Source organism: Suncus etruscus, chromosome 3 (assembly GCF_024139225.1).
Source record: "Suncus etruscus isolate mSunEtr1 chromosome 3, mSunEtr1.pri.cur, whole genome shotgun sequence".
NCBI classification, from domain to species: Eukaryota; Metazoa; Chordata; class Mammalia; order Eulipotyphla; family Soricidae; genus Suncus; species Suncus etruscus.
In genome coordinates this window covers 151,707,163-151,779,251 of record NC_064850.1, presented here as the reverse complement: position 1 = coordinate 151,779,251, position 72,089 = coordinate 151,707,163, and the positions used below count along the sequence as shown (strand labels likewise).

Sequence of the window (72,089 nt, the reverse complement as noted above, 5' to 3'; positions counted from 1 at the left end):
AGAAGTCTGAACCATACCACCACCACCATTACTACCAAAAGGGCAGTAAGGCAAAGGCCAAGAAAGGAATATCAATGAAAATCATCAGCTACCCTCAACTCCCCCCCCCCAGGTAACCACTGTAACAACAAGAATCTTGTCTAGGACCTATATGAGTCATATTGGGAGAAACTAAAAAAGGCAACTTAGGAGGTGTGCACATTGAGTGTCCGGTCTATGCATATGGCACGCTACTCGTTACTCTCTCTTTTTTTTTTTTTTTTTTTTTTTTTTTTTTTGGTTTTTGGGTCACACCTAGCAGTGCTCAGGGGTTACACCTGGCTCTGGGCTCAGAAATTGCCCCTGGCAGGCACGGGCTACTATATGGGATGCCAGGATTCGAACCACCGTCCTTCTGGATATAAGGCAAATGCTCTACCTCCATGCTATCTCTCAAGCCCCTTTTTTTTTTAAATTTTTATTGAGAGTAAAATAAATCAGAGGGAGAGAGTCACACACACAGAATAGTCTCACTTATCTATGGGTTTTAATCAAAATAAAAGACATTATTGTAATAATGCCCAGAGATGAGGGCCGGAAAGACCGGCTCATGATATGAAGTTCAGCTCAAGGAGGAGTGAGTGCAGTTAAAACACTAACAAGTACCATGGCAATGTTAATGAGTGAGAGAAGTAGCATGCCTGTTTTGAATGCAGGTAGGGGTTGTGGGTGGAGGGATGTGGGGTGCATTGGTGTTGAGAATGTTGCACTAGTGAAGGGGAGGTATTCTTTTTGTGACTAAATCCCAACTACCGCCATGTTTGTAATCACAGTATTTAAATAAAGATAAAAAAATAAAATAAAAATTTTATTGAGACCATTGTGAATTACAAGTACTTCATAGTTAGTTGTATTTCAGGCATACATTGACGGTGAATTAGTGCCATTCCCACTACCAGCGCTGACCTTCCTTCACCAGAGTTCCCAGCATGTATCCTGTACCTTCACCCTTAGCCCTGGTTCTATCCTCTCCGTCCTCTCACTCAGTACTTCAAAACAAAAACACGTGTTTTTACTTCACTGCTCATCTCCAACTGAAATTCATTTTTGTGAAGGAAGGCGATGGAGCCAAAAGAACTGGGGTAAATGTAGGACTGACTTTATTTTCCTTGCCAGAGCAAGACCCACAACCCTAGATCTCTCCAGCCACTTCCCTGGAATGTGGAGTTGGATAAAGAGAAAGCTGCAGATTCCCCTTCGTGGGCCTTTTTCCTTCTCCCTTCACATAAGTCACCTGGGCATCATTAACGTATTTATTATTCAATCGTTTTAAGAATGAAACCCAGGCATGAACCCACACAGAGACCCGCTTTCCTCCATCCAGCAATGTAAATGTATCTGAAGGAAAATTGGAAAATTCAAGGAAAATAAGTAAGAGAGAATTACAAGTACTAGTTGATCTCATGCATCTGTGGAATAAAGAGAGAGAAAACTAGGGAATAGATAGGATGACACACACTTGGCCAAGATTATAACATAATTATAAAAATGATTAAGAAACCATGACATAAGGAGGATGAAGATGGGACTAAGGAGACATAGCGGAAGTGCTGGGGTCATGAATGCTTTGGTGGTATCAGAGTGCAATAAACTTTAACACAGTCATTGTCATTGTCACTTAAACCATCATTTATTTTAAATAATATCTTTATTTAAACACCATGATTACAAACATAATTATAATTGGGTTTCAGCCATAAACAGATCACCCCCACCTTGACCAGTGCAACATTTCCACCACCAATGCCTCCTTCATTCCTCCCCCACCCAATGCTTCCCTCACTCATTCCCGACCCCTGCCTATATTCAAGACAGGCATTCTATTTCTCTCACTCATTAACATTATCATGATAGTTGTTAGTGTAGTTATTTCTCTAACTGCACTCACCACTCTTTGTGGTGAGCTTCATATTGTGAGCTGATCCTTCCAGCCCTCATCTCTATTATCTCTGGACATTATTACAATAATGTCTTTTATTTTTCTTAAAACCCATAGATAAATGAGACTATTCTGTGGGTCTCTCCCTCCCTCTAACTTATTTCACTCAGCATAATAGATTCCATGTAAATCTATATATAGGAAAACTTCATGACTTCATCTCTCCTGATGGCTGTATAATATTCCATTGTGTATATGTACCACAATTTCTTTAGCCATTTCTTCAGCCATCTGTTGAAGGGCATCATGGTTGTTTCCAGATTCTGGCTATTGTAAATAGCACTACAATGAATATAGGTCTGAGAAAGATATTTTTGTATTGTATTTTTGTGTTCCTAGGGTTTATCGCTAGGAGTGGTAGAGCTGAATCATATGGGAGCTCAATTTCCAGCCTTTTGAGAAATATCCATATTGTTTTCCATAAAGGCTGGACTAGAGAGCATTCCCACTAGCAGTGAAAAATAGTTCCTTTCTCTCCACATCCCTGCCAGCATTGGTTGTTCATTGTGATGTGTGACAGTCTCTGCAGTATATGGTACTTCATAGTTGTTTTGATTTGCATCTCCCTGATGATTAGTGATGTGGAGATTTTTTCATGTGTCTTTGGCCATTTGTATTTCTTCTTTGAGAAAGTATCTGTTCATTTCTTCTCCCCATTTTTTATGGGGTTATATATTTTTTTTTCTTGTTAAGTTTTGTCAGTACCTTGTATATTTTTGATATTAGCCCCTTATCTTATGGGTATTGGGTGAATAGTTTCTCCAGTTCTGTGGTTGGTTTTTGCATCCTAGGTACTATTTCCTTCTAGGAGAAGGTCCCATCTGTTTATCTCTGCTTTCACTTGTTTGGAGAGTGCTGTTTCCTTGAAGATGCCTTTAGTCTCAATGTCATGGAGTGTTTTACCTACATGTTATTATATATACCTTATGGTTTCGGGTCGGATATCAAGGTCTTTAATCCACCTGGATTTGACCTTTGTGCATGGTGTTAGATGGAAGTGTGAGTTCGCTTTTTTGCAAGTGGCTGACCAGTTGTGCCAACACCACTTGTTAAAGAGGCTTTCTTTGCTCAATTTTGGATTTCTTGCCCCTTTATCAAAAATTAATTGATTGTATGTCTGGGGAACATTCTCTGAATACTCAAGTCTATTTCACTGATCTAAGGAATCCAATACCATGTTATTTTTAATAACTTTGCTTTGTAATACAATTTAAAATTGGGAAAAGTGATGCCTCTCATATTTGTTTTCCCAAGCATTTCTTTAGCTATTTGTGGGTTTTTTAAAAAAAGGAAAAAAGACAACATCAAAGTAAATATATGTCAAGAAATTATTTTGGCGTTTTGGCCATATCCAGTGGTGTTCGGGGCTTACTCCTGGATCTGATCATTTCTGGTGGTAGTCTTGGGAATAAATATGTTGCTAGGGATCCAACAGGAGTCAGTGGCATGCAAGATAAGAATCTTAACCTCTGAACTATCTCACCAGCCCTTATGTGCAAGTTCAATGCAAGAGCCACATAAATGAGAGATACCGCTATGAACTCAACTTGTCTATATTTTAATTACCATCTCCCATTTCTTTGTATGTCTTTTTTTTTGAAAGCTAAGATGCTCATTCTGCTTTGAAAAAATTAAAATCTAATTTAGTTAAAATAAAAATTAAGGAACTAGAGTGATATAATATATTGTTAGTACAGGGATTAAGGCACTCTTAGCTTGCATCCTGTTGAAATCCACCAGCACATATGATCTCAAGCAGCTCCAGAAACTCTCTTGAGCATTAGACCAGAAATACTCCTGAGGATTGCCTAGTAGTGTGGCTATTGTAAATAGCACTACAATGAATATAGGTCTGAAAAAGGGATTTTTGTACAGATCCCACAGATCTTCCTGAACAAATTAGAATTGCAAAAAGTAATTAATTGATATTTATCCACTTCTATACTCTCTAACAAAAAATTATTCATAAAGTTGATCTTGGGAACGTTTAAATTTCTGGGGTACTTGTTGTAACTTTTCTACTTTCATTTCTGATCCAATTTATTAGTTTCCTACCTTTTATTTTTCAGTAGAAGTCTGGCTAAGAGTTATTGGAACTTTTGAACAAATAGCTCTTGGTTCATTAATCTTTCATGTTGTTTTCTTGATCTATATAATTTATTTCAGTTTGACTATTTTATTATTTTTTATTTATTTTGTACTTCATTTGTGTTCTTTGTCAAGTTTTTTTCAGATGTAAAGTTAGATTATTAAGTTTGCAATTTTTCTTTCCTGGAGTAAGCCTGTAATGCTATGAACTACTCTCTTTGTACCATTTTTGCTTTGTTCCGGAGATTCTGATAGCTTGCCCTCATTCTTGCTCATTTTCAGAAATTTTATTATTTTTTTCTTTAAATTTTCCTTTAATTCAGAGGTTTTGATTCATATATTATGTAGTCTGGGGTTTGGGGTTTTCCTGACTATTTTTAGTTATTAATTTATACCCTCATGGTGACTTAAAAAGAGGCTTGCTTTGATTTTTACTTTCATAACTTTCTGGACATTTGTTTTGTGTCCCAGCATGTCTTCTATCTTTGTGAAGGTCATGTGCACTGGAGAAGAACATGTATTTGTTTTTCGGGGTGAAAGATTAATCCTGTATATCTCTATAAATCTCTCTTCTTTATTAAGTTTATTACTTAGTATTCTCCTTACTGATTTTATGACTGCTTATTCTGTTTAATGATGAAAGTAGAGTGTTAAAGTATCTTATTACAGTGGTTTTCCTGTCACTTCTGTCCTTAGTTGTACTAATAGAATTTGGCTTCTAGTAGAATTCATTTGAGTCATCTGTATTTATAACAGCTAAGTACTCTTGATATATTACTCTTTTAATCAAATATAAAATCAATCCCTATCTCATTATCTTCTCCAGTTTAAACTCTATTTTGTCTAAGTATGTCAGCTCCTGTTTTATCATTTTCTTTCTTCTATAAACTTTTGGTTTTCTTTTTTCTTTTTAAGTTAGTTGAAACTTTTCTTATTTCTTGACAGAGGCCTAAGTTACTATAAAGTTCATCTTAGTACCACTTTTACTACATTCCATAGCTTTATAATAATATGCATGTCTATTTTTATTTGTCGCAAAGTTGTCGGAGTTTTCTTTTTTTTATTTCTGACTAAATCATTGTTGAGATACATTTTGTTTCGTTTCCAAAACTTGAGGGTTTTCCAGAGTTTTTTTTTTTTTATTGTTGTTGATTTTTACTTTTGTAGCATGTGATCAGAGAAGACATGATTTTGAAGCAGACAGGCAGGTAGAGAAGTTATCGCCCTCCACACCCCCATGACAATGAGTTCTTGAGAGTAAAATTACTTCTTTTTTTTGCAGGGGGGGGGGTCACACCTGGCAGTGCTCAGGAGTTACTCCTGGCTCTATGCTCAGAAATCGCCCCTGGCAGGCACAGGGGACCATATGGGTTGCCAGATTCCAACCAATGACCTTCTGCATGAAAGGCAAATGCCTTACCTCCATGCTATCTCTCCAGCCCCAGAAACTAAAACGTCTTGGGATGTAATGTAACCAAGAAATGGAATTGAAAAGTTACTTTGTCTCTGGTCTTAAGCTAATCAAAGCCTTATTGTCCGGACCCATCTTGTGGATACAGTGAATAAGGCCTTATAAGATCTTTACCTGGCACTTTACCTGGCACTACTGTAGACCCAGAAAATGCTGGACCCTCAACCCCTATCCCTTGGTCTCTTGGAAAGAATCTCCAGAAAGGGAATGTCAAAGAAAATCTTCAGCTATCTCCAAATCCTCCCCCAGGTAAATATCCTAGCAATGGACTCTTACTTAGATAGAAAGTCTCATGTAGGAAAGGTTGGCAAAAATCCTATAAAGCCAACTTGGAACAAAGGAACAGAATACATGTATGTTGCCAACCCATGCACCATGTTGCCCTCATCTCCCTCTTGAGAAGTGTGCTTTCATATTAACTCTGGGGTGTGTGCTGAGGCTCTCTCCACCTTTGGAGAATCCCACAACCTCTCTTTGGTGTATTACTCTCTCTCCTTCCCACCCCACCCCACCCTCTCTCCTTCTCTCTCCTATTCCTCAGAACCTCCAAATAACAACTTGTTAAAACAAGTCATTCTCATCTTCCTAAAATTCTTTTCTGAGTGAAAGGTGACCTTGCATGTGTCCTATCATAAATTGATTTATGGCATTCCATATGGTCCCCTGAGATTTTTCAGGAGTGAATTCTAAACAGAGAGGCAAGAATAAGCCCTAAGTATATTTAAGTAAAGCCAAAACATTTTTATTTGAATTATGGTTTAGGTATTATAGTTACCAGTGATAGGTGTAAAGTATCGATCTATAAAGTTACTACATAGCACCAGCACCAGCACAAAATGACCCTCCATGGCTATCCTTATGTCAGCTCCTCATTCAGCATTTTTCAAACTCCAAATAGAAGCAGCAGAGCTCATGGATGTATATAATACCAATAACATGAGGGTGAGGGAGAAAGAAATGTTATACGCAGCACAAAAGATAACTATAGAAAGGAACTTCTCATGCAACTTAACTCGCATGTGGACCTTGTTCAGCTTCCAAAGTGTCTCACTAACCAGACCTTCCCCCAGTTCTCAGATTCCAGTTGCCTGTGTCCAGGAGTTCTAACCTCAATCCATCAGTTTCTACCTTAGACAAATGCTGTTTCTGTTGTAAGATCTGCCCTTTGACCTCTGGTACATCTAATGGCAGGGGTAGGGCTGTTTCACTCCCTGGTCCTAGGTCTTTGTTTGATTTATATATCAACATGGTGTCTGACCATGGCTAATTTCTATCTGACCCCTGAGCACTTAGCCACAGATCACTACTTTTCATGAATGTAATTTGCCTGAGAAGTCTTTTAAGCCATTCCAACATGTAAAATTTGCCTTCTTCTTTCTATTTTCATGTCAGATATCAGTCTTGTTTAGTTTCTCACTATTTAGATCTTGCTGAATTAATTCTTCATGATATTCTTTTTCCCACATACACATTCTTTTTTTCTTCATCTGTCATTCTCATTAGCTGGCTATTAGATTAAAAGGCTTTCTTAGACTCAGGTTTGGACTTTCTTAGTATCACTATTTCTTGTGCTTCTAATGCCTTGTTACCCCAAGTTGAGTAGATTTGACATTGAGTGGATTTGACAGTGAAGCATCGCCTTTATCCTCATCTTATTAAGGAGCATCAACTTTATGGTTTCAACATGCAATTACTGACCAGAAGTGTCTTGCAATGACTGCAGAATTATGGATCTTAAATTTTTTTTATATTTATTTTATGTAAGCACCATGGTGGGTCTTCATTTTTTGTTCCACATATATTAGCTAGAATTTCCTGTAGCTATTTGCTTCAGAATTGGATATATAATTGCTTTGTGATTTTTATTGCCCCTTTAAAATTGTGTTTGACTACTTTTTATTGCCATTATATGCACATGTCTTTGTTTTATTTTTTTTGTTTTGTTTTGATCACAGCCCTGAGGGGTTACTCCTGGCTCCATGCTCAGAAATCACTCCTGACAAACTCAGGGGACCATATGGAATGCCAGAATTTGAACCAATGACCTTCTGCATGAAAGGCAAATACCTTACCTCCATGCTATCTCTCTGGCCCATATGCACATGTGTTAAATATATGCTTTTTTAAAATTTAGTGTAGATTTGTGTGTGTGCAGAGATGCAAGTAGGCTGTGTGTGTGAGGGGGGGGGGGAGAGAGAGAGAGAAATTTCAAGGATCAACCCTCAGATCTCATGCGAAGACTGAAAAAAAGCTCTACTACTGAGCAGTATCTTGGTGGTAGGAATGTTGCACTGGTGAAGGGTGTTCTGTTTATGATTGAAACCCAACTACAATCATGCTTGTAATCATGATGCTTAAATAAAATTTTATATAGAAAACATTTTATATACTACATTTCAGTACATTTAGTCAATTCTTGGTGGCATCAACTATTAGAGCTTGCCTAGGGTTGGCACTGGACATAACTCTGGATTTTTTTATTATTATTGATATATTTACTTAAGCACCTTGATTCAAGCATATTTGTAGTTTGCTTTCAGTCATAAAAAGTGCAGGCCCCTTCAATGGTACAACATTCCCATCATCAATACCTTTATCTCCCTCCTCCCCCACCCCTTGCCTATCTTCTATTTCTTTCATTCACTACCATTATCGTGATAGTCGTAGTTATTTCTCTAACTTCACTGTGGTAAGCTCATATCATGGGCTGATCCTTTCAAACCTCATCTCTATTGTCTCTGGGTATTATTACCATACTTTCTTTTATTTTTCTTAAATCCCACAGATAAGTGAGACTATTCTATATCTGTCTCTCTTCCTCTGACTTGTTTTACTTAGCATAATAGTTTCCATGGACATATAACTCTTTGGTCTTTGGCAATGCCCCTACTTTTCACTGCAACAGAATATTTCAATATGATCTTGAACAACCCACAATCGTTATTTCTCCAGAATCCCTGGGGATTTGGGTGAAAACTAAAGCATAAAGATCACAGTGTGGAGGCTGGAAGGATGCATGTACATTCATTGTCACTATCTTGGGGCCACGTGTGTATATAAGTTCATAATTTCTTCCTTCTTGAGGTGGAATTAGGAGAAGCATGAAAGTGAAAAGATGATTATAAATTACAATTTCTCAAACATTTCTCTACATTTCTTCATTTATTATAAACTAGGTATGAGTTATCTTGAGAGATTATCATCATCTGTTAGATAAAAGCTATGCTATTTGCATCAGTTTTTCTTTAACCTTTACAGGAAATATTCTTTTTTAACTATTTATTGATTAATTGATTGATAGGTTTCTGGGCCACACCCAGAGTGCTCAGGGGTTACTCCTGGCTCAGAAGTCACCCCTGGCAGGCTGGGGGACCAGATGGAATGCCAGAAATCGAACCAGGTCCCTCACGGGTCTGTCGCATGCAAGGCAAATGCCCTACTACTGTGCTATCACTCTAGCTCCATCCAGGAAATATTCTGCATATTTTCCTTCCCGCCAATTAATGTTCCCTTTCATGGTATTCTTTTTACATTGTGCCCATGGTCTCATGCCAGAAAAAGGGAATTCCTACTAACATTCCCAGTTATACTGAGAATGAATAACCCTTAACTCCCTTAATAATTAAGATAATACTAATATATTTTATGAAGCATGTTACTTAACAAATGGAGTAAGTTAATAATGGAGCAAGTGTTAACACTTGTAATGATTGTTAACTATTCTTGCAGAATAGCAGCTTATTACTTTTTAGAGTTTAAGAGCTTATTATGATGAAGAGTTATTGCCATTCATTCTTAAACTTTCCTAAGGTGAGTGACCTGGGATGACCCTAAATGTCTGCGGCTTGTTCTGTGCAGCATTAAGACTGAGCAGGATAATCTCACTACTCAGATTTGCTAATATGATTTGCCTGGAGCTTAAGACAGACACACAAACAAATTTTCTCTCTCACCTAATCTCAAAATATACAACTTCAGGGACTGGAGCGGTGGCACAAGCAGTAAAAAAAATAAAAATAAAAAAAAATAAGCATACAACTCCAGAACAGGATTATATCTTAAACTGGGGGGGTTTGAAAAATGCTGAATGGCTGACAATCAGTTTGTGGCAAGTGAGTTTTAATCCTGCCCTGATTCTGTAAGCACAATTCAAGTTGCTTTTCCCTGAGCCAGGTGGGAGGAATCTATCTGAGCTGTACCTCTGATTAGAAGAGCCAGCCAGTGAGTGGGTGTGTGGGAGCAGGCAGCGGGCAGGCAGCCTCACCCACAGTTTGACTCAAAACATGTTTATCAAATTGAAGTCATTAATGAGAGCCAGATTTTCAGGACTTTAGACTCAAATCTACTCTTCTCAAAGGAGAGGTCCCACATTTTATAAATGCACAGCTGCACGTTATAAAAATTTTATCTCAAAAACTTTCCCAGTTTTGTTTGCTCACCCCAGCTCAGTCCTTTCTATTTCATCTTTTTTCTCCTGTACAGAAACTGAAATTTTAAGTTAAATTTTTGAATATTTCTTAAACTGTGAAAATATTTAAATATATAAAAATTGAACAATTTCCATGAAAAACTTAGACACTTATTTGGAAACTGACATCACCCATGTCTATATTTATTATGTTCCATGACAAACATTCCTACTCCCTTTCATATGTATGAAAACTCCTACGGTTCATTTTCGGGGAAGCTAGAATGCCTGGGAGAGTGAGACTTTTTCTTGCTGGGAATCAAACCCCAGCACACCCAGGAAATGTGAGTTGTGTGCTCTACTACTACCACCACCACCACCACCACTACTCTACTACATCCATATCCTTATCCATTTTTTTGTTTTGTTAATTTCTTTATTAAGCATCATGATTACAAAAATGTTCATAGTTGGGATTCAGTCATAGAATATACATTTCCTTTCCTGCCACCAATGCCCCCATTTCTTTCCTCCCCCACACCCTGCCTGTCTTCAGGACAGACATTCTATTTATCTTTCTCACTATCATTGTCATGCATGTTGTCCAGTGCAGTTATTTCTCTTACACTCGCCACTCTTTCTGGTAAGCTTCATATCATGGGCTGGTCCTTCCTGCCTTCATCTCTATTATCTCTGGATACTATTATTATAAATTATTATATTATTATATATTGTATTTTTCTTATGCTGCACAAATGAGTGAGATTATTCTATGTCTCTCTTCTCTCTTCCTCTGACTTTTTCACTCAACATAATAGTCTCCATGTCCATTCATGTGTAGGAAAACTTCTTGACTTCATTTTTCCTAACAGCTGCATAGTATTCCATTATGCTGATGTACCAGTTTCTTTAGCTACTCATCTGTTGTCAGGAACCTGGGTTGTTTCCAGATTCTGGCTATTGTAAATAGCACTGCAGTGAACATAGGAGTGCAGAGGGCATTTTTGTAATGTGTTTTTATGTTCCTGGGGTATATTTCTAGGAGTGGTATTGCTGAATCATATGGAAGCTTAATTTCCAGTTTTTTGAGGAATATCCAGAAATTATATTGTTTTCCAGAAAGGCTGAACCTTTCTACATTCCCACCTGCAGTAAATGAAAGTCAATTTCTTCCTGTATCCATGCCAGTACTGGTTGTTCTTGTTCTTTATGATGTGTGCCAGTCTCTGTGGTGTGAGATGATAGATACCTCATTGTTGTTTTGATTTGCATCTCCTGGATGATTAGTGATGTGGAGCATTTTTTTCTTGTGCCTTTTGGCCATCTGTATTTCCTCTTTGATGAAGTGTCTGTTCATTTCTTTTCCCCATTTTTTGATGGGGTTAGATGTTTTTTTCTTATTACGATCTGTCAGTACCTTGTTCCTATACCATTCTTTTCTCTGCCTTAAAAAAACAATCTTCTTTGGATGCTGAAGCAGAAGAAAACCCAGTATTGTAGAGTAACAATAGTTGTGATAAGAAGAGACATTCTCGGGTCATCAGTTAGATTTTGGGCTGCCAATTAGAAGGAGGGGAAATCTGTGTGTACTCATGGGTATAGATCAGAGGCATGGTGGAGAGCAGCTTGCCTGTGAATGCCACCCATACAGCATGCCTCAAGTCTTGACCCATATCACTAACCTAGAGTGTGATTGAGAATCTGTGCCTATGGGTCAATGTGAAGTTGAATCACAGAGAGATTCTTGAACTTGAATTCAAAGCACCAAAGAACTAAAATTCCCAGAATATGAGTTTTGTTTTTACTTCTTTACTTTTGCCTTTCCTCTATGTTAAGAGATATTTCTAATGAAACTGTACATTTCATATTAAACTAGGAGACAACTGCAAAGGTGAGGAAAGAACAACAAATTTCTTATCCTTGATAATGTCACATATACCACTAACAGGCAGAGCACACAGTGGTGTTATTCTAAGGTTGAGAACAGGTCAGCATGCCCTAGTGACTCTACCAAATCACTAACATCAACAGGGTGCCCAGTGAACAGGCCCTTTTTCCTCGCCTGCACACTGCCTGTATGTATAAAGTACAACTCTCCTCCTGAGTATAAAATGGAATGAGGAAGTCCACTACTTTCTCAGTTTGGCAGCACGGAATAAACCTGTTTTTCCACACCTCCTGAATATTGTCTAGGAATAAGACTGTTCAATCTAATGATAAATTGACCCACAAGAATCACAGAAAATAAATTTTAAAAAATTATAAAACATAGTTAGAAGATCCAGGTCTTATAGATACCACAGTTAAAGGTATGTCATTTGATCTGACTCCAAAAACACACACATACACACAGATTCGTACTCAGCTAGAAGGTTAGGAATTCTAGAGAACCCTAAGAACATTTTGAATCTTTACATGAAGGGTTGTAGAGATAGTATAGTGGTAGCACACTTGCCTGGCAGGCAACTAAAAAATTCCCAATTTTACACTTTTACATTGATAAAAGAAGAAATGAGGTCCATGAAATAAGAACTTTCAAATGAAAATCATTCCATTATAGTAGAAAAACAGGTGAATATGAAACAAAAACAACCAGGTTCCTTGATAATTAAAAGTTTCTGGTATGGGGTAAATATCCAGCAAACATGAAACTTAGCAAATTAGAATATAAAATTGAAACAATCTACTGGAACAAAAGTACTGAGATAAAATTGAGAAAATGTGATCAGAAAAAAAATTAGTACAATTTTAAAATTAGAAAAACTTCCAAGCACACACAAATAAAAAATAGTCAAGATGTATATTTAAAGATATATATATTCTTTAAAGATATATATGTATATATATGAATATATACATATATATGTGTATATATATAAATATATATACACATATATATATTCTCTTTGGGTATCTGCTCAGGGTGTGTTTAGACCACTGGTCTCAACAGTTGGTCTGTGGACAGATGTCAGTCAGTAGATACAGAAAGGTTAAAAACCAGTGATCTACCATAGTGATTGCAGCTGCTGGGCTGTGGACTGGTTTGCAGACATGTGCCCATGTATGAGTGTAAATGGTTGAAAAACACTGTTTTAGACAAGCAAGCTGCTCTGTTTCCTCTTGGGGTGGTACTGACACAAATATGTAACAGAAAGAATACTACCAAGTCAATAGGCAAGTGTAAAATATAAATTTTAAGTTGATATATCTTGTGTGTTGCACACAAGGACAATATGAATGATATAACTTAATATCAATAATTTGGCACTCCTCAATAACTGGATGCCACAGATCATTGATAGCAAATCAATTTCAAAACATTCGCTTGGGCAGGAGAGGAGAGTTTTCTGAAAATTGTATTTTCTTAAATACATATAGCCAGAAGATTTTTCCCATGTTCTCTAAAGCTCTAAAGAAGCAGTAATTGAAGATGATACATTGAATTGAAACTTACTGTTCAATAGAAGATTCATTTAATGAAAGGAGCATATATCTGAGAGGATCAAAGCTGAGAAAATAGTTCAAACGTGAAAGCTATGACCTCAAAGATATAATCTGTACCTGAAGCTGTAAATATTTCAAGACAGCATATGAACTTTCAGCTCATGGCATCACTTCTACAACTTATATTTGGGAGGAATTAACAAAAGACTGTTAAACTAATGCAGATGTTTATAAGATGATTTTGTCTGTTTTTTGTTTTGTTTTGTTTTGTCAGTGAAAGTCTAAATGACTTTTTTTTGTCACCAAGACCTCTCCATAGGCTGGTTGGAAATCAAAGGCCTCTAAAATATTCCAAAGCATTTTCTTCCTGGCTTCATTCAGAACTAAAGATCATTTGGAGATAAAGTTCTCAATTATAGCTCCCTCCCTCCCTCCCTTCCTTCCTTTTCTTCTGAATTACTCCTGCCTCTAAAAAAAGAAAAAGAAAAAAAAAAGTTCTCAATTATAATTAAGTATTTATCCCCTTGTACCTCCTTTCTTGAGATCGATATGTTTATCATAACACTGAAATTATCACCTTTCCAGTTTATAAAACAACATTTTCTTTAAAAATGTATATGCATCTAGCTCATGATGCATCCTATAGCTCAGAGCCAGAAATATCAGGTATATCTCTCAGTTGCTTCAAGTGAAGAAAATGGGATGCAACCATTGATCATCTTTCACTCACTTGAGAAACACACATCTGGGAGGAAAACACTATTTCTGAAGAAGTTTTTTATATTAAACAAATTTTCTCATTCTACAATGGCCTTGCCAGAGTGGGTTTAGTCCCTATAAAATGAGAGATATCTACATCAAGAAAAAAGAAAGGTCAGGGAAAATTGTACAGTGGGTAAGGTGCTTGCCTGCACCTCATATGGTAACCTGAACACTGTCAGGAGTGATCCCTGAGCACAGAGGCAGGAGTAAGCCCTGAGCACATTTGGGTGTGGCAAAGAAAAGAAAGGGTAAAAAAGAGAAAAGGTCAAGCAGAGAGAGTACAGTGAGTAAGGTACCTTGCACAAACCTGTGTTTGTTCATTGACACCAGATGTGGCCCCTCAAACATCACCTGATGCTATCCTTGATCACACATTCAGGAGTAAGCCCTGTGTACTACTGGAAATTGCATAAAGGGAAGAAAAGAAGGAAGAAAGGAGGGAAGGAAGGAAGGAAGGAAGGAAGGAAGGAAGGAAGGAAGGAAGGAAGGAAGGAAGGAAGGAAGGAAGGAAGGAAGGGAGGGAGGGAGGGAGGGAGGGAGGGAGGGAGGGAGGGAGGGAGGGAGGGAGGAAGGAAGGAAGGAAGGAAGGAAGGAAGGAAGGAAGGAAGGAAGGAAGGAAGGAAGGAAGGAAGGAAGGAAGGAAGGAAGGAAGGAGGGAGGGAAGGAGGGAGGGAAGGAGGGAGGGAGGGAGGGAGGGAAGGAAGGAAGGAAGGAAGGAAGGAAGGAAGGAAGGAAGGAAGGAAGGAAGGAAGGAAGGAAGGAGGGAAGGAAGGAGGGAAGGAAGGAGGGAAGGAAGGAGGGAGGGAGGGAGGGAGGAAGGGAGGAAGGGAGGGAGGAAGGGAGGGAAGGGAGGGAAGGAAGGAAGGGAGGGGAGGGAGGGAGAGAAGGGAGGGAGGGAGAGAAGGGAGGGAGGGAGAAAGAGAAGGAAGGAGGGAAGGGAGGGAGAGAAGGGAGGGAGAGAAGGAGAGAGGGAGGGAGGGAAAGGAGGGAAGGAACAAAGGAAATGAGGGAAGGAGGATGGGAGGGAAGGAGAAAGGAAAGATGGGAGGGAGGCAAGAAAAGGAGGGAGGATTGGAAGAAGGAAGGGAGGGAGGGAAGGAAGATGGGAGGGAGGGTGGGAAGGAGGAAAGGAAGGAAGGAAGGAGGGAGGGAGGGAGGGAGGGAGGTAGAAAGAAAGGAAGGAAAGATGGGAGAGAAGGAAGATGGGAGGAAGGGAAGATGGGAGGGAGGGAAGGGAGGGACAGAGGAAGGGAGGGAGGAAGGGAGGGAGGGAGGGAAGGAAGAAAGCTATTAGTGTACATTTGGTAGCTGATTTGCCCTTGAAAATCTGCTCCTAAGAAGAAATAATGCCTTTTTCTAATTTTGCAGGAAGAAGCTCAACCTTGAGAAATGAAGATGTAAGCATCAAAAGGGTAACTCAGGGTTATTTGTGCCCTCTTGGTTCACATTGGGTCTTTGCAAAGTTGAAATCAAGGTGAGCCCATTCTCAATGGATACCAGCTCTAAGTGCTAACACCCACAGAGGGAAGCTTTAGTTTGTGGAACTAGAAAAAGGAGCCTAAAATAAATTAATAGCATTTATTTGGTGAGAGTGTCTTAGATTTGCCAATTGGGTTCACAAATTCAGATATCAGCTGAATTGTGTTCTACTCGGGTCTTTAATGGTTTTTTAAAAAGGAAAGAAGGGTAAAGGTCAGAAGGATAGGACTACATAAGCTGTCTACCAAGAAATAGAATTGGTTATAAATTAAATTCCTTTGAGTTTTCTTGGCATTTAGTCAGGATGGCCTTGGTTACTATGGAGAAAAGAAAAATAGAAAAAATTATCTTTCACATGATTCTTCCATAAGGCTGTGCCTGACTGGAAACTATTTTTTTTACCAGTAAACCTGATTTTGTTCATTTGTTTGTTTCTTGGGCCACACCCAAGTGTTCAGAGCATACACCTGGCTCTATGCTCAGGAATAACTCCTGGCAGATTTGGGGGGAGAGGGTTATATGCAATGCCGAGGATCAAACTAGAGTCAACACCATGCATGACATGCACTTTACCTACTATACTAACTCTCCAGCACCCCCCCTTTTGTTGTAAAACTAAAAGTTCAGTAAGATAAAGTATTGGCACAAGATGGAGTCAATTCAGTCAATCTAAATATTCCTTTTCATGATTGAAAGGACATTCTCTATGGATGCGGGAGGAAAGAGGTATAGAACAATAGGAGAGGTTCCTCTCTGTTCCCCCATACACTGAAGCCACAAATTTCTTTCTTTGAGGGGGGTGTCACACCTGGCAGTACTCAGGGGTTACTCCAGGCTCTAGGCTCAGAAATCGCCCCTGGCAGGCACGGGACCATATAGGATGCTGGGATTCGAACCACCGTCCTTCTGCATGAAAGGCAGAAGCTTTACCTCCATGCTATTTCTCCAGCCCCAAAGCCACAAGTTTCTACCAAATATGTAGTGGTGCTCCAGCTTACAATAGTCACATTGAGCACTGTCAGAGTAGCCCCTAGAATGGCAACACTCCCAAGAAGGCCATCCTTTCTCTATCTCTTCCATGCTTCCTTATCTGTCTTCTGTCACACCCCTGGATGGAAACCTCATTGAAATACAATCTACTGGGGCCGGAGAGATAGCATGGAAGTAAGGCGTTTACCTTTCATGCAGAATGTCATTGGTTCAAATCCCAGCACCCCATATGGTCCTCCGAGCCTGCCAGGAGTGATTTCTGAGCATGGAGCCAGGAGTAACCCCTGAGCGCTGCTGGGTCTGACCTAAAAACCAAAAACCAAAACAAAAAAAAAAAATACAATCTAAATCTACTATATCTCAATTATGAACAAAGTTCTGCTTCTCACAAAAAATCAATAAATTTTTAAATAAATAAGTAAAATAGTTTTAAATATATATTAGAAAATTCATGGGGCCGGGCGGTGGCACTAAAGGTAAGTTGCCTGCCTTGCCTGCGCTAGCCTTGGAGGACCGCGGTTCGATCCCCTGGTGTCCCATATGGTCCCCCAAGCCAGGAGCAACTTCTGAGCACATAGCCAGGAGTAACCCCTGAGCGTTACCGGGTGTGGCCCAAAAACCAAAAAAAAAATAAAAAAAATAAAGAAAATTCTTGTCTTCCTGAATGTATTAAAAAAATCTTCCAGTTAATGCATGATTATGACATAGGAGCAGAGACCCCACAGTGATCCTGAATTTTCAGGTGGACAGCTCAGATTGTCAGATACTGCAAATACCTATCAATGGGTGATCTATCCTCTCAGTTCCATTCAATGACAAGAACTGGTCTGAACATGAAGGTCAATGGAATTGTTTGTTCCATGTTATGTACCTCTAGCATGCTTGCAGCCCACTCAGGCAAGAGGCATATCTTACTAAGGGTCTGCTATTTAAGGCAAAAGTTCCTAGGTTTATTTAACCAGGTTTCATAAAATAACACCCACCAATGACAAGTTCAGTTTCACTTCTGTTTTTTCTTTATTTCTAGAAAGGTAACAGGAGGTAGAGCACTGGACAGCATCATACTAAGTGTGCTTTGAAATCCTTTGGGAAGGAATTATCTATTTAACCAAAGGGTGGCGCCTGGAACATAGGAACTATGCCTACTTCATATACAGGGAATGAGCATCATCACCAGCTTATAAGCAAGGAGACAAATAGGGACATAGTAAACTCTCCATGGAAGATAGAAAGGTAGCATCAGAACCTTTGTGGGGCAGAGAAACTAAGAATGGATATTTTTCGGAACTCTTGCATTAAATAATTAACGATGGGGCTGGGTGGCGGTGGATGGTGATGGATTCCTCTCTTTGCCATCCCAGGCCACGTGGCTCCTGGCTCCCATTCAGCCGGCGGGTCCCAGGCCCAGGTGAAAGGCGAAATCACTCACTCACAGGCAGGCATCAGGAAGCAACAACTTTATTCATGCCCTATCCACCACATGTGTGTGGCCTACTCATAACCTTTCAAGCACAGCAATACTTTGCTAGCCCTGCGTCTTATCTCCTGTTAGCCATCTTCCCTTTGGGCTCCATGCTGGTCAAAGACCAGAACACAGAGGCCCAAAAGCCAGAGCGCCCAGCAGCGCAGAAAAGGCCCGAATCCCCTTGGTCCAAGGCTTATCTAACTTTTCCAGGTAAGGTAACACCTAAAATTCAGTTCCCAAGACCCCTCCCAGAAATGGGTGGGTCTCAGGTAGCTACACCAAATCCAGGGTCTCAGATAGGTACACCAACAGGAACAACCTCAACCTCTCTACATAGTCACTAGAGGGGGATCCCAAGGATGTATGACACATGTCCCTGTTTGAAGGCCTGCTAGTTCAGAAGTGTACAAAGCCCAGTTTCCCCAAGATTAGGCCATCGAAAAGAGAAATTCCCAAAGGAAACCAGTTTACGAGAAGGGAGAAAGAGGCCCCTATCACACAAGCAAAACAAAACAAAGCACGTTCTTCCTTTTCTTTGCTGGGGGATTGGGAATGTCTATTTCAGTACAACCCCTGTGCTTGCTGAACAGAAAGGGAGAAAGAAGAATGAGTGCTGGCAGCATGCTGGCTCAGAACTGGAGGGGCCCCAGGGATTTCTCCATTGAGCCCCACTTGGCTTACTGGTGGGATTCCAGGGTGGGGTTGAAACATGGAATTTCTGAATCAGGCATTAAACAATCAGACTATAGGAACTTCTGGGAGAAAATCCTGGTGTCAGAGAAGAATGAGATGAATCACATAGAGCCATGGGAGACAAGAGCGAGGATACTCTCTGGTAATCCTAAATGAAAAGCTGTGAGACTTAGCACAGGCATGTATGTTAAAAATTATTTGCGGGGGCCCGGAGAGATAGCACAGCGGCATTTGCCTTGCAAGCAGCCGATCTAGGACCAAAGGTGGTTGGTTCAAATCCCGGTGTCCCATATGGTCCCCCGTGCCTGCCAGGAGCTATTTCTGAGCAGACAGCCAGGAGAAACCCCTGAGCACCGCTGGGTGTGACCCAAAAACCAAAAAAAAAATTATTTTCGGAGGACAGACACTAAATAGATGTCAACTCTGAATATCCTGGGACTTGAACAAGGAGACCTTGAAAATCATTTATAAAATCCATTATCTCCAGTCATTTTCAACAAAGCATTTTGAAGCATAAAGCACTCACTATCTCAGAACTAACAGAACTACAACAGTTTGTTAGCACTCTTCTTTCTTTGGCATGTTTTATGGATTAAGACCTGAATTAAATATGCAGCCAGTGAAACTATGCATACTTCAATCTTGGCAAGGAATTCTACAGGTTTAGTTAAAAAAATACTTTAAAAAATTACTTTACTGAAAAAAATGTTCGTAAAACAATGATTAGAAGGAAGAGACCACAATAGTGGGGAAATAAAAGAGAAAAAAATCATATTTATGTACATTGACTGAATATTGTATTTTGTGTATACAGACTATATATTCTTTATTGACTCATCTGTCTTTGGACCCTATTTTTTTCTAGATCTTGATTATTGAAAATAGTACTACAATGAACATAATCATACATTTATGTTTTCAAATTAGTGGGATTTGATGGAGGAGCCACATCTGGCTTGTGCTCAGGGATCATTCCTGACAGGGCTTATATGAGAGGCTGGGAGTCAAACTTGTATGGCTGCATGTAAGGCAAATGCCTACCTGTTGTACTATTATTCCAGCCATTAAAATTAGTGGTCTTTATGTTCTTGGCATAGATATTTATGAAATAATTATTTAATCATATGGTAATTATTTTCTAATTTTATGGAAATCTACATAGTGTTTATCCATAGAAACTAAGCCAATTTACATTCCTACCAGTAACAGTAGTGAATGAGGGTTTCTTTTCCTACACAACCAATTGGTACTTGTTTCCTGGCAGATATGAGATTATCTTAGATATGAGATATGAGAATGTCTCATTGTCATTTTGATTTCCCTTTCCTTGATAAGTGTTAGCAAACTTTTGTTTGTCATACACTTTTAGCTTTCAGTATGTATTCTTTGGTGAAGTGTTTGTTCATTTTCCTCTAGTTTATAATGGGTTATTTATTTTTTAAGTTGAGTTTTGTGAGTTTTTTTCCTTGTATCGTTGCAATTAGGTCTTTAGCAGTTGCGTAGTGAAATGTTATCTCCCCATTCAATGGTACACTGTTTTGTTATAATGATAGTTTCTCTCTCCAAATGAATTCAATTTGAACTGACAAGAACAGAAACTATATTTGATCTTTGCCAAAGGCTGAGAGACAGCACATAGAGTTTTGAGTAATTGTTTTTAGTGATCTATTAGAAAGTTAAAATGTACAAAAAGGGAGTCAGAGCAGTAGTACAGCAGGTAGAGCATTTGCCCTTCCTTTTTTTAGTTGATGAAGGTTTGATACCTGGTATCCCATAAGATTCTACAAGCAACACTGAGAGTGACCAAGAGTAAGCTAAAAGCATTGCTGAGTGTGGCCCCAAAATTCAAACAACAAGAAAGAAAAAGGAATTTATTTTGATAAACTCCAGAGGTGCTGGAATAACAAAAGATTCCTCTGACTAATTGAAGAGGAAGAATAATGTATAAATTATCTCGTTATTGATGAGATTACAGTCTTCATAGATCTATTAGTGAGAGAACACAACCTCTTGGGAAAAGCCTCTGCAGAAAAATCTCAGCAAAATACTTTTATGGAAAAAAAAAAGGAGTAGAAACAGAAATTGATAGTAAACGTTTTAATTTCACCTCCCTGTAACATAAAACCGAATATTTTCTCATGTATAATCAGCCAAAATATTTTTGGGCTACTCAAGAAATGCCCTGTCTTACAGTACTATGAGCCTACCCACTCCATGATAGCAGAGATGGAAGTGAAAGCAAGCTATAAGATATACTCTTGGGCTTTGCCCTCTAGGTTTTGTGGGTTTCCATCTTAGTTTAGCTGTTCAAGCACTTACCATCACTAATAAAATCAATATTTCAGGGGGCCAGAAAGATAGCATGGAGGTAGGACGTTTGCCTTGCATGCAGAAGGACGGTGGTTCAAATCCTGGCATCCCATATGGTCCCCCAAGCCTGCCAGGAGTGATTTCTGAGCATAGAACCAGGAGTAACCCCTGAGCACTGCTGGGTGTGACCCACAAATGAAAAAAAAGTCAATATTCCAGTATTTTGACAAGTTACTTCAGAGACAAACTCAATGCTAACAACTTTTAAGAAACATTTACTTTTTCATAATCAAAACTTCAATCTGCTACTGCCAATTATTTCAGAGAAATGTGGACTATTTGTTGTTTTTCTAAAAAAAATAATCTATGTGGGAATCTTTATTCCATTATAAACTTCTTTCAGGGTGTTTGTGAATTAATTTCAATACAAGAAATGTTAACAAACAAACTAATGAATCATTTTCTTTTTGACAACCAACTTCAATGAAAAACTATGGAAGTTATTCTAAATGTTTTCATTACTACATTATGAATTTTTGACAATGTAATTATATGGTACCTGAATTACATCAATAAATTCTGGTCAATACCAATAAAAAGGAATTTTTCTAATAAGGCAGGTATACAATAAAATGTCACATGGTATGGCAATTAATAATACAACGCATAGTTCATAGTTCATCTTTGTAATTATAGTCAATTTTCAGGAGCAATTAATCAAGAGCAAATTATTTGTCAAAGTCACATGCAGAACTTTCTTTTAAAAATATGAGTTTTCCCAAGATCTCTACTTACAGAAGACTGACTTCAACAACTGAGATGAAATAGAACTTTTTTCTGGGACCATGAAAAATAACCTTGGGATTGAGCAATTAGTATGTCTGAAGCCTGTAGTTGGCCTTATGACAGTATGCTTCATGAATAAAGACACCCTGTTTTGTTTTTTTTTAGGCCAAGGGTACTTCCTTTCTAATTTCCCCCAATGTTTGCTATGCCTAAGCAAAAACAAACAAGCAAAAAACAAAAAACAAAAACTGCTGATCCTTCCCCCATTTTTTTTTGTTTTTTTTTTTTTTGTTGTTGTTGTTGTTGTTTTTGGGCCACACCCGGCGGTGCTCAGGAGTTACTCCTGGCTGTCTGCTCAGAAATAGCTCCTGGCAGGCACGGGGGACCATATGGGACACTGGGATTCGAACCAACCACCTTAGGTCCTGGATCGGCTGCTTGCAAGCCAAACACCGCTGTGCTATCTCTCCGGGCCCTCCTTCCCCCATTTTTAAAAAATATTTCATTTGTATCTTCTAGATCGAGGCTCTTGCCTTTTTCCTAGAACCTCGGGATATGAATTAACTTGTTTTACCTCGTAATTCTGCATCTTTCTACAAAGTGAGAAAAGGGAAAAAGTGTATGAAACCCAGGGGCCAAGTGGTCTCAGGTGCATTGATGGAGGAAAAAAAGGTCAGAATTAAATACCCAAGCCAAAGTCAATGACAATAAAAACAAGAAACCCAAATTATATCAATCTAACTTAAAAAGAACCTGTTGCATTGGCAGGCCAGGGGCCTGTGGGTGGAAGTATGGGATGCATGCTGGGCAATTGGGTGGGGGGAGGTCAACACTGGTGGTGGGAATGGCCTTAATTCACTGTCACTGTATGCCTGAAATACAACTATGAAGGACTTGTAATTCACAATAGTCTTAATAAAAAAATTTTTAATATGAGTTTTCTATTTTTGTTATTTTTGTTTTGGGGACACACCTGGTGATGCACAGGAATTACTCCTAGCTCTTTATTCAGTAATTACTTCAGAAGGCGCTCTGGGGACCATCTGGGATGTCAGGGATTAAACTTGGATCAGCCACATGTACAGGAAACATCTTACCCACTATACTATCACTTAGGCCCTAAAACACAAATTTCTAATACAAAACCTTTGATTTCTTGGGAAGCTAATTTTGCTAATTAAAATCCCCTATAAATTTTAGAATTAAATACATTTAAGTAAATATATAATAATATATAATATGAGTGAGTTACATCATGTAACTGTTTTATCTATTTCACTGTTTTATTATACTCCAAAGAAAACTCAGGAGATTTATGAAAGTTGCCTAAGAGATTAGCCAGACACGGCCTCCTCAGTCTCTGAGGAGATCTAGAATTCCCATCTGCCTAGAATAAGAATAACTTAAAACCTATGGTTTTATTGTTACAGAATTAAATCTCATATTTAAAATAAAATCATTGAAAGCCAACTAAAGAGGGAAGTTTAACATTCTCTGGGAAAAAATGCAAGTTTTGTTCAGCTTAAAGATAATGGTATTCTGAAAAAAGAAAAAAAAGAACATGGTTAATATACAAGGAACGCTAGGGGGTGTGGTGTACAGTGAGAAAGCTTGATGGAAACAAAGAAAATGACAGCAGACTTAAGTAGCTTTACTAAAGTGGTTTTCATGTCAGGATACAATGTGCAAAGTTTTAAGAAAAAATGTTCTGAGCAGACACTTGACACTTCTGAGCAAAGCACCCCAGACATGCTGTGGTATATAGCACTGAGGAGGACCTTACCTGGAAGTCTTGGGGAAAAGCAAGAACTGTGTATCTGAATATAGAGAAGGAAGTACATCACAAAGGTAGAGAAGGAGTGAACAATTCAATTTTGGACAAATAAGTATCTCTTAGTACATACACAACACACTCACATTCTGAATAGATTCCAGAACGAAATATAGTAACTTATTGGTCTGAAAAATAACTCAAGGTGTAGGGTTCCAGAGTAGAAGGGTTCCAGAGTAGAAGGACGAGACCACACAACTGGAATAAAGTTTAACACTTTAACCTGTCTGCCAACAAGATTCCCCAGCCTGGCCAGCCAGGGCCATCCCCTGAAGGAGATGAGCCCTGCCCAAGGTCATGATGAAGATTATATAGGTAAGGAATATAGGGAGGTTCCAGCTTTCTGATGATCCTTAAAATAATTAGCTCTTGTTTAGGGGTACCTTCCTACTGCTCCCTTGTCCTTCCCAGATAGGCTACCTGGTATAGCCAGGTAGATTGGGGCGGGGTCTATGGAAATAGGTTTGTGAAGCCCCAGCGTGTGGCTCACACCATGTGGTCCTTAAAAAATTGTGTTTCTCCCTGCTCAGAACCTAAAAAGAAGCCTGCCGTGTGATTTTTACAAAATGGCGTCCTTCCTTGTTCAGATTGGGGGGTCACGCCCGGCAGCGCTCAGGTTGTTACTCTTGGCTCTACACTCAGAAATCGCTCCTGGCAGGCTCGGGGGACCATATGGGATGCCGGGATTCGAACCACCATCCTTCTGCATGCAAGGCAAATGCCCTACCTCCATGTTAGCTCTCTGGCCCCTGAAAAGGCTTTTTATCAAAATTCAGCACCTATTTATTTATTTACTTATTTTTTATGGTTTGGAGGCCACACCTGGTAGTGGTCAGGACTTACTCCTAGCTCTACCATCAAGAATTACTCCTGAAATACACAGGAAGCCAGGGATCAAACCCAGATCAGCAGTATGCAAGGCAAACACCCTATCTGTTTTACTCTTATACTGGAGCCTCAGCACCTATTTATGATAAAAGGAAAAGGAATGAAATTTGGATAAAAGCAACATATCTTAGAGCCAGAGAGAAATTTAGAGGTTAAGGTGCTTGCTTTGCATATGGTAATTACATATGGTTCCCTGAGCATTGCCAGGTGTAGCCTATGAACAGAAGCAGAAGAGTTCCTGATCCCCACCAGTGATCAAAACTCACAAAACCAAAATAAATAAATAAAAACCATATATTTCAGCATAATAAGGGTCAAGTGCAAGAAGCCCACAGTTACTATATTCAATGATGAAAAAATAAAATCTTTATCTTTAAGATCAGGAATAAGTCAACACCCTCACCACTTCTTTTTAATTTAGAATTAGAGAACTTAGAGCAATTAGACAACCACAAGAAATAAAAGGAATCCAGATTTGAAACAAGTGAGACCATTATTATTGCAGATGATATAATACAGAGAGAGAAAAGTCAAAGACTCCATTAAAATGCCATTTGAAATAAATAATGAGTACAGCAAAGTGGCTGGTTGCAAAATCAATATACAAAGAGTTGTTGCATTCCTGTATTCAAATAATGACTACTACAAAGAAATTAAATAAAGATTTATGATTTGTTAAAAGAAATATATACTCATAAATTGATCAAAGGAAAAAAAACCCTATATGTTAACTACAGGACAGTATAGTTTTTTGACTTTGGGGGAGTGGTGATACCTGTTGGTATCTAGTACTTACTACTAGTTCTGCATTTAAGAATCACTCCTGGTGAAGCTTGAGGGACTTACAGATTGCCAGAATTGAAACTAGGTTGGATGCATGCAAGGCAACTGCACTGCCTACTATACTATTTCTCTGGTCCCAAGACATTGTAGTTTTTAGATGCTTGGGGAAAAAATGCATAGAGCAAGAAACTAAGAAATCTGAAAACATACCACATACATGGATAAAGATAATACAATGAACATGGGCATGCAAGGATGTAGTTCAGTGACAGTGTACACACTGACACATCATATAGGCATAAGACTGCTAGTTCCACTCCCAGTATTACCCTCCATGCTAGTTCTTTTACCCTCCGTGCTAAGTTCTATGTCAGTGTTACTGCTGTCACAATTCCTGGCACCACTACAAAATGTGAGACCTTTAGTGCACTGCAACCTGTCAGATATGAAGACATTCAAGAAATAAACAAGTTTAGCTAGAGTTTTGATCATTTGAGTAGAGTGGCAGAAAGAGATGATTTAAGGACTCTAAGTCTGAATTGCCTGAATACAGGCATCTTTGCAGATGGGGGTCCTGCATTCATTCTTCTGTCAGTCATTTCTCCTGGAGGAAAACAATCCAAGGAGTTTTGCATTAGCTTCCCCTTCCCTTCACACACCCCCTTTGAGAAGTAAAGGCCCACTTAGACTTAATTAGCATTTGCTAGGTATCTGCCCTTCCTCCCTGGACAATTGATTGTCCCTGAACAATAAATACCTGAAGGGTATAGTCAGGGCACTCCGTCTACACGGGGCAAGCCCCTTGACTACACGTTTTTCTCTATTTATTATGTCTGTCTTGTTTTTTTAATCCTTCTGGCACCCCTGCTTTAGGCCCATTCACCCAGGGCTGGACTATAGCATCAACCAACAATACAAATACTGTGACTGAAGGAAGCAATGCAACAAAGTGTGTGAGCATCAAATCAAGAGTACATGATGTCCAGTATTCATAATAACAACAAAGGTAAGTAGAGATAACTTACCGGGTTCATTTCTAAAACCATCATACAAATTTATTGTAATCCCAATTAAAAGTCCAGTGACATTTTTAAGAAAATAAAACAAGGGGCCGGGTAGGTGGCGCTGGAGGTAAGGTGTCTGCCTTGCAAGCGCTAGCCAAGGAAGGACCGCGGTTCGATCCCCCGGCATCCCATATGGTCCCCCCCAAGCCAGGGGCGATTTCTGAGCACATAGCCAGGAGTAACCCCTGAGCGTCAAACGGGTGTGGCCCAAAAACCAAAAAAAAAAAAAAAAAAAAAAAAAAAAAAAAAAAAAAAGAAAATAAAACAAAACACTACTAAGGTTTATATGGAATCATAAAGATCTCAAATATCTAAATAATCCTGAAGAAAAACAAAAAGAAAAATGGTGACCTAACATTACCTGACTTCAAACTATCTTAGTGACAATAATTCAAATTATAGAATTCTGGAAAAAAATACACAGGTTGATGAATTAGGATTAGAATCTCAGAAATAAATGCACATGTTTATGGCATTTAATCTATAACAAAGGATCCAAGATGAAACAATGGAGAATGGGAAATCTTGTCAACAAATGGAGATGGAAAAGCTGGACAGCCTTGTGCAAAAAGAATGAGACAAGACTTACCTCAGATCTAGTCCCCCATATAAAAATAAATTCAAAATAGCTTAAGATCTAATGGTAAAACCCCAAGTCATAAGCACATAGAATAATATGTGTAAAATGTTCCATTGTTGGGTTACACCCTGTTTTACCCAAAACAAAGACTTTCCCCAACTTTCTCTTTCCTTTCTCTCACTCCTTTTTATATGTAAAATGCCCACCTAAAGTGAATTAGCTTAAGGTAAGTACTTTTGTCTCTCACTGGATCCTCCCTATCCTGAGTATGGATTGAGCTGTTCAAAAGAGAGGTCTGTTTGGCAAGCTCAATACCACTAGACTAGAAGCACCTCACCTTCATGCTTTTTTCTCCCACATGAATATCTTGGTTTATTAATTCTCATAACAACCCTGCTACAGACCCATTCTTCCAGGGTCTGATGGGTGATGAGTAGAGACATACATTTCATAACATTAAAAAAAAAAAAAATGTTTTTTTGTTTTTGGGCCACACCAGGATTTACTCAAGGGATTACTCCTGACTCTGCACTCAGAAATCACTCCTGGAAGGCTTGGGGGACCATATGGGATGTTGGGGATCGAACCTAGGTCCATCCTGGGTTGGCAGCATGCAAGGCAATGGCTTACCGCTGTGCAATCATTCTGACTCCTAGAAATTATTTTTGAGGCTCACCCCCAAACTTAAGAGAAATGGAAGTGGAGATAAGTAATTGGGACTACGTAAACTGAAAAACTTTCGTATGGCATAAGAATAAGCAGAACAAGATATAAATATCTCATGCACTGTAACAACAACTATTTAAACAAAGTACAACCAGAAAATTATGGGCAGAGGATTAGAAATGATGCTTCTCCATAAAGGATATACTTTTGGCCAACAGACATCTGAAAACATCCATCATCATTGGATCATCACTGGAAATCAAGGAAAAGCAAAACAGAACTACCATGAGATACCACCTTACACCTGTCAAGAATATCTTACATGTACAGAGAAAACAACTAGGCTAGTGAGTATGTAGATTAAAAGAAATCTTTATGCAATATTGGTGGGAATATAAATTAGTGCAACCACTTTAGCTCAAAAAGCTAAAAAATTAAAGCTATCATACAATCCTGAAATCCAACATCTCAATGCCTGTTGTAAGAACATGAAAATACTAACAAGTTATACTCACCTAATGTTAATAAAGCATTATTAGTAATTAATAGCTAAAATATGTAAACAAAATTTCCCATATTATGCTTAGATACAGAAGATGGGTATATTTGCGTGTCATCCTTGTGCAGGGGCCATCCTAATCTTCTCTGTATCGTTCCAATTTTAGTATATGTGCTGCAAAAGCAAGCACAGAAGATGGGTATATTTAATAAAATAATACTATTCTGGTATGAAATGAGATAAAACTATGAGGCAAAACAGCCATCTACAAAAAAATGGAAGCACAGAGTTAATTATGCAAAAGAAAGTAAAAACTCAGAAGAAAAAAGGTAAATGTTGAATATTTTCACCTCTCTATGCAATATAAAGATAAAGAGATAAACACAAAAAGTAAAATAACAATAAACTAAGAGAGAGACTATGGAGTGGGAGAAAAGGTAAAAGGGATGTAATATAGAAAGGTGGTGAGTTTTACTTTTTAAATGAGAAAATAAAATGATGGGCACTAAAAGCAGGGCTGTTATTGAGATGGTAAGAGAAAGGGCCAAGGAAAGAATCTTAGAAGCATGGGCCCTGATTGATAGCACAGTGGTGTTTGCCTTGCAAGCAGCCGATCCAGGACCAAAGGTGGTTGGTTCGAATCCCGGTGTCCCATATGGTCCCCCGTGCCTGCCAGGAGCTATTTCTGAGCAGACAGCCAGGAGTAGCCCCTGAGCATCGCCGGGTGTGGCCCAAAAACCAAAAAAAAAAAAAAAAGGAATCTTAGAAACATTAACAATATTGAAATTCTTTTTTTGTTTGTTTTGTTTTGTTTTGGGCTCCCAAAACAATACCTGGCAATGCTCAGGTCTTTCTCCTATCTCTGAGCTCACAAGGCTCACTCCTGGAAAAATTTGAGGGTACATTTGTGGTGTCGACCACACATCAGTTACTTTCACAACAAACTCCCTATCCGCTTTAGTAGCACTACAACTCCAACAATATTAAGATTTTTTCCCCTCATGCATAGAAAAGTAAAAGAGTTCTTTACCACTATATATTAGTTTCTTTGTACTAACTTTCTGGTAACAACAGAAAGATAACTAGTTTATCTAAGTCACTAATTTAACCCACTAGAGGATGAAGAAGACTCTTAATTTTATCAATAAATTTCATGAAAAGCATTTAAAATTAAGATCTTTTTGTGCTCAAAATGATTCTCTGAAAAGTAGGAAAAGAGAAGAAAATCTTCAACTTGATCAAGAATTGCTACAAACAACAGTCACCCAGGTTCAATTTCAGGCATCCCATATGGACTCAGATCCCAAGAGTGATTCCTAAGTGCAGAGTGAGGAGTAACAAAACAAAACAAAGCCAAAAAAAAAAAAAAAGACTGGAAAGGGAAACAGCTTACAGCTAGAAACAAGACTCAACATTTGCCATAGTTTTATTCTGTAAAGTGAAGACACAGTAAAGGCCACTGACACAAAGGACTCACACAGGGTACAATCTAGCATCAGGAATAATGAGGAGAACCCACCAAAACAGTTGAGTGGGTTAGAGGAAATGTGGGGGAAGAGGAGATTACAGAGGCTGCTTGGGAGAAATATTTTAAAAATTCTTAGCATCCTCAGAAGGCTGAGAAAAATATTACATGTCACAAATAAGCACTAACAAAGGAATAACAGGAGAATCGTAAATCAAAAACAGGATATCAGAAAAGTCACAATGCATTGATGTTTTTTGACAGCAATAAGATTAAGAACTTCCAGTCACCAAATCACATCATCAGAGAAGTAGCAAGTCACAGACTAGAAGAAAATATTTGTGATCTTATTTCTAGTGAAATACTTGTATACAAAAAAGGAAGGAAGGAAGGAAGGAAGGAAGGAAGGAAGGAAGGAAGGAAGGAAGGAAGGAAGGAAGGAAGGAAGGAAGGAAGGAAGGAAGGAAGGAAGGAAGGAAGGAAGGAAGGAAGGAAGGAAGGAAGGAAGGAAGGAAGGAAGGAGGGAGGGAGAAAGAAAGAGAGAGAGAAAGAAAGAAAGAAAGAAAGAAAGAAAGAAAGAAAGAAAGAAAGAAAGAAAGAAAGGAAGGAAGGAAGGAAGGAAGGAAGGAAGGAAGGAAGGAAGGAAGGAAGGAAGGAAGGAAGGAAGGAAGGAAGGAAGGAAGGAAGAAAGAAAGAAAGAAAGAAAGAAAGAAAGAAAGAAAGAAAGAAAGAAAGAAAGAAAGAAAGAAAGAAAGAAAGAAAGAAAGAAAGAAAGAAAGAGAAAGAAAGAAAGAAAGAAAGAAAGAAAGAAAGAAAGAAAGAAAGAAAGAAAGAAAGAAAGAAAGAAAGAAAGAAAGAAAGAAAGAAAGAAAGAAAGAAAGAAAGAAAGAAAGAAAGAAAGAAAGAGAGAAAGAAAAAGAAAAAGAAGAAAGAAAGAAAGAAAGAAAGAAAGAAAGAAAGAAAGAAAGAAAGAGAGAGAGAAAGAGAGAGAGAAAGAAAGAAGAAAGAGAAAGAAAGAAAGAAAGAAAGAAAAAGAAAAGAATTACTTGTACCATATATATAGTCTACAAATAAATAAGAAAAAAAAACTTGGGGCCGGGAAGGTGACGCTAGAGGTAAGGTGTCTGCCTTGCAAGCGCTAGCTAGCGTAGGAGGGACCGCGGTTCGATCCCCCGGCGTCCCATATGGTCCCCCCCAAGCCAGGGGCGATTTCTGAGTGCATAGCCAGGAATAACCCCTGAGCGTCAAACGGGTGTGGCCCAAAAACCAAAAAAAAAAAAAAAAAGAAAGAAAAGAAAAAAAACTTAAAAAACAATAAAAAATTACAAAAGATTTTGGTTTTGGGTTTTTGTTGTTGTTGTTGTTGTTTTTAATTAAAAACGGGTTTTTCTTGGAAGTCCTGATGATGGGGAGAGAGAGTATAAGAAAGAGAGAATGCAGCTCTCAAGAGAGAATGCAGGCTTCTCTGAAGGCAGGGAAAGCCACAGGTATATCCCAGTGTGAAAGTATCCCAGCATGAAAGCCCACTCAAGAGTGGTGATGCTGGCGACATGTACAAGGGGGTGCTATGTATCCAGACAACACATGTTCACCTGGACAAAAGTTTTAAAAGGCACATTACAGGGCCGGCACAATAGCACAGTGGTAGGGCATTTGCCTTGCACGCGGCTGATCCAGGATGGACCTTGTTTGATTCCTGGTGTCCCATATGATCCCGCAAGCCAGGAGCGATTTCTCAGCGCATAGTCAGGACGTAACCCCTGAGTATCACAGAGTGTGGCCCAAAAAGAAAAAAAAAAGCATATTACAAATGGAATATTCAAATGGGCATGTAAATGTGTCCATGTTAAAAAACAAAAGTCATCTAAAACCAGGATGATAGCCAGTAGAATTGCTAAAGGTGTAAAAGTGGACCAAGAAAGCCTAAGGCCTGGGGAAGGCCCAAGGTCCGGGACAGTCCAGGGTCCGGGAAAAGCACGTTGCCTCAATAAAGACCACGAAACATACCTTCAGAGAACGCAAAAACAAAATGGGGCTTATTCCAGAGCTCTGGGGCTTCGGGGACAGCCATGTGGACTGAAACCGGAAACCCGGGATAATCTAGGCAGGTGTCTTTTATAAGTTTAAGGAATCTCCCTAGTCTGGGGTTAAACACAATGTCCAATCAGAGGGCGAACTTGTCCTTTATCCAAAAAAAAAAAAAAAAAAAGGTGAGAACCTTGGGAGGAGTGAGCAGAAGTCCATTCTTTTGCCCAATTATATCAAGTTTCTCTTAGGAGGGGCGTTGGCTGATGGCAGAAGGCCGTTGATGCCTCAAGGTGAAATACTGTTGGTGTACCTATCTGAGACCCCAGAAATGGGTGGGTCTTAGGTAGCTACACCCAAATCCAGGGTCTCAGATAGGTACACCAAGAAAGGTACACCAACAAAATACCAGATCAGGGGCCGGCGAGGTGGCGCTAGAGGTAAGGTGTCTGCCTTGCAAGCGCTAGCCAAGGATCAGGACGGCAGTTCGATCCCCCGGCGTCCCATATGGTCCCCCCAAGCCAGGGGCAATTTCTGAGTGTTTAGCCAGGAGTAACCCCTGAGCATCAAACGGGTGTGGCCGAAAAACCAAAAAAAAAAAAAAAAATACCAGATCAAAGGGGATCAAGAAGCAGGGCGGAGAAAGGCTTAACAAGTATCTATATCTGGTCAAGATAGGGGTGGAGAAGGGCTTATCAGGTATCTATCACCTATCTGAACTCCTATAATATATATTTTATAAATTTTCTCCTAACAAAAGAATTAAGTCTTAGTGAAAATATGATAAAATCCTGATACACTAGAAAGAGTTGGTAAAAACCCTGTGTCTGTAGTGTCCACTGGTAAAACCCCTATGAAAGAGAATACCTACAAACTACTATCTGATAAAGTAGCCACTATCCACTACATGTGGTCAGTAACAATCAGTAATAAAGATATCCATAACCAAGACTAATAACCACGATATTACAGGAAATTTTAGCCAGAGCAGAAAGTAAGGAAGAGAAACAAAGAACCTTTGGTTTGTCATCATTTGGGTCACAACCATATCTCTCTTCTATAAAGTTGTCATGAACACTATGTCAGCAAATTGTTAAACCATCAAAACTATTAAAATGACTAAACAACTCCACCAAAAAATGGAAAAATAAAACAACAACCAATAATAAGTTCCTATGTAGACCCTAGAAAGGACACAATCTCTGAAATCCCTTGGCTCAATCATACTTGGTATTCTATGAGAACAATAAGTTCCCCCTAAAATGAGACGGCTACTTGAGTTAAGAAAGAAGCAGGCAAACCGTGAAACAAAGGTCCTTTACATATTGTGAGTACTGGAGAGGGTGGGCAGGTCTTTGATCCAAGATATCAACCAATCTACCTGGGAGTGATTTCACCAAAAGAATGTCAGCAAAATATCTAACATTAGTTTTATATTAATTATCACTAGAAACCAGGAAACATGTCTTGTGCACCTTTGTTCTATTAAGATTAATGATTCTGGTTTCTGTTTCATAAATGTATTTTGTTAATAATTATAATACATAACTTTATTCCTGGAATATGGTTACCATTGATCATGGGCTTATAATGGTGCTGCTAACAGGAAACATTAAGTTACTTCTTCATAACTAGGAATGTGCGCATGTACTGATTAAAATATTTTACTGAATTGTGCATTTGTTCAAATAGCCCTAAAAGTAATGTGTATATTTGAAGGTGGTTAAAAATAAATTATTGTGTGTAGGTGAAATTTCTCATGAATCATGAAAATCAGCAGAATTCTCAAAAGCCAACTATAATGATATAAACTAAATTTACTGTAGTGATACTTTCACAAGGATACATAAATCTTGAATCATTATGTTGAATACCTGAAAATAATGCAACATATATGTCAACTATATCTCAATCAAACAAAATTCATCAGAGACCAAACCTCAGAGGTTGTCCCATGGCCTTCTTTACCTAGTTAGAATCATACCAAGAGAAGATGCAGCTGCCAGTCACCATCCCACAAATCAAGACCAACAGTTGTCCTTAGCACCACCAACACCAAACTGCACCACAGTAGCATGCAGGGAATAGAAAATCATATATTCTCACATGGGTGAATAAAATCATCACATACCACTAATGCCTTGTGCCAGGAGCTGAAGAATGCTGTTAATAAATAACATATACTTAGCCCAGAAAGGAGAATAAAATGAAAGAGCAAGGGAGGGGAGGAAAGGAGAGGAGAGGAAGGGAGAGGAGAGGGGGGAAGAAAGGAGGGGAGAGGAGGTGAAGGGAGAAAAGGAAAGGAGGGGAGGGGAGAGGAGGGAAAGGAGAAGAGGGGAGGGAGGGAAAAGAGGGGAGGGAGGGAAAAGAGGGGAGAGGAGTGGAGAAGAGGGGAGGGAGGGGAGGGGAAGAGAAGGGAGAGAGGGGAGAGGAGGAGAGAGGTGGAGAGGGGAGAGGAGAAATTTCAACAGCAGCATAATAGTATGAGGAGATTGTTGTAACACTATTAGATGGATCAATCAGACAAATAATAAGAATATAGATGCATACAACACAGTCACCATGTTTTCATCCGCAACTCTATAGACTCATTCTGGTCTGAAAGTGATATAAGCCAAGCCATGAAAAACTATGGGTATACCAGCCGTGTAGCTGAAAGCTGGCAATCACAGGAGGAGAGGGCAGACCAAGCCCCTGCCCTGACAAAGCCTTGCCTGCTGCATTCATCACCCATAATCACTGCTTTGCCTGTGGTTCTACTCCACCACTCCTTTACAGCTCTCTGCAAAGACACCAATCTGACCAAGCTTCAGGTATGCAAGTATTTGGGCTGATTTCACCAGGACATTTTTTTGAAATGAGGCACTCTCTCCCCAACAGCACACATTCTCATACTTCTGGGAGACTTGTCAGCAAAGTACACATCCTACAAAAACTGCAGTATCAGTAACAGTGCTTGGAATTCCTGGAACAACTTCATTTGTTAAATACTGACATCCCCATGGAACACACCAATTCAAATGCCAGTGTATAGCTAAAGTCACTTAATGTTCAGAAACAAATGAAATAACAAAATAGTCAGCTAGCAACAAAAGTTTACTAAACCCTCTGCCAATGACTTAATGAGCTTATTGGAGTTACAATAATTTTCACAAATTTGGTTGTTATTGTATTTCTTCTTTTTTCTCTTCCTTTCTCTTATTTCTTTTTCTTTCTTTTTTATAATTTTGCTCTTACTTATCAAAAAATAAATGTATTAGGATCAACTATGTCAACTATGTGATAAATGTTCTTTAAATAAAATAAATTATAAAAACTAAAAAAAATGAATAAATGAAGGAGAAGGGAGAGATAGAGAAAAAGAAGAGAGAGAGGAAAGGAGAGAGGAAGAAAGCCAGAGAGAGAGAGAATGTAAGGTAGCTGACTACTCAAATCTCCAGCACTACATATCATATTCAGAGCACCACCAGGACTCATTCCTGAGCACAGAGATAGGACTAGCCCCTGAGCACCACAGGGCATGACCCCCAAATCTAAATCCAAATTTTTTAATTAAAAAATTAATTACGAATAGACTGGAACAATTGGAAGACCTGGGCTAATATAAATGTACAAAAAACATTGAAAAACCAAATTTGAAGTATTCTCTAGTATACATCATTCTCTAAATATTAACAGTACCAAAGAAGGCTCAACTAGCACCAACCACAGCCCACTAAATTCTTAGAGACTGATTTTAGTAATATAATTTTATTTGCCTTTGTGTTTTAACAAATAATATAAAGTAAATCTGTTTGTGCCTTGCAAGGAGACAGCCTATGGTGGTGGGTGGGAAATTGTGGACACTGGTGAAAGGAAGATTACACCAGTAGTGGGATTGTTGTCTGAACATTTAATATTTGAAATTACTATATTATGAAAAACTTGGTAAACCAAGGTGTTATAATAAAAATATTAAAAATAACAATAACAAGGGCTGGAGCAGTGGCGCAAGTTGTCTGCCTGGCTGGTGCTAGCCTAGGACCGACCACAGTTCAATCCCAGGCATCCCATTTGGTCCCCCAAGCCAGGAGAGATTTGTGAGAGCATAGCCAGGAGTAACCCCTGAGCATCACCAGATGTGGCCCAAAAACCAAAAACAACAACAACAAAACAATAACAATAAAAACTCTGAAGCAGGGGCTGGAGAGATAGCATGGAGGTAAGGTGTTTGCCTTTCATGCAGGAGGTCATTGGTTTGAATCCCAGCATCCCATATGGTCCCCCATGCCTGCCAGGAGCAATTTCTGAGCAGGGAGCCAGGAGTAACCCCTGAGCACTGCCGGGTATGACCCAAAAACCACAAAAAAAAAAAATTCTGGGACATCTTAATGGTGCCTGAGAATTGCTTATTGTGTGGGAAAACCTCCACTGGCCCCAGGACACCAATTTACCAAACTAACATCTTCAATTCTATCCTCACACAGAGCTCTCTGTACACTCATATCCTTCATTTCACACACACACACACACACACACACACACACACACAAATGAACTGGTGTAAAATTCTGCTTCTCTCTATTTCGCTCTCTCTCTCTCTATATATATATATGGGTAGATAGATAAATTCCTCTTTCAAATTCATCTTTACCATTTCTTTGACCATATGTATATAATATTATATGCTAATATGAATACATGAGATATTTAAAACAACTTGTGTTATTTTTTAATTTTGCCCAAAAGATTAATATTCCGGGGCCGGGCAGTGGCGCTAGAGGTAAGGTGCCTGCCTTGCCAGCGCTAGCCTAGGACGGACCGTGGTTCGATCCCCCGGTGTCCCATATGGTCCCCCAAGCCAGGAGCGACTTCTGAGCGCATAGCCAGGAGTAACCCCTGAGCGTCACTGGGTGTGGCCCAAAAACCAAAAAAAAAAAAAGATTAATATTCCTATGAACTATTTTGTATGTAGCTTGCTGGTTTCACTTACAGTTTGCAAATACCTCCACACTGCACAGTACAGAATTCACATTCCTCTTGAATATTTTCAGGGCATATACATATTACACAATTTACTCAACTAATAAAAAACTGCCCGTCTTTCAAGAAATTTACCATGTGTGCAAAAGAAGAACTCAAACCTCTATCTAACACCAGGCATAAAGATCAAATAAAAATGGATTAAAGACCTTAATATCACCTTAATATTCAGCAGCACATATACTAAAATTGGAACGATACAGAGAATATTAGCATGGCCCCTGTGCAAGGATGACACGCAAATTCGTGAAGCTTTTCATGAAGACCTTAATATCAAACCTGAAACTATAGGATATATAGAAGAAAAAAGTAGACAAAACACTACACAACATTGAGACTAAAGGCATCTTCAAAGAGAAAACATCACTTTCCAAACAAGTGGAACCAGAGAGATAAACAAATGAGATTACATAAAATTGAGAAGCTTCTTTACTTCAAAGGAAACTGACTAGGGTAAAAAGGTCATCTACAGCATAGAAGAAACTATTCACCCAATACCCATCAGATAACGGGCTAATATCTAAGATATACAAGGTATTGAAAGAACTAAAAAAGAAACATCTAGCCCATCAAAAAATGGGGAGGAGAAATGAACAGACATTTTCTCAAAGAAGAAATACAGATGGCCAAAGGCACATGAAAAAATAATCCAGATCACTAATCATCAGGTAGATGCAAATCAAAACAACAATGGGATATCATCTTATGCCACAGAGACTTGTACACATCACAAAAAACAAGAACCATGGCTGGTGCGGATGTGAGAAGAAAGGAACTCTAATTTAACTGCTGGTGGGAATACTGTCTTATCCAGCCTTTTTGGAACACAATATGGATATTCCATTAAAAAAAAAACAAACAGTGGCTGGAGTGATAGCATGGAGGTAAGGCATTTGCCTTGCATACAGAAGGTCAGTGGTTTGAATCCCGGCATCCCATATGGTTCCCCGAGCCTGCCAGGAGCGATTTCTGAGCATTGAGTCAGGAGTAACCACTGAGCATTGCTGGGTGTGACCCAAAAACCAAAAAAAAAAAAAAAAAAAAACAACTAAAACAGACAAACAAAACTGGACATTGAGCTCCTATATGATGCAGCAATACCACTCCTAGGGATATACCTCAGAATCACAAAAACACAATACAATAATGCCCTCTGCACTTCTATATTCATAGCAGCACTATTTACAATAGCCAAAATCTGGTAACAACCCAGATGCTCGACAACAGATGAATGGCTAAAGAAACTGTGGTACATATACACAATTGAATATACACAGCTGTTAGAATAAAAATGAAAACGAGATTTGCCTATACATGGATGAATATGGAGACTATTATGTTGAGTGAAATAAGTCAGAGGGAGAGAGATAAACACAGAATAGTCTTACTCACCTGTCGTATTTAAGAAAAATAAAATACAATATAGTAATAATGCCCAGAGACAATACATAGAGATGAGGTCCTGAAGGATCAGTCCATGTTATGAATCTTACCACAAAGACTGGTAAGTGCAGTTAGAGAAATAACTACACTAACAACTACCTTGACAATGGTAGAGAGAGAGATACAATGCCTGTCTTGAAGATAGACAGGGGATGGGGGAAGAAGGTAATGGGGGACACTAGTGATAGGAAAGTTGCACTGGTAAATGGGGGGTGGGCATTTTATGGCTGACACCCAATTATGAATGTTTGTAGCCATGGTGCTTAAATAAATTACTTTTAAAATTAAAAAGAACTTTACCATATGATATTTGTAGAATGATTCTGTCATAAATATTTTTTAAATATTTTTAACTTTATGTATGTTGACATTTTTGTTTCTCAAGTGTGAGCTATTATAGGTATGCATATTTTTATAGAGTAATGGGTTGCCATATTGATATCCATAGCTCTATATGGCATTGAATGTTTTATTCCACACATCTACCAATAATAGAGTCTGTAACTTGGGAATAATTTCTATCAATTTGCATATACTAATTTAGCATAGTTGAAAACTTTATCTACTTAATAGTTTTTTCATAATCTTGTTTTTTTCTTATTACTGTACTTGTTGTTTCTACATGATAGAATTTATCATTTATCCATCATTTATCACAAATATTTTTTCAATCTAACATTGGTCTTTGGTTTATTCAGTATATTTTGCCATTTATGTGTGTATATTTTTGTATAATATGTGCATGTAAATAACTATACAGCTTTAAGCCAAATAGGTTGTTTTAAGAATTCTGATTCTTTAGATTGGGTTTTAAAAGTTTTCTGTGTCTTCAAAACTACATATATTTTTTCAATGTTTTTAATGTTATTCTATTATTTTGCTTTTGGGTTTACTTTATTCCATCCATTATTTGTGTGTATGGTGTAAAGTGAGAATTCAACTTTTCTTTTTTGTTTTGTTTTGGGGTCATGCCTGATGGTACTTAGACCTTACTCTTGGTTCTGCTTTCAAAGATAATTTTAGGGGAGACCATATGTGATGCCAGGGATTGTTACAAGAAAAAAACATCTAACCCCATCAAAAAATGGGGAGAAGAAATGAATAGACACTTTGACAAAGAAAGAAATGCAAATGGCTATAAGCACATGAAAAAATGCTCCACATCACTAATCATCAGGGAGATGCAAATCAAAACAACCATGAGGTACCATCTCATGCCACAGAGATTGGCACACATCAGAAAAAATGAGAACAAGCAGTGCTGGTGGGGATGTGGAGAGAAAGGAACTCTTATTCACTGCTGGTGGGAATGCCGTCTGGTCCAACCTTTGTGGAAAGTGATATGGAGATTTCTCCAAAAGCTGGAAGTTGAGCTCCCATACGATCCAGCTATACCACACCTAGGGATATAATCCTAGGAACACAAAAATACAATACAAAAATCCCTTTCTCACACCTATATTCATTGCAGCATTGTTTACAATAGCCAGACTCTGGAAACAGCCTAGATGCCCCTCAATAGATGAATGGTTAAAGAAACTATGGTACATATACACAATGGAATATTATGCAGCCATCAGAAGAGATGAAGTCATGAAATTTTCCTATACATGGATGTATATGGAATCTATTATGCTGAGTGAAATAAGACAGAGGGAGAGAGATAAACAAATAATAGTCTCCCTCATCTATGGGTTTTGAGAAAAATGAAAAACATTTGTGTAATGATTCTCAGAGACAAAATAGAGGAGGACTGGAGGCTCCAGCTCCTGACATGAAGCTCACCACAGGGATCGTTTAGTGCAGTCACAAAAATAATTACACTGAGGACTATCATAACAAAATGTGACTGAATGAGGGAAGTAGAAAGCCTGTCTAGAGTACAGGTTGGGAGGAAGGACACTTGAGATATTGGTCATGGGAATGTTACTGGTGAAGGATTTTTTTTTTTTGGGCCACACCCGGCGGTGCTCAGGGGTTACTCCTGGCTATCTGCTCAGAAATAGCTCCTGGCAGGCACGGGGGACCATATGGGACACCGGGATTCAAACCAACCACCTTTGGTCCTGGATCGGCTGCTTGCAAGGCAAACGCCGCTGTGCTATCTCTCCGGGCCCCTGGTGAAGGATTTTATATGTATGTGTGTGTATATATACATATATATATATATATTTATTTATAAAATCAAACAGAAAAGACAAGGCCTCCCAATTCTTACCACAGGCTGTGTTCTTTACACTGACTGTATAGAAAGAGGAGGTACAGTAAATGCACTCCATGTACAACTCAACCCAGGCCCCTTGCCTGGTCTGTATTGTGAATTAGGGGACAAAAAAAATCAAAGGCTGGAGGAAAATCATCCAAACAAACAACACCCTTAAAAAAGCTGAAGTGGCTATATTAATATCAGACAACACAAACTTTAGACTCAGAAAAGATGTAAGGGACAAAGATGAACACTTCGTACTAATCAAGGGATATGTGCAACAGGAAGAAATCACACTACTAAACATATATGCGCCCAATGAGAGACCAGCAAAGTATCTAAAACTATTATTGGCTAATTTGAAATAATACTTTAATAATAGCACAATAACTGTGGGAGACTTCAACAAGGCCCTGTCACCACTTGATAGGTCAACCAGACTGAAACCCAACAAAAATATACTATCCCTGAAAAGAGAAATAAAAGTAAGAGGCCTGGTAGATATATATATATATATATATGACACTCCATCCCCAGAAACCTGGATAAAACCTGGATACACATTCTTCTTCAATGTACATGGGTCATTCTCCAGGATAGACCACATGCTGACACATCAAACATACCTCATAAAATCAAGAGGATAGAAATTTTGTAGGCTACCTTCGCTGAACACAAGGCTCTGAAATTAGATGTGAACTACAAAGGGACACAGAAGAAGAACGTTAACAACTGGAAATTAAACAGCCTGCTACTGAACAACCAGTGAGTCTGAGATAAAATCAAAGAGGCTATCAAAACTTTCCTGGAAACAAATGACAGTGAAGATACAAACTATCAGAATCTATGGGACACAGCAGAAGCAGTACTGAGAGGAAATTTTATAGCTTTGTAAGCACACATCAGGAAGGAAGAAAGGGCATAATAGCCTATTGACGCAACTCATAAAATTAGAAAATGATCAACAAAAGGCACCAAAAATAGGGAGACAGAAGAAAATAACAAAGCTTAAAGCAAAAGTCAATGAAGTGGAAATCCAAAGAATAATCCAAAAGATCAATGAAAGTAGAAGTTGGTTCTTTGAAAATAATAAACAAGATTGATAGACCATTGGTGAAACTGACAAAGAAAGAGAGAAACTTGATAACCCATATTAGAAATGAAAGGGGGGAGATCACTACAGATATTTCAGAGATTCAAAGGGTAATTAGAGACTACTGAAATGGATAAATACTTAGACTCCTATAACCTTCCATGGTTGGATAAGAAAGATGTAGCATATCTAAACACCCCCATCATCATTGAGGAAATTAAAACAGTAATCAAATGTCTGCTCAAAAACAAAAGCCTGTGCTTGCTTCGGCAGCACATATTCTAAAATTGGAACGATACAGAGAAGATTAGCATGGCCCATGCGCAAGGATGACACGCAAATTCATGAAGAGTTCCATATTAAAAAAAAAAAAAAGCCCAGGCCCAGATGGATTCACTAATGAATTTTTTCAAACCTTTCAAGAGGAACTACTACCAATCCTGAAGAGGCTCTTTTATGAAATTTCAAAAACAGGAATACTTCCAAATAGCTTTTATGAAGCCAACATCACCTTGATACCAAAACCAGACAGAAATGCTGCCAAAAATGAAAATTACAGACCAATATCCCTGATGAACACAGATGCAAAGATCCTCAACAAAATTCTGGCAAATAGAATCCAATGCCTCATCAAAAAGATCATTCACTATGATCAAGAAGGTTTCATCTCAGGAATGCAAGGATAGTTTAACATCCACAAATCTATCAACATAATACACAACAGCAACAACAAGAAAAATAAAAATCACATACATGATCATATCAATAGATGCAGAGAAAGCTTTTGATAAGGTCCAACACCCATTCTTGATAAAAAAAAAAAAAACTCTCAGCAAGATGGAAATGAAAGGAACCTTTCTCAATATAGTCAAGGCCATCTACCACAAGCCTATGACAAATAATATTTTGCAATAATTCTGAGACAAAGAAAAGAGGGGCTGGGAAGATAAAGAGACTCAAGGCGAAAAGTTCCGATCAAGAGTCCGTTTATTATAGGAGGGGGCAAGCTTTTTATAGTCAGGCCAAACAAAGAGAAAGGGGCAAGGCATTCTTGGAGTAATTGTAACTTTCAACAGGCACATCTTGTTTTTTTAAAATTAACAAGGTTGTACATCACAAAACTGGCATTCATCAATCATGAGGCCCATACTGTGTTAGAGCAACAAAGTATAAGCTCTAATCTCTGCCTAGGCCCACCAGCCTCTATCTTTATGGGAACATCTTGGTGCCTGTGTTCAACTCCCCTAATTCTGAGGTATGCAGTAACTCCCCTTTTCTTTAGGTCCAAGGGCAAAGGCCACATTTGCTAGCTGCTCAAGCTGGCAGCTCCTGCTAATTGTCACGTAGGCATTTTTGCTCAGACTTTCAGAGTCTCCATTTTGATTTTAGTAAAAAGGGCTTTTAGTTATGCCAAACAGTCTCCAACAAGGGATTGAACCTGGGTCAGCCACATGCAAGGCAAGTACTGTACTAACACTCTGGCCCATCAACTCTATTTTCCTCAGATTTACAATTGTGTCTTCAAATCACCTACCACACAGCAAGCATCTGATGTGGAGAGAATCCTCTTTATCTAAAGACATTAAAACTGGCCACCAGCACCTTCTTCTCCACTGCTTGTCCCACTAATTGTCCTTTCCAGTATCACCAATGTCTTGATTATACACCACTTCTCTTTCCAGTCCAAGTGTTGCCTCATGAAGAATGATGTACTCTTCCTTGAGTCCACACTCACTTCTTGGTTGCGGGAGCTTAGCCCCTTGTTTCTGAGTCCTTAGAGCCAGCTACAACTGACAGGAGCCAGAGAACCTAGCAACCATCCAGGCTTTGCCTTTTGAATGACAGAGTAGGGACTTACACAGTAGCAGGGCCTAGGTCACTACCATGCTCACCTAAATCCACACCTGGTTCTTTGTGTAAAGAGGTGTCATATGCCCACTTCTGAACAGCTGAATTTGGAATTGCTTGCTGCTGCTGTTCAGCTTTCCCTACTACTATTGATGCAGGAGCAGTAATGGTGGTTCTCTGTTTGCCCATGATTCCTAGGCTCTTCAGTATTTTCAAAAATGAAAATAATGAGTTATAAAAATATTCAAACTCCAAGCTAGAAAACACAAAAGTATATTAGAAATAAGAGAATAAAATTTCCCAGCAAGGATGAAACTTAGTATAGGACTAAGTATAACTTGTTTTGTGGGTTTTTAATAGAAAAACTGGGTCTTTTTTTTTTTTTTTGGTCTTTGGGTCACACCCGGTGGTGCTCAGGGGTTACTCCTGGCTGTCTGCTCAGAAATAGCTCCTGACAGGCATGGGGGACCATATGGGACACCGGGACTCGAACCAAACACCTTTGGTCCTGGATCGGCTGCTTGCAAGGCAAACCCGCTGTGCTATCTCTCCGGGCCCGGAAAACTGGGTCTTTTTATTGCTTATCAGAGAATTCCTCCCCCCCCCCCAGAGATGTCTTCTTAATTTAGAACCTATTTGTGTTGCTAAGATATTTCATTCCTACTTACATTGGTACAGACAGTCTGTTTATTTCAGAACTTTTAGGATCTATGTTTCACCATCTGCCCAGGTATTATCATAGTCTCCTGTGATCCTAAGGTCTGGGTCAGAAGTCATGGTCTTGCAAAACTGCCGACTTCTTCTGTCTTAGAAAGAGCCTGGGAATTTTCAGGAATATTTAAATTGTAGGACAATAAGATATAACTGCATCTGTTGCAAAGACAAACTGAGGCTTTCTCCTTCACAGATTCATCAGGACCAGAAAACCAAAGCCAATAGCAGAATGCCCAACAAAAATTCAGGGTTCACCTTCTCACCCACAACCAAGAACCCGTTCCCTGGGGGGAGGGGGTGTGTGATAGCACAGCAATAGGACATTTGACCCAGACAGACTCGGGTTTAATCCCAAGCATCCCATATGGTCCCCTGAGCCTGCGAGGAGCAATTTTTGAGTGCATAGCCAGGAGTAACCCCTGAGCATTGCCAGGCGTGCCCCCCCCCCAAAATTAAAACAAACAAAAAAGAGCCTGTCCCTCAAATTTCTGGAGACACTAGAGCTCTGCCCCCCCCCCCCCCACTTCTCAAAGGAACCTGGAGGCTGGAAGTATGCAAGGCAGCTTCTCCTGGTGATTCCCTGGTGATTCTAGTTCTACCCTCACATCTCAGAATAAGGTGCTTCACTCACTTGCTCTTGCTCTGAATGCTTCTGGCATCCAGATACTAAATACCAGGCTTATTGGAACTGGCCCCACTCTCCATCCATTCCTTAAGTGTCTGAGACATCTGCAGAGCTGGGACAGCAAGTGGGATGTAGTAGGGGCAGTTAATGTTCTTTTCTAGGTCCCAGCCACTCTCCCATCTTCCATCCAGTCTTCTTCCTGGTTGCAATTTTGGAGTCCGACCTTATGAAACTCCCACCTCTGCCAGTGCAGGCTTGGACTTGCCTTGCAGCCATAGCCACAGACTCCTCCAATAACACATTTGTTCTACTTGTTGCTAGAAATTTCAGTGTGCTGCTGATATTTTCTCTTTAATCTCTTAACTTTTTTGTTTTGTTTTGTTTTGGGGTCATACCTGGCAGTGCTCAGGGGTTACTCCTGGCTCTATGCTCAGAAATTGCTCCTGGCAGGCTCAAGGAACCATATGGGATGCCAGAATTCGAACCACCGACCTTCTGCATGAAAGGTAAACGCCTTACCTCCATGCTATCTCTCCAGCTCCCTAATCTCTTCACTCTCAGTGGATTTTTTTCTACAGAAATATCCACACTTGCAGCACTACTGCCCTGAACCATGTATGTGACTATGTCTGAGTTAGCCATACAGAGTTTAGAGGACAGTGATTCCTTAATCTGGTGATGGACGATTTTCAAACTGAGGGGAGAAGCCCTGAAGAAACCACCAGCTAGTATCCTAATGTCTCAGGACTCCAATCTCCAGGAGTAAGAGATCATGAAGTTTTTCTCTCTAAGCTCCTACACCATTAGTGATATTTGGCTCCCTAGCCCCTAGGAACCAACATATCTCATTCCTGTGTTCATCAAAGCAATAGTTTATGGGTTTTTATTGTTGTTGATTTGGTTTGCTTTGGTTTGGGACCATGTCCAGCAGTGCTTTGTTCTTCCCATTTCAGTGTTTGGGGTTTTTTTTCCTAGAAGTGCTCAGGAGACCATTCGGTGCTGAGACTGAACCCAGGTCTCCTGCATACAAGCATGTGCTTCACCTATTAAGCAATCTCTCCAGCCCTTGAGCTGTGGTTTTCAAGTAATGAATGAACCAGTGCTGAAATAATCCCAGAAATATTATGCTAATTTATAAGATTATTGCTGCTTAATAATACTTATGTGCCCAGATAAAATTTTCATGTCATAGATACTAGGTTTTAAAGCAATACAAACTACTATGATAATGATTTTTATTTATATCTTATCAATCACAGATTATTTCTCCTATTTTCTCTAGACAACAGGTGCAAAAAGGGTTGAGAATTGGGGCTGAGGGAGAGGTAGCTTAAAGGACTGGAATACGTGCTTCAAAGCAGTAATCCTTAGTCTCCTCCCTTCCGCCACGTGGCCTAAGCACTTTCAGGAATGACCTTGAGTGCCAAACCAGGAGCAGCCTCTGATCACCACCATACCTCATCATCACTCCAAAAAGGCTTCAAAACAAGGGGCATAGACAGCTCCTTATAGTATTTGTAACCACAGGCTCTGGGGGAAGATAGTTGTTGCCCCAACACTAGCATCTCTGCATGCTGATATACCAAGAAGACAGCAGCTAAAACACCTCAAGCGATGAATATTACTTCTTGTTCTGTCTCCTGGCTATAGCATTGTGGCAGGTAGTGGGTTTGGGTCACACTCCTCAACCTCGGACCTTGTTGGTCCATGTTGGCAGTATGTACCTAGATTCTGTTCCACCTGCCATGGCCACCAGGACACTATGTGACCCAAAATACAGAGTTTTCCTGCAGTCATGAAGAGAAAGGTCTTGCTCCACAGCATAGTAAGACAGTGGTGATGCTAAGATATGCATGGCCACTCCCCACTCTGTCCATACAGGAAAGGAAGCAGGAACTGCTGGGCAGAGGTACCCTGAGTGTTCAGCACCCCAGTCATGTGAGCTTGTGACTTCTCCTTAGGGTAAGTAGTTTTGAGCTGGTGTAACTCACTTATACCTGCAAGACTCTGAAGCAGGTATAAGATGACAGACTCCAAAGACATCAACCTTGGGGCCGGGCGGTGGCGCTAAAGGTAAGGTGCCTGCCTTGCCTGCGCTAGCCTTGGACGGACCGCGGTTCGATCCCCCGGTGTCCCATATGGTCCCCCAAGCCAGGAGCAACTTCTGAGCGCATAGCCAGGAGTAACCCCTGAGCGTTACCGGGTGTGGCCCAAAAAAAAAAAAAAAAAAAAAAAAAAAAAAAAAAAAAAAAAAAAAAGACATCAACCAAGCTACATTTTTTTCTCCAGTTTGGGCCCCTTCCAAGTTTATGGTTATTTGTAGAATTCAATACCTAGAGGGACAAAGATTCCCTAGACCATACAGCTTTTGAAGACAAACTCAGATTGTGATTCTCCCCTCCCGAGATCCTCTAGGGATGTCCCAATTTTCCATTTCAAGGATTTTCCTTATTAAGTCAATCCTCTTTCCTTTGGGATGCTCCCATTTAACTAACTCAAAGGGGACCAATTAGACCTTCATAATATTCACAATATTCACTACTAGGCATAGTCATAGGTGTGAAATCCTATAATATATACAGACCTTGGCAGACAGGGAGGTAGGGGCATTGGTGGTGGGAATGTTGCACTGGTGAAGGGGGACTATTCTGTTTATGACTGAAACCCAACTACAAACATGTAATCATGGTGCTTAAAGATTTATATATTTTTTTAAAAATAGAGGTAGCAAAAGTAGGGGGAAGATAGAAAAAAATAAAGATCATGTAAAGTTAAATTTAAAAAAATATTTACAGATCCTGATGAAACTCCAAGTGTAGGTCCTTGCAGTCACCTTCCTATGGCAGTCAGGCTAGGCCAGTAAATGACCCTGTGGGAACTCAGAGGTAGTATGGTCAATCTATCGTAGGCCATTCAATCTATCGTAGGCCATTCTGTACCCACAATATATGAAGCTTCTGCTGGGTGGTTTCTTGAGCCCTTGTAAGCCACAGGAAAAAGCAGCTCCTCACAATGGCCCTCAGCCTCAAAATTATCACCCTTCTGAATGATCAAAATATCACCCTTCAGAAAGGTCTTGTCCTTTGTCCTTTGGGAACCCACCAGGATCCTCATATGAGAGGCTTAGGGGCACTTTTTATTGCCAATGTAATAGTAAACTTCTCTATACCTCTACTTTTATAGGTACCTAGGGTGGGTGTTCAATGAGATTTCATATCATGGTTTAGAAAAATAAAAGGAATGAATGTTAATTGTTGGTTAAAATAATGCTGAGCAAATTATTAACAAATATTTTTAGGGGCTGGAGCAATAGCACAGAGGTAGGGCATTTGCCTTGCATGCAGCCACTGCAGGACTGATGGTGGTTCAAATCCCAGCATCCCATATGGTCCCCTCATGCCTGCCAGGAGCAACTTCTGAGTGAAGAGCCAGGAGTAACCTCTGAGCACCGAGTGTGACCCAAAAACAAAAGACAAAACAAAATAAATATTTTTATTTGTTACTTTCATTTTTCTTTATAATATTTTGTAGTGTGCCTGTTGTTGGTTCCAGACAAGAAGACTGGGAGAATTGACAGTTAATAAATATAAAACATTTCCCTTGTCACATATTCAATTGTACTGTTTTGTTTTATGGATTTTTTAAAATAATTTTTATTGTGAGCAACATGAATTACAAATCTTTCACAGTAATATTTGAGGTACATAGTGACATTGAATCAGGGGTATTCCCCCCCACCAGTGTTATCCTCCTTCCACACCAGTTTCCAGCATCTCCCTCCTTTGCCACCACCCCCACCCCCAGACTGCTAGTATAACTGGTCCCCTCTGTGTATAGCTTGTTGAAGATTGGGTATCAATTCAGCTGTCATTTACTTTGGGTTTGGTTTTTAATTCTGATCCTTTTTTATTTCTACTCAATGTTCGTATGACTGTTTGGTTCTGATACCATTCATTTTTCCCCTCTCAATTTATGAGGCAGAATAAGATGATTCAAATTATGTGGTTCTGGGGCTGGAGAGATAGCATGGAGGTAAGGTGTTTGCCTTTCATGCAGAAGGTTGGTGGTTTGAATCCCGGCATCCCATATGGTCCCCCGACCCTTCCAGGGGTGATTTCTGAGCATAGAGCCAGGAGTAACCCCTGAGAGCTGCCGGGTGTGACCCAAAAACAAAACAAAAAAGAACAAATTTTGTGGTTCTGTTTGAAAAAAAAAAAGAAAAAAACAACAAACAAACCAACAATAAAAAAAAGGGAGGGGTTCGTCTAGAAGTTATAAATATCAATTTAAAAAGAAAAAGGGAAAAGAAGAAAAACATAACAACAACAAAAAACAAAATAAACAGAGCAAAAAATCAAACAAAAGACCAAAACAACAACAAATACAACAAACAAACAATAATCATGAGAACAAAAGAAAAAGAAAAAAGAAAAGGAAAAAAGGAAGGAGAGCTGGTGTGGCAAGGTTCTTTTTTGTTTTTTGTTTGTTTTTTGTTTTTGTTTTTGTTTTGCATAGGCACAGTAAATATTGGGAAAATTAGAAAGGGAATTTCCTTGACCTAAAGATACAGGCTTTCTCCACCCTTGAAACATACTGTCAGGGGAATAACTACAGGCTCCATACACGATCCTTCTCACACCCTTTTTTTTTTTTTCCATTTAGGTAACACGATGTAAAATGTTGTTGGTGATAATATTTCAGACATACACTGCCCCAACTCTAAATCTACCGTCAATGTCTGAACCCTTCCACCAATGACAATATGTTCCCTCTTACCCCCAATATTTTAAGTTTAATTATTGTAGGCTGCATCTTATGATAAGATTGGCTATTAAACTTCAACTTTTTTCTAGCTCAACTGCACCTTTTAGGACTATTGCAACTTCAATATTGTAGGAACAAAATACTGAAACTTTCATTGAGACAATGGTTCATATTTCCTTTATATTTTTGTTTTATTTTGGGGTTACACGAGCAGCGCTCAGGGCTTACTCCTGGCTCTGTACCAGGAGTTACTCCTGGCAGTAGTGAGGGGACTATATGAGATGCCAAGGATAGAACCTGAGTCTGCAATGAGCAAAGCAAGTGCCCTACCTACTGTAATATTACTCCAACCCCAATCCATACTTTCTGTACCCTTTCTGTACTTCCTTATAACTTGAGACAAAGGTAAGTCTCTCAAAATATGCCTTTGGAGGTGAGTGTGGAAGAGTCAAGGGAAATAGGGGGAGGTGTGAAGAAGTCAACTAGGCCTTTAGCTATTTGTTGTTGTTATAAATTCAATCACAAACTAATACTATTTTATGAGCTTCAGTAGAAATAGATTCTTCTTAGTTTTGAATCCTGAAGATTCAAACTTTGGAACAGACACCATACTGTTCTAAATAATCATGGACTCAGGCTTTCTCACTGTAAAAATAATAAAGCTTTAATCTAAATATTTCATCATTATCAACAATATCAGTCAGATGGCAACTAAGTTGTTCTTATCTGAAGACTTGACTTGAGCTGGGAGACTTGAATCTGAACTGTTGTTTTTAGGTATCAGTGCCTCACTGACTTTTGTCCTAAGATCTTCCTTCTTCTCCATATGAACCAATATGGTGAAACTGTTCATAAAATGACAGCCAACTTTCCTCTGGAAGATAAAGGACATTGGCAAGTCAACAGCAAAACAGAACTCATGGCTTCTTGTCTGACCTAATTGCAGAGGTAAGTAAGTGACTACCTTCAATTTTACTTTACTCCAAAAGTCAAATTGACCAACCAGGATCCTCATAGAGAAAACCCCATGGGATGTCAAAATCAAAGGCAGATATTATCAGGGTTGTCATACAATAACTACAAAATCACTCATCTAAATAAGGATGAGTACACTTTACCAGAGCTAAAGATTCAGAATCAGCTACTCCTTTCACAAATAAGAAATCAATCTGGGTCACCCTGGGAACTCCATTACCATTTCAGCAAATGACTTGCCACCTATTCAGCTTCATGAATGTTCTAGTTTATGGGTCTGGAGAGATAATACAATTGGTAGAGAGCTTGCCTTGCTCATAGCTTACACTGTGTTCAATTCCTAGCATCTCATATGGTCCCCCAAGAACCAACAGGAGTAATTCCTGAGTTCAGAGCCATACTATGAAACCCCCTTGAGGGGGAATGTTACCCAGAATGTGTTTTTGGTAAGCCTATGTGTGACTTTCTCCTCCCTTCCACCACCAGTGAGTACACATGAGTATGTATGTTCAGAGAGGCCTTCAGCTTCTCAACCTGAAAACTGGGGTCTGACCACTGAAAGAAAGTTGCAGGTCATGCAGGCCACACTACCAGGACCCGAGTCATTTGGCAAAGTCAAATCTGTGTTTTCCATTCTACTTCTCAGGCCCCAAATGTGTAAAAGAAAGTCTTGGGCCAAATAACAAAGGGAAAATTAAAATCAGTTAGTCTTATGGCACAAAGGTTTTGATTCCATTTCAAAGGAACAAATGTCCCCTGGCCACATGTGAGAAGAGAATAGTTAATAAAGCTGCATGGGTGATAATACAGAAAACTTTCTTTGAACCTAAACCATGTCTTTTTTCCAGCTTCTATTTCTTTTTCTTCTTTTTTTTTATGAGTGAAATGTGCATGGCTGAGTAGCAATTTGTCTCATTGTGGAGGAGAGAGGACAGAGAGAGAGAGAGAGAGAGAGAGAGAGAGAGAGAGAGATGGAGGGAGAGACAGAGGGAGAGGGAGGGAGAGAGCAAGTGAGAGCAAGAGAGAGCCCCAGCTTTTTTTTTAACCAACTTTATTACATACATGATTGTATTTGGGTTTCAGTCATGTAAAGAACACCACCCATCACCAGTGCAACATTCCCATCACCAATGTCCCAAATCTCCCTCCTCCCCACCCGACCCCCACCTGTACTCTAGACAAGCTTTCTATTTCCCTCATACATTCTCATTATTAGGACAGTTCAAAATGTACTTATTTCTCTAATTAAATTCACCCCTGTTTGTGGTGAGCTTCATGAGGTGAGCTGTAACTTCCAGCTTTTTTCTCTTTTGTGCCTAAAAATTATTATTGCAAAAATGTCTTTCACTTTTCTTAAAACCCATAGATGAGTGAGACCATTCTGCGTCTTTCTCTGAGCCCCAGCTTTTATTTCTTGATCTTCTATAAAATATTTTACAGGCTAGAGTGTACACAATTCAATTGTTAGAACAAATACTTTATTTTTAATTGACTGAAGACTGAGAAATATTATTAAAGCATACACTATAACAAGTATTAACCATGTGCAAGGACTGGGTTCAGGGAACTATGACATAGTAATGGATCTGTGTAAAAAATGACTAGGTTCTATCAGGAGAAACCAAAACTCAACAGAAAGAAACATGTCTGAGTGAGTGTTGAAGAACAGAGGAGCATGAGGCAGTTGGCAAGGGCAAGCAGGCTGCATAAGGAGAACATTCCTGAAGGTGCTGCATATAGCGTCATATGAAACCACAAAACAACCAGCATATTATAAGAATTACTAGGGCTTCATGGTTGTTGGATTTAAAGAACGCAGGGAGAAGTCAGGCAGAAGAAGGTCCACATTATGAAAAGGCTCACAAACATCTGAAGAAAAGTGGGTTAAGGGAGCCTCAAGCTGGGATCAGAGAACAAATGTCTTCAAGAATACAAACCAAAATGGCCACATTCCTTCAAGTGATGCACATCGATATAACAATACAATTTTGCTGACCAAATTTAGGCCCTCAGAGCCCTAAAATAGGAGTTAAAAAACCCCTTGGAATTTCTTGGGGGTCAAGTGCCAGATGCTCAGTTCAGAATTACATGGAAATGGGGGCAGTTTTGAGAGACATAACAGGAACCAAGGGGGCTAGCCCATTGACACCCCCTTGATTTTAAAATATTGAGAACACCATCATTTAGTAATAGTTCTTTTTTGTTTGTTGTTTTGGGGGGTCACACCCGGCAGTGCTCAGGAGCTACTCCTGGCTCTATACTCAGAAATCACTCCTGGCAAGCTCGGGGGACCATATGGGATGCCGGGATTCAAACGAATGTTCTTCTGCATGAAAGACAAACGCTCTACCTCCATGCTATGTCTCTGACCCCTAGTAATAGTTATTGAAGAGAAAGCTCAACTTAAACATTTTTAGTTTGGGTGTTGGAGTCATGCTTGGTGGTACTCAGGAATAACACTCAGCTTGGTACTCAGGAGTTGCTCATAGTTGTTCTCAGGAGACTGAGAGATGCCACTGTTTAACTCTGAGTCTCCTGAATGCAAAACAAGTGCTCCGGACCACTGATCTAGCTCTCTGGTATAAATACATGCTCCTTTATAAACTATTGGCTTCATAGAGTATATTTTAGTGGAAGCAATGGAGACCAAATCTGATTAATCTATAAATTTAAACATAAGGGTTTGGGAAGATAGTTCAAATCGTTGGAGCACATAGTTTGCAAAAAACATTCCAGGATACTGGTTCTGCATAAGCCCTCTAGGACTGCAAAGAGTAGCCACTAAGTACCCCGGGCCTAACTCCCCCACCCCAAAACTCTAAAACAGGACTCAAAAATTATGGAGTCTAATCCTGGGAGTGCTGGGCATCTTAGAGAACTATGAAGAGGCTGAAACAACAGGCCCTAAGAGTATAGAACTGACCAATGAGGACATCTAAAGGGCTGGAGTTGAGGGAATGGAGAGATATGACAGAGAGGGTGCATGCCTTACAAAGTCCAACCTGTGTCCAACCTGTGTCTGATCCCTAGTACCACAAGTGGTCCCTCAAGCCCTCCTAGAAATAAGCATTAAGCAAAGAGTATGGAGTAAACCCTGAGCAACACTTCCTCCCTCCCCCAAAAAAAAACAATCCTGTAAAAAAATGGGGGAAAGAGACAAACAGAAATTTCCTCAAAGATAATACACAGATGGTCATAAAGTATGTGGAAAAAAGTGCCCTGCATCTTTAGTCATTAAGGAAATGCAAATCAAAACAATGAGATATCATATCACATCACTAAGACTGGCACATATCATAAAGAACAAGAAGAATCAGTATTGGTTTGAATGAGGGGATAAAGTGACCCTCATTCACTGCTGGTGGGAAAGTTGACTGCTCCAATCTTTTTGGAAAATAATATGAACACTCCAATAGAAATTAAGAATTCTGGGGCTGGAGAGATAGCATAGAGGTAGGGCTCCTTCTGTCTTGCATGCAGAAGGACAGTGGTTCGAATCCTGGCATCCCATATGGTCCTCTGAGCCTGCCAGGAGCAATTTCTGAACTCAGAGTCAGGAGTAACCCCTGAGCCCTGCTGGGTGTGACCCAAAAACCAAAAAAAATAAAAAATAAAAATAAAAAGAATTCATCTTCCATATGACCCATCAATTCCACTTCTTAGCATCTACCACAAGTGTCCAAAAACTGTAGTTAGGTAAGTTGTTTGCAATTCTGTGTTTATTACAGCACCATTCACAATAGGTAAAAATCTGGAAATGGGCCAGGGTAATAATACAGCAGGTAGAGCACTTGCCTTTCATGCTGCCAACTGAAGATTTCATTTGATCCTCAAAGGCCTGCCAGTAGTGATTCCTGAGCAGAAGGCCAGGAGTAAGCATTAAGCTGGCTTAAAACAAAAAAAACAAACAGACAAAAGACATAACAACTACAACTTAAAAACCACCACAATCTGGAAACAATACAAGTGTCAAGAACAGATGACTAGGGCTGGAGCAATAGCGCATCAATAGGGCCTTGCAAACAGCTGACCCAGGAGAGACCCAGGTTCTATCCTTGGCATTCCATATGGTTTCCCAAGCCTACCAGGAGTGATTTCTGAGCACAGAGCCAGGAGTAACCTCTGAGCACCGCTAGGTGTGGCTCAAAAACAAAAAAAATCACACACACACACACACACACACATATATATATATATATATATATAATGAAATGCTAGTTAGCCATAAAAATGAAATCAAGCAATTTGCAGCTATCTGGAGAGTATCAGGTTGAATGAAATTAGTCAGAAAGAGACAGACATGGGATGTTCTCTACATGTGCGGAATATAAAGACACAAAGCAACAGAAATTAATAGTCTTCAATAGGAAGCTTACAACAGGGGACGTTGTACAAAGGGGATGGGAGGGGACACTAGAACAGGGTGCAAATATGCTGGTGAAGAGTGTGATCCAGAAATGGGTTATTAACAGTATTATAAGCCACATCCTAAAATTAACATTTAAAAAGGTATCTTGTCTCAGAACAACCAGTGCTGATGCAAATGGGGAGAGAAAGGACTCTAGCTCTCTGCTGGTCCAGAGACTTTTTGGTAAACTATCTGGATATTCCTCAAAAACTAGAAATTGAGTTTCTATATGGTCTAACAATACCACCATTAGGAATATACCCTAGAAACTCATGCAGAAAACACATGCAGAAAAACCCTCTGTATTCCTGTGTTCACTGCAGCACTACTCAAAATAGCCATAAACCCTGGGAACAAGTGAGTGGATAGAGAAACTGTGGTACATTTACACATGGAATACTATGTAGCTGTTAGAAAAATGGAATCATGAAATTTTCTTATACAAGAATGGACACGGGGAGTTTGCGCTGGCTGAGTGAAATGAGTCAGAGGGAGGGGAATAGACTTAGAATGAACACTCATTTGTGGAATATAAAAAAGCAGGATAATATGGTAATAATAATCAGAAACTTTAGAGATGAGGAGTAGGAGGATCAATCCATAGTAGGAAGCTTCCCACGAGCAGCAGGGGAGTGCCGTTAGAACAGATAAAAGACAAATATGACAATGATAGTTGGAAATGGTCACTCTGAACAAGAGCTGGGTGCTGAAAGAAGATAAAGTGATATGCATGATACCACTTTAGTAATAATATTGCAAACTTCAGTGTCAAATGGAAGGATAAAAAAAGAGAGAGAAAGAGATAGAGAGAAAATGCCTTCCTCAAAGCAGACTGGGAAGGAAAACTGACATTGGTGGCAGGAAACATGCACTAGTGATGGGGCCAGCGAGGTGGCGCTAGAGACAAGGTGTCTGCCTTGCAAGTGCTAGCCAAGGAAGGACGTGGTTCAATCCCCCGGCATCCCATATGGTCCCCCCAAGCCAGGGACAATTTCTGAGCACTTAGCCAGGAATAACCCCTGAGCATCAAACGAGTGTGGCCCAAAAAAACAAAGCAACAAAAAAAAAATAACAACAACAAAAAAAAAACATGCACTAGGGAAGGGTGTTGTATATTGTATGAATGAAACTCAACCAAGAACAACTTTGTAATTGTGAAACGAGGCAAATGTATTTAAACAACCTGTAGCCACAGTGTTTTAATTAATTAATTAATTAAAAATATATTGCCTAACTGTTAGAAACCTCAGAAAAAAATTCTTTTATCCTTTTGGGAAAGGTAGGCCACACCCAAGTGATGCCCAAGGATTTATTTCTGGCTCTGTGCTTAGGGATCACGCCAGACTATGCTCAGAGTACCATATAGGATACCAGGCATTGAATCCAGGTTGGCTGTATGCAGGTGCCCTACTTGATAACTGTTACTTTGGTCCCTCCTGAAAGTTTCTGAAAAGGAAGTTCCCATTCTCCATTGCATCATAGTCAGGCACAGAGAGGGTGTGTGTGTGTGTGTGTGTGTGTGTGTGTGTGTGTGTGTGTGTGTGTGTGTGTGTGTGTGTGTGTGTGTATGTGTGTGTGTGTGAATTCTTTGCCTTTAATGAGCAGTGAACATCCCAAAAAAATCCTACATGCAGGAGATAGGTTTTCATTTCAGTGTCATATCATTATGCAACTTTCAGTATAAATCAGAGATACTCAACTTTCAGTTCAACTTCTTCTGTTAGTGTCACCAGCAACAAGAACCATAAAACTGCTGCTACTGTAAAGGCACCACAATTTCACTCCTGGCTCATGACTCATGGTCTGGGTTTTAGAAATGTGAGTGTGTGAAGCCAGAGAGAAAGTACATTGGATAGGGCACATGCCTTGCACAAGGCTGACTGAATTCAATCCTTGGCACTCCACATGGTACCCTGAAGGACCCAATAGGAGTGAGAGCAAAGTAAGCTCTAAGACTGTGGGTGTGATTGAAAAACAAAACAAAAAGGAAGGAAGGAAGGAAGGAAGGAAGGAAGGAAGGAAGGAAGGAAGGAAGGAAGGAAGGAAGGAAGGAAGGAAGGAAGGAAGGAAGGAAGGAAGGAAGGAAGGAAGGAAGGAAGGAAGGAAGGAAGGAAGGAAGGAAGGAAGGAAGGAAGGAAGGAAGGAAGGAAGGAAGGAAGGAAGGAAGGAAGGAAGGAAGGAAGGAAGGAAGGAAGGAAGGAAGGAAGGAGGAGGGAGGGAGGGAGGGAGGGAGGGAGGGAGGAGGGAGGGAGGGAGGGAGGGAGGGAGGGAGGGAGGGAGGGAGGGAGGGAGGGAGGGAGGGAGGGAGGGAGGGAGGGAGGGAGGAAGAAAGGAAATGAGTGGTGGAGAGAATAGGGGAGGGGAGGGAGAGGACAGATGAGAAGGTGAGAGGGGAGGGGAGGGAAAAGAAGGGAAGGGAAATGGGGAAGAGAAGGAGAGGAGAAAATTTGTGTCATAATGTAATGGTTTTCAAGCATCTGTCTATGAACCAGTGCCAATCCACAAGTGTTAAAAGGCTTATTATGGGGCCGGAGAGATAGCATGGAGGTAAGGCGTTTGCCTTTCATGCAGGAAGTCATCAGTTCGAATCCCAGCGCCCCATATGGTCCCCCGTGCCTGCCAGGAGCAATTTCTGAGCCTGGAGCCAGGAATAACCCCTGAGCACTGCCGGGTGTGACCCAAAAACCACAAAAAAAAAAAAAGGCTTATTAAACAATATGCAACACAGAGCAATCAACAAGGAGCTGGAGAAAGTATCAGAAATGGGCAGATGAAATACCCATATGTGTAAGTCAAATTGGACTTCTCTGCTCTTGGCCAGTCAGATGCTGCTCTTCCGGCATTTCCATGTGGACACAGGCACAGATAGGACCAAGTTGGGAGGAGGGTCATTGTCTAACAAGCCTCCATGTCTGCCAGCACTCTGTGAAAAGGTGCTGTCATCTGTCCTGAGTCACTGTCTAGACCTGTTGTCTCCTTCGCTAGACTGAAGCAGAGGTGGGAGGTGAACACTGAGCCTGGAGCAGCAGCTGTCATGTTACACTGCATGTTCCTTTGGGAAATCCGAGTCCCTGAAAGTCTGGGTCAACTGAGAGGTAAGTGGGAGCTCTGGGGAAGCTGGTATGTAGAACATTCCTCCCCCTGCTCCCATGACAGTCTCTGCAGCTGGAGGAGATCCACAAATATTTATCTGCTTGCATAGCTAAGGCATGTGAAAATCAGGACCGAGAAACGAGTTCTTTATTCCCTTTTCAGAATGCTGTGTGAACTCTGATCCCTGGCATGTCTCAGCCTGATTTTCAATCTGTTCTCCATTATCTCCTTTCAAATGCCTTTGTGGATTTTGTTAAAAAATTTCAGTGTTGCCTTCAGCCCCATCAACCAGTGCTGAATGGATGGTTCGGAACATCATTTTTCAAGAGTTAGCCTATAACCATCACTCTGGCTCTACAGGGGGACTCCTATGCCCACATAAAAGAGGACCTTCAAGGGCCATATCTATGCAGTGTCTATGCAGCCAGCACTACCACATGGACCTTGCTGCTCCCTGGAGAGGAAACTTTTCCCACCGTTCTGGAATTCTTGATTTTGCACGCATCTGTGCCTGCAAGGGCCCCAGGGCTGGCCATGTCTCCACCAGCTGTTTCCAATCTCTGGGTTTCAGCTGGTGAGTTGGAGCCCCTGTAGTTCAGTGAGTTACTCTTCTCCAGTTCCTGGCATCACCATGTCTAATCAAGATTGGAGACAGCAGAACCCTGTGATCAGGTCCAGGTTAGTCATGTTGTGAAAAGGCCAGGAGACTTTGTGAAGAGAAAGTGAAAGGAAGTTGCTCTGGGTTGCTCCTGCAATAGATAGCCCACCCCAGCCAGGGAAACCTAGCAAGTAAGTAGTGGCATTGTGTCACTACTCAATCAGCAAGAGGTTCAGCATCACGGTCTGTGACAAAATGGGAGCCAGAAACAGGGATTGGAAAAAAATGAAATCTTTTATTTTCAATAACATTTAACTGAAACTTACATTTCCTCCCACTGATAATAGAGTAACAAATGTGAGTAGTCTCAGGGCCACTTGGTCAGCAATAAAAATCATTTCACTTCTCCTGGAATCACTGTTTCTGCTCAACACTGTTGCAGAATTTCAGTGACACAATTCCTGCCAGGTTTTATCATGTTAACATTCCAGAACTGGTATCATCTCATTCAACATAAATTTCTATGCATTAACTATGGTTTTCTACTAAATGGATTATTGTATTTAAAGGGTTATTTGAGAGAAGTCCTGTGCCACTGTTATCAACTATACCTGCATTCCTGAGTCTCAGCACCCCATATCTCCTCCACATGGATGAGAGCATCCTCAGAATTGGGAGTTTTGTTTGTCTATCAGTAGAGAAGGGGAGAGGATATAAAATGGAAGCACCCACCCCAGGAATGAAATTAAGGATGTGGGTTGTCAGAAACACACAAACACACAAACTCCCACATCTTGCACCCTGGTGGATTTCCTTCAGATCCAGGGTCCCCCAAAAATGAGGTTTTTGGCAACTCCTCAGTGCTTCTCAATTCCCACCCTCTCAGGTGAACATCTCCCAATTAAAACCACTTGTTCTCAACTGTTTGTTTTACAGACTCCTTCTAGAAGAAAGTAGACTCAGTGGATGGGATTTACCAAGCAATTTGGGGACCCAGATTTGTCACGACTCCCATTCCTTCTACAAGAGATCCCAGGTCAGTACTTCTTCAGCTGGAGAGGGTGAGAACTCGACACTCACTGGCTTTCATAAGAACAGATGATTTATGTCCTCACTTTTTTAAGACAATGAAAATGCTTATAAGATTTTGTATCATTTACAGACCACTTGTTATCTGGGACCATCAGAGTGGGAGCTGGACTCCCACTCTGCATGTGTTTTGATGAACCATAATGCCTAGAAATTATCAAGAAAAATTGGGTGAGGGTCAAAGAAGTTTTGCTTAGAAATATAATTAATTTTAAAAATTACATCATCATATCACTAACATTTCAGGTGCATAGACTTAGAACACACTTATAGATGGGTCCACCACAGTGACTATCCCACCTTTTCATCACCTTGCCAAGTGGAGTGAATGTGTCACAATCTGCAAATAAAGTGAACTGTTATTAAGTGAAATTTTAGTCTTCCTATTTTCTATTCAATTTCCATTTTTTCTAGAGTTCTACAGGGATACAAGGGTAGATAGCTCAATGGACTTAGTGTATAATTTGCATGTTGCAAGCCCACCCAGATTCCATGGGTAGCAACCATGATTCCCTATCCACCAGCACTGCTGGGAGACACTCCTGGTCATTGAAGTAGGAGTAGATCCTGAGAACTAATGGGTATTCTCCCTTCCAAAAATGTAGAGATTAGGATCTGGAGCAATAGTACGATAGATGGAACACCTGCTTGAATGTAGCTGACCCAGGTTTTATCCCCAGTATCCCATATGGTTTCTCAAGCACTACCAAGAGTACAGAGCACTCACCACTCTAAATGCAGACCAAGAAGTAACCTATGAGCACTGCTGGGTGTTGCCCAAAAAGAAATTTAATGTAAGACTCTAAGAACAAAGCATTCATCAAATCTGGTGTATATATATATACATACATACATATATGTATATATATGTATATAAATATGTGTGTGCATATATATACATATATATGTATATATATAAATATATGTGTGATATAAATATATATATATATGGCTCTTGCTATGCCTCAATCTCCTCATATGGGGAGGCATAGATCAACCATTTACTTTATTCTTTTTTCTTTTTTTTTTTTTGGTTTTTGAGGCCACACCTGTTTGATGCTCAGGGGTTACTCCTGGCTAAGCACTCAAAAATTTCCCCTGGCTTGGGGGGACCATATGGGACACTGGGGGATCAAACTGCGGTCCTTCCTTGGCTAGCGCTTGCAAGGCAGACAGGCAGACACCTTACCTCTAGTGCCACCTCACCGGCCCCGAAAGACTTCCAAAAGGTCATTGGCTTGGGGAGAGGACTTTTTGTGTGTGTGTGTGTGGTTATTAGGTCACACCCAGCAGTGCTTAGGGGTTACTCCTGGCTCCATGCTCAGAAATCGCTTCTGGCACACTCGGGGGACCATATAGGGTACCGGGATTCGAACCAATGACCTTCTGCGTGAAAGGCAAATGCATTACCGCCATGCTATCTCTCCGGCCCCTGTTTACTTTATTCTTAATTTTTTTGGTGGGTAAGAAATTCAGAAAAATTCAGCAGGGGTGGGGCCTTTTATGCAGAAGGTATTTGGTTCGAATCCCGACATCCCATATGGTACCCCAAACTTGCCAGGAGCGATTTCTGAGCATGGAGCCAGGAGTAACCCCTGAGCACAGCCGGGTGTGACCCCCCCAAAAAAAAAACTCTGCAGGGGGCCGGAGTGGTGGTGCAAGTGGTAGGATATTTGCCTTGTACGCACTGACCTAGGATGGACTGTGGTTCGATCCCCGGTGTCCCATGTGGTTCCCCAAGCCAGGAGCAATTTCTGAGCACATAGCCAGGATAACCCCTGAGCATCTCCAGATGTGCCCCCCCCAAAAAAAAAGAAAAGAAAAAGAAAAACTCTGCAGGCTGGTTCCATACGAGTTTCACCCAAATCAGTTCCAAAACAAGCAGAAATAAAATCCATAAATGAAGATGAGAGAAATTGAAGTCAAACAGGAAAAGAAAATTAAAAACTCAGACTAGGGCAATATTACACCTGGTAGGGAGTTTGTCTTGCACATGTCTGACCTTACTTCAATCCCCAGCTTCCCATATGGTCCCCAGAGCTCACCAGGAGTAATTCCTGACTGAAGAGCATGAAATAAGCCCTGAGCACTACTGGGTCCCCTCCCCCTAAAAAAGAAAGAAAAACCAAAAAGGAACTCAGCAAGCATCAGCAGTAAAAAAAATTTTTAATGCTGGGGCTAGAGAGATAGCACAGCAGTTGGGTGTTTGACTTGCACTCAGCCGATCCAGGATGGACGGTGGTTCGAATCCCTACATCCCATATGGTTGCCAGGAGCGATTTCTGACACAGAGCCAGGAGTAACCCCTGAGCACCACTGGGTGTGATACAAAAATAAAAACAAACAAACAAATAAAAACAAAACTTGTTTTAAATGTGTACATATCTACTAACCTTGGGAAGCAGAGGTATCACTCAGATCAAAATACTCACACCACAGCCTCTGGCGTATGGCAGAAAGTGTACTTTTAAAAAAATAATAATAAAGGAGCACGTCATAACCATCATAAACTTTAAAGATCACTCTCCCACAGTTTCTGAATCATAGATCTAGAAGAAAGGAAAAGATCAAAACATTATTCAATTATATAATTATGGGAAGAAAATGCATAGGTATGCCTAGCATATATTAGCAGGAGGAAGAAGATGAGATTGTGACTTCATGATAAAGACTGAAAGTCACAAGCTGGACATGAGCAGTCACTACTACTCATGACAGGCCAAAAGCAAAGAACACTAAGGGGCCGAATGCTGGTGGGACAGTTTGGGAAAGGGGGAGTGTTGGATTAACTGGGTCCTACCCTATTCAGTTCATGTTCTCCACTCCAGGGTGTGATCTGGTGTTGGATTACTGGGTTCCACTTTACTCAGTATTCATTTTCCACGCTAGGCTGTGGTTTGGTTCTTGCTAATAAAAATCCCGGTGTCAGGAAAGCTTGAGCATTCTTCAGTCCTCCTCCACTGAGCTACTTGCTTCTTAGGAGCAGAAGGCTATGTGTTGAAGTTCCTGGCTTGTGTGTTGGAGTTCCTGAACCCATTTTCAACCCTCCTTTTCACTGTGTGGATTATTTCCTACATTGGAGTTTGCTTCCAGAACATGGCTCTCCAGGTCCTGGTTTTGGAGCCTGAGGTTTCTGTCACAGATGGTGCCTGAACAGGGACCTGAACCCTGGACTCCCAAGTCCAAATTTTTGGGTATAGTGGAAGATGAAGACATTGGAGATTTCTGCTGAATTGGTGGGCTCTCTGAAGGCAAAAAAAAAAAAAAAAATACAAGGAAGATTCCAACATTTGTGCTGAGGTAGTTCTGGACACCCTCAGAGACCAGTGTGGGATTGGCTCAATACAGAGCTAGAAAGACGCTAGCAAAGATCTGGGTTTATTCTGGGTCAAACTAAATTTGGAGCATGTGCCAGTCATCCAAGTCAAAGGGACAGTGATACCTTTAATGCCCAGTGAAGCTACAATGAGGCTCCAGGCTGAGAAGTGTGACTGGTAACAAGGTAAACTTAGACAAGTTCACCTTCAGTGAAGAAAAAGTGGAGAACAGTAAACACTAAGTCACAGAAAATCATATGAACTAAACAGGAAGAAAGCAAAGGAGACAGAGAAGGAGGTCTAAGGAAGAAAGTGTTTTTAGGGATGAAGGGATTTTAGTTCAGTTGTTTGGAACAGGACTTCAGGTATGTACATATGACTGGTCAGCATGATCCTATGGGAAAGACTGGCCAGAAGAATGATGGTGAGATTGGTCAGACAGATAACTTAGGGCATTTCCTCTATCAAGGAGGAAGGGACAGTGTGGCAGCAGCAGTAAATAATGTGGATCTTGGGGAGAGAAGAGAATTTCAGGACAAAAAGCTCTGATGCTCCCAAAAGTGGAATCACTTGGTGTCAGGAAATGTACAGTGGTGAAGGGATGGGTGTTGGGCATTGTATGACTAAAACTCAATCATGAATAGCTTCGTAACTATGTCTCATGGTGATTCAATTTAAAAAATTATTTTTTAAGAATGTGGATTCACTAGGTCACATGAAACCTCAATTCTTAGTTTTTGTTTTGTAGTAAAGCAAGATATTTTTATTGCATGAAATTTACTTTAAATATTTTTATTGCATGAAATTTACTTTAAAAATTGTGAGTAGCGGGCTGGAGAGATAGCATGGAGGTAGGGTGTTTGTCTTGCATGCAGAAAGACGGTGGTTTGAATCCCAGCATTCCATATGGTCCCCAGAGTCTGCCAGGAGTGAGCAGTGCCAGGTGTGATTCCCCTCCCCCCAAAAAAAAGTTGTGAGTAAAGAAAAAGAAAGAAATGCATGCTCAAGATACAATATAAACATGAAAGAGCAAACAAAGAGACAAATAAGGAATATATGTGTTCAAGAGAAAACACAGGCCTGAATTCTTAATTTTTGACAAGTTGGAGAAAGACAGATACAGGAAGATCTCTCTTATGTAGAACATAAAGAAACACAATAAGGCAGAAGCAGATGGCCAAAGGCGACAGAACTAGAGAGTTGGTCACAGAACTGAATTTACCTGTGTTGAGGTAGGTATAGAGAGAATGACCTTTGGGCCATTGGTGGAGGGATACAAGCACTTTGGTAATGGTTGTGATATTGGAACATTGTATGCATGAAACATTGTCACTGTAAATCAGTTTCCTCAACAAAAATGAGGAAAAAAGGCTACTGTTTATGGAGAACACACCAGAAATCATCTTTGTGGAGGCTTGACATAAGGGCCTGGCTCAATACAGGAGCTATAAGGAAATCATTCATATTGGATAAAGGACCATCTTAATGCCTCATTTCAATTTTATCTCCTGTAATTTAATTTGATCTCTTCTTTAAAGACCATATATGTATTTTGTTTGTTTGTTTTGGTTTGGTTTTTTGGGTCACACCTGGCAGCGCTCAGGGGTTACTCCATGCTCAGAAATCGCTCCTGGCAGGCTCGGGGGACCATATGGAATGCCGGGATTTGAACTACTGACCTTCTGCATGCAAGGCAAAAACACCTTATCTCCATGCTATCTCTCCGGCCCCAAAGACCATATTTTCAAACAAAGTCACAGGTGAGGTTGTATAAATTAAGACCAATATATGGACCTATGAGTAAGTAAAACAGTAGGTTTCACAAAAGGTTATATTAAAATGAAGCATTAATATATTGGTGATTACAAATGTTCTGGATTCAGAGAAGACCTAAGTCCAAGTCTGGCCCTTAGCTCTGCTGAGTCAGAAGTACAGTTTTATGAATACACAGTCTCCTGAAGGACCCTGTGCAACTTAGCTCTAGACTGTGGACTCACAACTTTTTTGGGTTGGGAAGTAGATTCTAAATAAGGTTAAATGGGCTGCCTGTCTGCCTCTTTTTCCCTGTGAGAGAAGTTCATAGGCTACAGTGTTCTTCTGAAAAACTAAAAAAAAAATAAAAATTATCAGAGTTTTTAATACAATGAAACATAACCCTGAAAATAATTTAGTAGTATTGTGTCCTGGTTTTGGTGGAATCTACAAGAAATCAGCAATTAGAATTTAAATGAGATGAGTGCATCACATGCAATAAAGTAAACAATCTCTAATCCTACTTTTTTACAGGTTTTTTTAGTGCATGCAAAAAATTATGTGCACACATGCCCTGTGTATGCAACATTCCCAGAGGAGAAATATTTCTTTCTTTCCTGTGGCTTAGTTCATATATGTAATGTCCTTGTAGCAAACATTGCTCTCTAGCTTTATCTCTCCTTGAGCCAGGCCTAAAACTTCTCCACCTTCTAGATATACAGGGGCTCAGTCAGATCTCTGAGTGGAAGGAATGTGTTATATCCTTTGAGAATGGTATAAAATCCAAAACATTCAATCCTTTTCAGTTTAATATGACATATTACAAAGTTGTAACTCATCAAAAAATTAAAGTCCAATGACTTCTTTTTGGAAGTAAAATTACAGTAAAATTTTCATTTTAGGGCCAGGAGTATAATTCAGTAGTAAAGCACTTGCCTTGTATGTGTGAGATCCTGAGTTTGTAGAACTGGATAAAGAAATCATTTTTAGGGCCCAAAAGATTGCTCAAAGTGTTAAGAACATTATTTACATAAAGGAGGCCTGGTTTCATATTTGGTACCACCTGAGCACTGGTGGTCCCCTGAGTACCACCAGGAGCAACCCCTGAATACAGAACCACTTGGAGTAGTGCCCAAGCACTTTAAATGTGCCCCTCTCCCAAAAACATAAAAAGAAATTGACTTTAACACATATATCGAATAAAACTTACATTACAAAAGCCCTATTTATATGAAGTTGGGAGTCTAGAAGAAAGCTCTTAGCACAAACAAACAGCAAATACAGCCTACCATGTCCTTCCTGTCTGGTAGAAAGTGATACTGCTCCATGTCCCAGAACAAGTAAAGAAGCAACTTGTGCCCAGTAATGCTTAGGGGATTGTGCATTGCTAGAAGGTAAACCTAGGCCTACTGTGTGCAAAGAATATACCCCAGCCCATTGAACCCTCTTCAGCCCAGGTAATGCATTTTTTTTTTATTTTATAATTTTTATTTTGACCAAAGTGGATTACAAATCTTTCACTGTAATATTTTAGGTACATAGTGACATTGAATCAGGTGCATTCCCATCACCAATGTTTTCCTCCCTCCACTCCTGTTCCCAGCATGCATCCCATATCCCCCTCCCTTACCCATTCTGGGCTGCCAGTATAAGTGGTTTCCTCTGTGTATAGCTTGTTGTAGATTGGGTATCAATTCTGTTGTCATTGGCTTTGGATTTGGTGTTTAAGTCTGATTATTTTTTGTTTCTACTTAATGTTCATATGACTGTTTGGTCTTGGTACCATCTATTATTTCCCCCTCAATTTGTTTTTTTTTTTTTTGTTTTTTTTTTTGTTTTGTTTTGTTTTGTTTTGTTTTGTTTTTTTGGTTTTTGGGCCACACTGGTGCTCAGAGGTTACTCCTGGCTGTCTGCTCAGAAATAGCTCCTGGCAGGCATGGGGAACCATATGGGACACCGGTATTCAAACCAACCACCTTTGGTTCTGGATTGGCTGCTTGCAAGGCAAACACCGCTGTGCTATCTCTCCAGGCCCTCCCCCTCAATTTGTAAGGTGGAACACAATGGTTCAAGTTATAAGATTCTGTTATAAGGAAAGAAAAATAATAAAATGGGGGAAAATCAAACAAGCAAAAAATGAAAGGAGTCCTTTTAGAGGCTATAAATATCAATTTAAGAAAAGAAAGGAGGGGCCGGAGAGATAGCATGGAGGTAAGGCGTTTGCCTTTCATGCAGGAGGTCATCGGTTCAAATCCCGGCGTCCCATATGGTCCCCTGTGCCTGCCAGGAACAATTTCTGAGCCTGGAGCCAGGAATAATCTCTGAGCACTGCCGGGTGTGACCCAAAAACTACAAAAAAAAAAAAAAAAAAAAGAAAAGAAAAGAAAGGAAAAAAAAGGAAGAAAAACATAACAAGACACAAACACAAAAAAATCAAACAAAAAAAAACCGAAAATCACCTCAGCAATAAAGACAACAACCACACAGTAACCACAGTCCTAAAATAAAAACAAAACAAAGCACAAAAAAAAATAAAAAACAACAGTAACAAAACCAAAAGAAAATTAATTGTGCTTTTTTTTTTTTTTTTTGCATAGGCACAGTAAATATTGGGGAGATTAAAAAGGGAATTCCCTTGACCTAAGAGATACAGGGTTTCTCCGTCCTTGAAGTATACTCTCACGTGGAATAGACTCTGAACATGGTCTTTTACTCTCCCCTAGGTTCTTTTGTGGTGACTAGAAACTTTCCGCTCAGTCATGGATGATAAAATCAGGCCTCTGTAGCTAGAAATCTTGGTCTTTGCACAGGTCATAGAATGAAGCAGGAAGGAGTCTTTCTTTATGGTTCTAGAAGTTCTGGTCCATCACTGTTGTTTTAATCAATCTTCTGTAGTTGGTGGTCTTGGTTTTTATACCAGTCCTAGGATGAAGCCTAGGCTGGAGTCTTTCATTATGTTTCCAGAAGATCTGCTCAGTTGCAGTTGTCTCTTTTAAAGGATAAGTGAATATGGGTTTTCAGGCAGTTTCTTTTCTCTGACCATGCCATGATCACAGCATGCTGTAAGCCTTCAGAGTACCTCACCAGACCACTGTTGTGTTTAAGCGACAGGATAGCAAATCTGACTGTATGCCCTTGTAGGACCTGTTAAAGGGTTCGTAGAAGGGTCCATAAAAGCCCACACACTCAATAAAGACCACGAAACATACCTTCAGAGAATGCAAAAGCAAAGCAGGGTTTATTTAATTCAGAGCTCTGGGGCGCTGGGGACAGCCATACAGACTGAAACAGAAGCACCAAGTAACCTAGGAAGGCGTCTTTTATAGGTTTAAGGAACCTTAGGAGGAGGGTCAATATGGAAAGTAGGGCTTGTAGAATGCACCTATTCCCTAGTCCAGGTTCAAACACAATGTCCAATCAGATGGTGAGCTTTTCCTTTTTCAAATAAGGTGAAAACCTTAGGAGGGGCGAGCAGAAGTCCGTTCTTTTGCCCAAATATGTCAAGTTTTTCTTAGGAGGGGGTTTGGCTGATGGTTACCAGGGCAGCAGTCCATTGATATCTTAAGGTGAAATTCCAAATCAAGGAGGATCAAGAAGGTGGGGTGGAGAAAGGCTTAACACACATCTACATCTGATCAAAGTGGGGCTGGGGAAAGGCTTAACACGCATCTATTACCTATCTGAGTTATTCTAACATACATTTTCATAAATGTTTCCCTAACAGGACCTTTCTTCTGCAAAAAGGACATTGAAATATTAAGAGCAATACTTTTTATGTAATTCAGAGTATTTGCTTTGAAGTGAATTTTTACTTGATTCTGTCTTCTTTGCCTCCAGCCATAGATCCACACTATTGTACACGTTTTGATGCTCCAAACATTTCTTTATGTTTGTAACTCCTTTCAGTGAGGGAAGAATCATGATACAAGACAGCATGAAGTCAAGGTCAGGTATATCCACCAGAAAGGTGTAGATAATGCTGTCTCAGCAGGACCTGATGTGACTATCAGTCCCTCCATACTTTTACCCTCAGCACACATGAATCTACATCTTGAGCCACTTACTCTTGTTTCCTGAGTTATCAGAATATTCCTGTAGCCTCTCTGCTTTTGGCAATATAAACCAGGCAGACAGGAAAAATAGCTTTTATGCTGCCAGATTGTTGATCTGCTTCTCACCAAGGCTACTGCATTACTCCTATTCAAGACACACTTTGATTAGAACTTAGGAAACATTTGCTTTCTTCATGCTGACCCTGCATTTCCTGTCCAAATCCAAATGGGCTCTCTTTTTGGAGCAGTCCCATGAAACCTGAGTCTGTGAACTAGATATCTGTGACTGAGGAAGCCAGAGTTAGCCAGAGCTGGGAGCTATGAATTTGTGTCCACTTTCCTTCTCAGCAGACGAAAAGATGAAGTCATTGCACATGGCTTAGTGACATAGAAACTTAGCCTTTCAAGGGGTAAGACCAAACATTTGTCTCACAATGAAACATGTTAGAAGTCGGGTTATTTTATCAGCAATATTAAATAAATCACTAGTTTGTCTGTGAGTTGCAAGGAAGCCTGCTAAGATGTGCTTTAGAACTGAAAATATCTAATTTGCCTGTGAAATGAGAACACCCTACCACACTTGTTCCAAAACATGCCAAAACCCATGCTTAGTGACCATAGCCACAAGAGTCAAAATTTTTTGAAAATAAATCATCTTTGACAAAGACTATATTTAACAAATAGAACAAAGCTCAACCCTACAACTACTTCACAACATTCGACCCAGAGAAGGTGTGTTCTCAGCTTCTCAGAAGTCTCTAGGCGATGCCTCTGATTTTTCCTGGGAGAGGGAATTTTAGAATGAGATTCAGTGCTAGTGGCAGTGTTCCTAAGTGACCAATACTTTATAGTTCCTAGACTAATCTATACTTGACTACTAGAATATTGTACAGTCATTTTACTGCCCTCAAAATCCCTTAGACTCTATTTATCCCTCCCCCACTCCAACCTCTGACAGCCACTAATCTTGTTACTGTCTCCACAAGTTTGCTTTTTCCAGGATATCAAAAGAATTGGAGTAACATAGAGTGACTTTTCAGGTGGATGAGTTTCCCTTAGCAATAGAAGCATTTCTTTTGGAACTGATTCTACCTCTTGGTTAAATAGTAGGTTGAATAAATGTCAGCCTTCAAGCCCCGGCAGAGGAAACCCTGGACTGAGTTTGTGAACTCTGACCTCTCTACCACTTGTGGAATAACTGATTCTTTCCAAGAGTCAGGGTCAAAGAAGGACACCAGCTATGGGGAGGAACTTTACATGCACTGAGCACATTCCAGTTGTCTCATTATAGATGTCAATTTGTCCACTAGAACTCTAGAACTCTTAGAGCTCATTGTGCTCTCTCTCCCTGAGTCTCTTTCTCTCTCTATCTCTCTGTATTTTTCTGTCTGTCTGTCTCTGTCTCTGTCTGTCTCTGTCTCTCTGTCTGTCTGTCTGTCTGTCTCTCTCTCTCTCTCTCCCTCCCTCTCTCTCTCTCTCAAAGTGGCAACTTCTTCTGTTTTCCTCACCCTCTCTAGGCTCATTTCTATAGCTAGGAGTAATGGCCCCTTGTAGTCTCTCTTTGGTGGCCTCAGCAGCTTACTGCTCTATCTCTTAGTTGTAAATCTGTTATTATGCATGCATAATGTCTCATTACTATGAAAACAACTATTACATTATACTTGCTCTCTGACTTTCTGCCACAGTCTTTTTAAGGGGCTCTCTTCTCATTTTTGCATCTGGGGCAGTGACAGCAAAATAGCATTGCTTAGCCAATTGCCCCCAAATAGTTTGCTCATTCTCTAGACCCTCGTACAGTCTTGGAAGACTCTAATAGGGAAACAGAAGAAAATGGGCTCTGTGCCTTTCTGTGAGATATACATATCCAAAGTTTTAATGTTTTTCCTGGGTTTTATTTCCAATATCTCACTATATTTTCCCCTCACCAAAACATGTGAAGGAAATTATATATATTCAAAGACTTATTTTCAACCCAAGCTCTGCAAATATGCAATCAGTCACAGAGCCCCATTAGTAAAAGATCTACCTATGCTTAATGTGGAATAAAAAACCTAATATTTTTGCAAAATCCCTAAAACATATGCTTTGCGTGGTCCACTACAAGATTAAAATAAAAAGTTTATTTTTAAACTTTTATAAAAAGTTTAACATTTTTTTAGTTTAAAAAACATTTTAAAAAATGTTTAAAAAGTATTAATAAATTTAAGATGTCAACATAAAAGTTATAGGCTACGCATGGGATCCAGTAATGCAGTGGACAGTAGTACAAGCCTCAGAAAAGGGCCAGGTCATAGAAGATATCCTCACCATGCAAGTGGGTCCTTAGTCTCACTCAGATTCAAAGCCTGAAGTCTGGTGGTTGGAGAATGGTACAGTAGGGTGCTTGCATCACTTGCCTTGCATGCAGTCAACCCAGGTTCCATCCCTGGCACCCCATAAGATTCTCTGAGCCCTCCTAGAGTGACCCAGTAAGTACAGAACAAAGAGTAAGCTCTAAACAGCATTGAATATGAATCATAAACTATCATGTCCTTAAAAATAAAAAGCTTGTAGCCCTTAAACAGAGATTATTTGTTTTTTCAACATGCTCCTATAGTTGTCAGCACTTCAATGCCCAAGAGATTTCTCTTAACTATACAACTCAGAGGACAAGAGCAATAAAGGCTGACTTGTGTTTCCTTTCTCATATTCAACTGATGACTCAGGCAATAGCATCAGGCTTGCAGAGCGGAAACCACATGATGATCCTTCTTTTCCTTTAACAGGCCATGGACCAAAATACAACAAGCACCAAGTTTGGTGACCACATGTTAGATCATCTGACAGAGGCAGACTTATGTATTACCAGACAGGTTGATATCCATTAAACGACACTGTGTAGATGATATATAAAGCCAACCCTTTTTCAGATGACACAATTGAAATTTGCCAACACAGTGAGAGAATTTATCTACACAATTGAGTGTACACAATTAATTAGTGGTGACGGTGGGGAGTTTGAGAGGAAAGAGTATTGGGGTTCTTTAAGAGGGATCTGGGTGCACTAGTGATGGATGTGATATTGGAATTAGGTGCATGAGAAACTATTATTAAAAGTCTGTAAGTGGGTGCCGGCGAGGTGGCGTTAGAGATAAGGTGTCTGCCTTGTAAGCGCTAGCCAAGGAAGGACCATGGTTTGATCCCCCAGCATCCCATATGGTTCCCCCAAGCCAGGGGCAATTTCTGAGCACTTAGCCAGAAGTAACCCCTGAGCATCAAATGGGTGTGGCCCGAAAAACAAAAACAAAAAAAAAGTCTGTAAGTGACAGAAGCTCAATCAATAAAAATGTTTTCAATAATTCCATTAGCCATTTTGTTATAAAAGCAATATAAAATAAAATATTCTGTGCCTGCTAAGGAAGCAGACTTGGAGGGA

General features: G+C 39.9%; 3 non-coding genes and 1 pseudogene across 3 annotated transcripts; 3 read left to right on the top strand and 1 right to left on the bottom strand.

The window, feature by feature from the left end:
* Positions 1-28,277: 28,277 nt before the first annotated feature.
* LOC126004745 (uncharacterized) lies at positions 28,278-28,375 on the bottom strand (annotated as a pseudogene).
* An 8,483-nt stretch (positions 28,376-36,858) lies between these two features.
* On the top strand, positions 36,859-36,963 carry LOC126004802 (U6 spliceosomal RNA). The gene has a single exon (XR_007494052.1). It is a non-coding gene; the product is annotated as a U6 spliceosomal RNA (small nuclear RNA).
* Positions 36,964-40,341: 3,378 nt separating this feature from the next.
* On the top strand, positions 40,342-40,474 carry LOC126005090 (small nucleolar RNA SNORA51). Its single transcript, XR_007494268.1, has one exon. It is a non-coding gene; the product is annotated as a small nucleolar RNA SNORA51 (small nucleolar RNA).
* A 1,222-nt stretch (positions 40,475-41,696) lies between these two features.
* Positions 41,697-41,803, top strand: LOC126005723 (U6 spliceosomal RNA). The gene has a single exon (XR_007494761.1). It is a non-coding gene; the product is annotated as a U6 spliceosomal RNA (small nuclear RNA).
* Positions 41,804-72,089: the final 30,286 nt, after the last annotated feature.